We start from the raw sequence: 72089 nt of genomic DNA, 5'->3' as shown, positions 1-72089 counted from the left end.
CAAGTCCCTGTGGATTCGACCCTGCTCGCTGCTATATTCGAATTTTGTCTTTCACGTAATTAATATACTTTGGTATATCGGATCAAGCAAACTCTGGCACCAGGGTGAAGCTAGTAACCCATTGCACAGCCTAAGTCCCTGCTCCAGTACCATAGTGGACTTAATTCGTGACTTAAGAGTAGGAATTTTATTTTTGCTGGTTTGACACCCAACAGTTAGTGAATCATAAGTTAAAACACAAGTACGAGAGAGTTAAGGAAAATAGGGTTGAACCGACGTGCACCATTTCTTACTGATTGAGTACACCACTTGACCACAACTTTCTTACCCTAATCTCCTTGTTTTGTTTCATCCAATCAGCCCTAAATTAATCCCTAAACCAGCCAAAATCTTTGACTAAAGAAAAAGAGAGAAAAGAAAAAAAAAGGAAGAATCTTGATTTGCCAAGTGTTGGCAATCAAACAAGAGTTTGACCAAGACAATTCCTTCCTTCCTATCTTCCATTTTGGCTAACTTTCCTCCATTATTTCTTCATGTTGGCCGAGAGCAGGGAGAGGAAAAAGAGAGAAGAAAACTTTTATTTCCAACCTTGATTTTGCCTTGTTTGAGTTGAGATCATAAAAACAAAACCGATTAAGCTAGTCCCTTGGTGCTTAGGGGGCTTGGAGTGGTGAATTTTTTGGGAGGTATTGCTTGGTTCTTCACTTTTCAAGAAGTTTTGGAAGGTATAATTTTATCAACTTCCTTTCTCTTTCTTATTCTTGCTAAATATGGCGCAGATGGCATGAATCTTGGAATATTATGGATGATCTTCTAGTTTTGGTGTAGATTAGTGGATTTTCAGCTAGGGTTTTGCCATTTTACCTTGATTTATGTTGTTCAACTATATTATGTTGGTATTGAGTTTGGATATGGAATTTGTGAGTTGATTAATAGCATGATTGTGACTTTTAGCGTGAAAAGATGAATTTCCAGCTTTGTTAAGAAATTTTCAACTTTGTTATTGGATGATTATTTGCTAGAAATGAGTTGCAATTTGATGGTTTTAGCCTAGATGAATAGCTATCTTGGTATGCTTACTTGTGGTGTTTGAATTGGACTGATTTGGGGGGAAAAAAATGAAGCCCTAAATGGCTGGAAATATTGATAAATACAAAGGATATGCTGCCCATATTTTTTGTCCGTAGGATAAGCGAGCGAAATTGGAACTTGAGTGGTGATTCGCGGTTGAATTTTGCCTTAGTAGGAGTATGCAAGGTTTCCTTAGTAGGAGTATATAAGCTGAATTTTGCCAAAAACTCGTACACTTTATAAGGCGAGAGTAGCGACCACTAAAAATACAATTTCCTCATTTTTTTTATACCAAGTTGCGAACTTATAAGTGTTAATCACTTTTTTATCAAAACCGAAAGAGCGAGCATGAATTTTTTAGAGTTTGATAAGTAAAATGAATTCTACTTGAACGAGTTTCATTTACTTGATTTGTTTTAAGCGAAACTCCTATATTTTGAACCCTAATTGATTTTAAACCGTTAAATGGTATTTTATCACAGATTTGGACCCCAACCAGGCAGTTGAACCCGAGCATGATTTTTCAAAGCAATAAGTCATTGGTGAGTGTTTCTAAGTGCATGATTGAACTTGATATTTGAATGAACTACTTGACTTGTTTGCACGGGCAAGGGTGTACTTTATTGCATTTGCCCTAATGTGACATAGTATTGTTCCTTGGTTGCAATTGACTTGATATACATGTATATGACTTGAATACTGTCTGGAATTCCAGAAATCATGTGGCTAATTAATCGAGTCGAATCGACAAGGGCCTGATCGATTAGATAACAAACTCTGGGTCTCTAGTTTTGTCGAGTGGAGTGTTATCTCCTCGACTAATAGATATGATCGAGTATTACCACCAGTGTTTATCTTGGAGTTCGGGCCCGGTAGGGGGTTTGAATGGTGGATAGAGATTGGAGTTAAGTGAGGCACTACTGGATTGGTTACTCTACTTGAAAGTTGACGGAGTGTCAACTACTACAGGGTAAAGCTATGGCGGAGTTAACTCCCAAAAGCGACTGTATCCTTGTACCTGAAAATGTTGAGTACCTAATGACTGCTATGTGAAATGTTATTACTCATGTTATAAAGTCTTTTGCTTGCTACTTTGATATTTACACTTTTAATTAGTGGTCAACTTGCTACTTGGGTCTGCATGATGTTTTGGAACCTCATTGAGTTTTGACTCACCCTATTAGTTTTGTTTTCCTTACCGGGGGTACGAGTGAGGGCGTGAGATTGGTACGGACTAATATCGTTTAGTTTTTGAATTTTTACGATTGTACTCGTGCTAGTGCTCGATTAGGGTTGAATTTATCTGGAACTTAAATCTTTTGTTATATTTGAGATTGTATGAATGTTTAAGATAGAAATGAATGTAAATGTACGTTCCAAGCTTGGGACGACACCACTGACCCCGACATTTTTTATGTTGCCTTGAGTGGGGGTGAGGATGTACCACCCCCTGTGGTTCCAAGTACAAGTACAAGATCAGAAACGAAAACCACCACGATGCCTCAAAATCCAGTGCTGCCTTTCAAAGATGTGTTCGAAGAGGTTAAATGGGAAAAATTACATGGTACACTTCCCCGACCACATCAAATTAGTTTTATTCGTTCAAGTATAACATGCAATAACGACAAAAAAGAAGAAGAAGAAGACGATTCACAACGCGACAAACACAAAGATCAAGACCAGAATCTAGTACAACAGCAATTTACCCAAGTGATTTCAAAGAAAGCGAGAAAACAACTTTCAAAAAAAGGTAAAACAATGCAAACACGTCAAGATCTTAAACCAAATTCCAATGCTCACTCGCAGTCACACAAATGTGGAGCACCCTCGTGTGGATGATTTCTTTGGAGTGATATGTTATGTCTTTACAATTCCTTTATATGTGTCTTTTATTTTCCATCATTACATGTTTCTTTTTCTTTAACAGAGGTCAGGTTTGGCCCCCCTCTAATTTGATGTATTTTTTTCTCGATTTTTAATATATTAAGGGATGTTAAAAAAAAAAAAAAAGCTTGGGAACTATTGTTTCATTGACTCTTGAGGTTGTAACTTATTATTTTTTTTGTTGAAGTAAGTGAGCGAGTCCTGGCGAGAGTTGGGCAGATGGTCCGCTAAACCCTGGGGTACGCCCTAGGGAGCGGTGGGGTCGTCACATATTCTTAAAAAGTATAGGGAGAGAACGAGAGAAGATATAAGTATGTATATGCTTGTTCGTTTAATATATTTGTTTCTTGTCTATGTGTTTATTGTTATTAATAGCAATGAAAATAAGGCAGTCAAAAGTAAGGAAGGTAATATGGAAGCAGTGTGGAATAACCTGAATGCTAATTTGCTAAAGATAGACGACTCTTCCATTAGGACTGAAACTCAAGTTACTTCCCCTTTTCAGACTGCTATGAATGATCCAGCGATCCTCGATGGCAACTTCACAGATAGCAAAGGTTGGGATGGAATCTACTACCCTTGGTACTAAACTGCATGGATTACTAAATAGGCTTTAATATGATATATAGCATATTGTTGTACTATGTATGCATAATTAATTATAATGTAAATAAACAAGTAGCGCTATACTAAATGTGGGTTAACTAGCAGCCGTGTTCATATAGTTGGAAATATTATTATTGTCCATATATTTTTAGAGAGAAAGGGAGACAAAGAGAAGCATATATATATATATACGCATGTTTGTTAAAATATTTGCTTCTTGTCGATGTGTTTATTTCTGTTTTGCTTGCTTGTCTTGTATGTAGGTTTATTTATTTATTTATTTTTGCGTACATTGGAGGGCTAAAGTCCCATTACACCAAAACTAAGTAGAAGTCGACACCCTAATTACATCATAATTAAAAACTTTTGCCGAGTTGATCCATTCAAGACGGCAACTATTCCCCTCCTGGTTTCTAAAGCAAGCTCTCCTTGGCTAAATATTCTGCACTCATATTCTCTTTTATCCTTGGCTAACTAGACTGCGGATTCTCACTTTGCACTGCCTCCTCTCTTTCTCTCTCTCTCTCTGCCTCTACATTTTCTCCATTCTCTTTGGAATTGTGATCTGGACCATATCTGATTCCTTTGTTCCTTCTTTTTTAGATTTCTAATTTGGACCAGATTCAAATGAATTTGGTTCAAATTAGATAGGGAAGGGGATGGGGGTTGCGAAGGATGGGAGGAAGAGAAGAGGAAGGGTAGGGCTGAGGAGAAGGAGAAGGGATGGTAGGGGAGTAGAGAAGAAGGAGGAGGGGTGCGTGAGTAGAGGAGGAAGGAGGAGAAGACGAAAGAGGGAGCAAAGTGGGAAAAAAGAAAAGAAAGAGAGGCTACATCGGCTCCAAGAAGGTGCTGGCAGGAACTCATGGAAGCCGGTGACCGGAAGTAGTTGGGGTAGGGGTTGAAGGGGGTAGGAAGAAGAAGAGGAAAGAAGGAGAAAAAATAAAAGGAAAAGAAAGAAAAAAAATCAGCAACACATAAGTTGCACGAGACAGCCGCTATGAATGATCTAGGAATCCTTGATGGCAATTTCGAAGATAGCAAAGGTTGGGATAGAATCTACTACCCTTGGTACTAAACTTCATGGAATACCAAATTGGTTTTAGTATAATATATAGCATATTATTATACTTTGTATACATAATTAATTATAAAGTAAATAATCAAGTAGTGCTATACTAATGGCGGTTTGTTAGTAGTCGTGTTCATATAATTGAAAATATTATTATTGTCCATATATTTTTAGAGAGAATACAGAGAGAAAGAGAAACATATCTGTATATATATGCTTGTTTGTGTAATATATTTGCTTTTTGTCAATGTGTTTATTTATGTTTTGTTTGCTTGTTTTGTATGTAGGTTTATTTATTTATTTTTATTTGGGTATATTGGAGGCCTAAAGGCCCATTACACAAAAACTAAACAGGAGTCGACACTCTAATTATATCATAATTAAAAAATTTTCTTGAGCTAATCCACTCAAGACAGCAACTGTTCCTCTCCTGGTTTTTGAAGCGAGCTCTCCTTGGCTAAATAGTCCGCAATCACATTCCTTTTATTTTTTGGCTAACTAGATTGTGGATCCTCACTTGGCACTGCCTCCTCTCTTTCTCTCTCTCTGCCTCTACCTTTTCTCCTTCCTCTTTGGAGCTATGATCTGGACCATATCTGATTCCTCTGTTTCTCATTTTTTAGATTTCTGATTTGGACCAGATTCAAATGAATTTGGTTCAAATCAGATAGGGAAGGGGATAAGGGTTGCGAGGGATGGGAGGAAGAGAAGAAGAAGGATAGGGTTGAGGAGAAGGAGAAAGGATGGTAGGGGAGTAGAGAAGAAGGAGGAGGGGGTAGGCGAGTAGAGGAGGAAAGGAGGAGAAGAGGAAAGACAGCACAAAGTGGTAAAAAAAAAAATGAGAGGCTGCATCGGCTCCAAGGAGGTGCTGGCAGGAAGTCACGGATGCCGGTGACCAGCAATAGTTGGAGTAGGAAATGAAGGGGGAAGGAAGAAAAAGAGGAAGGAAGGGGAAAAAAAGAGAAGGAAAAGAAAGAAAAACAAAAACAAAAACAAAAAAAATCAACAACACATAAGTTGCACCAGACAACCGTCAAACTAAGTCTATCACATCTCTACTTGAGGCCTCAGTACATTCCCGTCTATTTCGCTCTCAACACCACCACTCTGATCAATACCAATAGCGGGAATTAATGTGGGTTGCTACAAGTTCCTTTTCAACAAAATTCATTTCTAAATTATGCATCCAGCAGTAGCTCCAATGATCTACCCAAATATCAAGCAAATGAAGTGCTATATTTCAAGATAAAGCCAAATGCAACTGTAATTGGTTACACCACTGGTAGTGCAACTACTGGTATAACATCAATCATGAATAACAATAATAACCTTATTGATGACAATAGAGATGAGGCAGTCAAAAGTGAGGAAGGAACTATGGAAAAAGTATGTAATAATCTAAATATCAATTTGCTAGAGATGACTCTTTTATTCGGGTTAAAGCTCAAGCTGCTTCCCTCTTTCAAGTTTCTATGAGTGATCCAGGGATCTTTTATGGTAACTACGAGGATAACAAAGACTGAGTTGGAATCAACTGCTCCTGGAACTGAAGTGCATGGAATACTAAGTAGGCTTTAATGTAATGTAATATAGTGATATATATCACATTATTTACTATGTATGTATATAATTAATTATAGGGTGAGTAAACATGTTGTACCATATTAATGGCGGCTCGCTAGTCATTAGCCGTCTTCATATATTTAGAAATATTATTATTGTCCATATATTTTTAAAAAGGCATAGTGAGAGAAAAAGAGAACATATATGCATGTATATGCTTGTTTGTTTAATATATTTGCTACTTGTCTTTGTGTTTATTATTAATAATGACAATGAAAATGAGGCAGTCAAAAGTGAGGAAGGAAATATGGAAGAAGAGTGGAATAACCTCAATGTTAATTTGCTAGGGATAGATGACTTTTCTATTTGGGTTGAAACTCAAGCTACTTCCCCTTTTTCAGACTGCTATGAATGATCCAAGGATCTCGATGGCAACTTCAAACATAGCAAAGGCTTAGATGGAATCAACTATCCTTTGTACTAAACTGCATGGAATGCTAAATAGGTTTTAATGTACTTTATAACATATTATTATACTATGTATATATAAGTAATTATAAAGTAAATAAACAAGTAGTGCTATATTAATGGCTGTTCGCTAGTAGCCGTCTTCAAATAATTGGAAATATTATTATTGTCCATATATCTTTAGAGAGAAATCGGGAGATAAAGAGAAACATATATGTATATATATATATGCATGTTTGTTTAATATATTTGCTTCTTGTCAATGTGTTTATTTCTGTTTTGCTTGCTTGTCTTGTATGTTAGTTTATTTATTTATTTATTTTGGGGTACATTGGAGGCCTAAAGGCCTATTACACAAAAACTAAGCAAGAGTCGACACCCTGATTACATTATAATTAAAAAATTTGCTTGAGCTAATCCATTGATGGTGGCAACTATTCCACTCTGGTTTTTGAAGCAAGCTCTCCTTGGCTAAATAGTCGGCATTCGTATTCCCTTTTCTCCTTGGTTAAAAGATTCCTGGTCCTCAATTGACACTGCCTCTTCTCTCTCTCTATCTCTCCCTCTAATCATTCATATATAACTTTAATCATTTGTGATTCTACCCATATATACACGGTTAATCTCTACCCATGTTAAGTATATGGTTAATCTCTGCTACATATATATACCCAATGACCCCAGTCAACATGGCAAAAGGAAAAGAAAAAATGGTACAAGATGTCAAAATATGACAATTACCGTGCATAACATGTTTTTTATCTATTGAAATCTTGGTTGCAGGGCTTTACTTAGCTAATTAATTTTGATTGTTGAAGTCAAAAACCAAACCAACAAAATGTAGGATTTCGTGCAAAAGCTTTTTTCAACAGCTGGGATCTAAATTCAAGCACATAATTTGTATTGACATTTACATCCACTCATGTAATATGTTTTCTACAATGTCAGTGTGAATGTAGTAATTCAACCTTATAACCATGGGTTCTCTTTCTTCTTTTAGAGTAAAATATAACCTCCATCTAAATACTAGCTCAATTTCTTCCTTACAAAATTTAAGCTTCACTTTCACTATCTAATCACATTTTATCTACATAAATACTCATTGCTTAAATATTATAACTTCCAAATTAATTATAACTTTATTAAAAAATGCATAAATATATTTTCCTATTTAGACAAACTGACATAGAATCTTTATCGTATTTTATTATCCTATTTTAACTCTTAATATCTTAGGCTCAAGGTTTTACTCCTTTTTGCCCACTCGAAGGTAAGAAGATTCTTCTTCTCCTCCTCTCTCTCTTCCTCTATTTCTATTTTACTCTCTCCCTACCCTTTCCTCTCCTCACTTGTTCCCTTTTCTTTCCTATTCCCCTGACCTAGTACAAGACAATGACAATGTGAAAATAGGGTACTCCACTCGAAGATAGAAGATTAATTAAAAGCCCTAATTTCTAGATAGAAGATTGTTTTGTCCCATTCTCCACAGAGTTCTTGAATTCTATTATTAGAGATCTACCTCCTAAGAATAATTTCTTCGTCAATTTCTTCTCCACCTAACCCTCACATTTGTTGTTCCTTCTTCTTTCTCTTTTTTTTTTCCATTCCTTTTCTTTAGTTGTTTTAAGTTCTAATTCCCAAATATCATTCTATTTTCTTTTAATTTTGTTGATGATGTTATTATGATATTTCATCTTGCATCAAATCCATGAGTTCCTACCTGGAATTTTGGCTTTATATATTTAAGATGTTGATGTTCGACACGGCATGTGGCCTTGCTAGTGTTATAAATGGGATTGTTATGGAATGGTAACCAGGATTGTCTTTCCTCCTTTTTCGTTCTTTTTCTTTTAATCATTTGTCTTTTCTTCTTTCTTTTTTCAACATGTACTCTATAATTGATGAGTGGTAAACTTTACCCTTTTTGTTTATAGGAAGGAAAGATTTGTCCTTTTCTTTTACTTTAGGTTTCGCTTATGTTTCCCTTGCACAATGCTAAACTTTTTTTTTCCTTTTAATCCTTTTTTTGTTGGCCTTTTGTTCTTCAGATGAATTTATAAGATTTTCCCTATGTCATTTTGGTTGTTTGTTTTGTTAACAAGGGTTATCTGATCTATACTTATGCGCATCTTTGGGTTGCCTTCAGCAACACATAAGTTGCACGGAGCAACTACCAAAAAAAACCTACCACATCTCTATCAGAGGCCTCAGCACATTCCCGTCTACTTTACTCTCAACACCACCATTTTGATCAACACTAGTGGCGGGAATTAAGGTGGCTTGCTACAAGTTCCTTTTTAGCAAAATTCATTCCTGAATTATGCATCCAGTAGTAGCTCTAACAATCTACCTCAATATCAAGCAAATAAAGCGCTATATTTTGAGACGAAGCCAAATGCAACTGCAACCAGTTACTCCACTAGTAGTACAACTACTGGTATAACATCAGTCATGAACAACAATAACAATATTATTGATGACAATGGAGATAAGGTAGTCAAAAGTGAGGAAGGAACTATGGAAGAAATGTGTAATAATCTGAATATCAATTTGTCAGAAATAGATGACTCTTCTATTTGGACTGAAACTCAAGCTACTTCCCCTTTTCAGGTTGCTATGAGTGATGTAGGGATCTTCTATGGTAACTACGAGAATAGTAAAGGCTGGGATGGAATCAACTACCCCTTGGAATTGAAGGTATGGAATACTAAGTAGGCTTTAACATAATGCAATATAGTGATATATAATATTATTTACTATATATATATAATTATAGGGTAAATAAACATGTTGTGCCATATTAATGGCAGCTCGCTAGTAGTTGTCTTCATATACTTAGAAATATTATTATTATCCATATATTTTTAGAGAGGTATAGGGAGAGAAAGAGTGAACATGTACGCATGTATATGCATGTTTGTTTAATATATTTGATTCTTGTCTATGTGTTAATTATTATTGATGACAATGAAAATGAGGCAGTCAAAAGTGTGAAAGGAACTATAGAAGGAGTGTGGAATTATCTGAATGTTAATTTGTCAGAGACAGATGACTCTTCCATTTGGATTGAATCTCAAGCTACTTCCCTTTTTTAGGTTGCTATGAATGATCCAGAGATCTTCAATGGCAACTTCGAAGATAGTAAAGGCTAGGATGGAATCAACTATCCCTAGAACTGAAATGCATGGAATATTAAATAGGCTTTAATGTAATATATAGTAATATCTAGCATATTATTTACTATATATATAATTAATTAATTTTGGGGTAAATAAACATGTTGTGCCATATTAATAGCGGCTCGCTAATAGTCGTCTTCATATATTTAGAAATATTATTATTTTCCATGTATTTTTAGAGAGAAATAGAGAGAGAAAGAGAAACATATATGTGTATATGTATATATGAAAAAATCGTTCAAAGCATCTCTTACATTTTACAAAATGACTTTTTTCGTCCATCACTTTTAAAAGTATAATTTTACATTCGTTACATATTGACATTAGTCAAATTTAGTCCCTGTTTAGGTTTAAAACTAGTTTTTGGTCGGAATCTATCACATGCCTTGCACGTGATTGTTTTTTAGAGATAAAATTGTCAAATCACATTTTATATAATCCAATTTATAGTCTTTTACATTTCACAAAATGAAGTTTTCATAACTTATTAATCATGTGTATAAATAGTTCTTTCTTATTTTTGAAAATCAATATATATATCTATTTGATTTCATTTGAACAGTATGAATAGCATGTAATATATCTTTATCTGGTTTCACCGAACAAGTTAATTGTAGTTGTAGGTAAAATTAAATAGAAATATATTATATGCTATTTGTATTGTTCAGGTGAAATCAAATAAATATATATGGATTAAAAAAAAAGCTATTTGTACACATGATTAATAAGAGATGAAAACTTCATTTTGTAAAATGCGAGGAATGAAAAGATTCATTTTGTGAAATGTGAGAAATGAAAATTTTCTTTTTGTGAAATATAGGGAATGAAAAAATTCGTTTTATGAAATATGAGGGACTATAAATGGGATTTCATAAAATATGATTTGATAATTTTGCCCCTAAAAAATGATCACGTGCATTGTACGTGATGCATTCCAATAAAAAATTAGTCGAAAACTTAGATTGAAACCAAATTTGATCAATATGAATTTATAAGAAACGTAAAATTATACTTTTTAAATATGTAGGACGTTTTGAACGAGTTCCCTATGATATTAAATTGGTTACAAGTGACACTTTAGCTAGAAAAGATTGGTTTATCCATGAAGAGTACATGATTTTTAAACATAAGAAAGTTTTATCTAGTGCTTACTAAATCCAACGACTTGGGAAACTTTGATGGATACTGACGTTGCAGATTTTCTTGGACTACTAGATAGTCAATGAAAAAGTCACTTATGTATGTTGGATTGTAAGGACTTTTAATTTTTTTTTTTTGTCGAAACGATAGATGTCATATAACCTAATCTAGCCTAGTCTAAGGGGAAGGGGAGGGGGTTCGATGTGAGTACAGACTCCATCGATGAAGGTCAATTAAGACTGTCACAAATTGTGGCAAATTTATGGGAGGCAGGGATTGAACCCCTGACCTCCAGCATCACCTTTAAGGACTTTTAATGGTGACAACATCTTTGGGAGTTTTATGTACTATTTTAAGTCACCTGAAAGTAAACTATCATGAAAAATTATTTAATTATTGTAGGCAATGAAATTTTAAATAATAAAAAAAATTTGTCATTGGTTCTTAAATTAGTTTTACCGCACATTTTTCACCCAATTGAATATTATCATGTGTCACATACATTTGAAAATTTGGCTATTTGACAACTAATTATATCTCTCATAGTGTCAACTTGAGATGTCACAATCAATTAAATATGTTGAGATGTTACCAATTAAATTATGTGAGGTCACATATCTCTAGACTTGGCTAATTGAGGATTTATATGTTATATTGATATATTTATTTAAAATATAAAATGTAAGAAATTATAATCCTTATATATCTTACATATAGAGGTCATTCCTCGAATCAAATTATTTCATATAACATATCTCTACAGCTTGACAAATTAAAGAATTACATGTTGATATTACCTATTTATGAATAAACTAGTATGGGAACACGTGCATTGCACACTGTAAGTGTTTGTTCCCTTGACACATATCAAAATAATTATTCATCCAAAATTAAATTATAAGATAGAAGTTTTAATAATTTAAAGTATTGCAATGCTATCAATTTACTTCTTTAATGCAACATGTAGAAATAAGTGTTTAGAAAACCTTATTCAGTGTTTATCTTGGTAGGAAAACATAAGAAAGCAATAGAGAAGTAAATTTAAAAAATTAGGGAAGAAAGAGCAAATTCCAAAGCAGCTATCATGGAATTTTAATTGATTGAAGAACTGCTTTTACTAAGTTAAATTGTTAATTAGTTTATGTGTACTTGTGTTGCACCTCGCCTAACTTCTTGTTATAACTGTTTATAGTTATATTCACTCAAAAACTATTATGGTGAGTAAAATAGTAAATTACTTTTTATATGTTCCACAGATTTAATTTTTGAACGTCATGTAAAAGTTACAAAATTCGATATTTTCATCCAATTTCAGTAATTTATCTTTTTTAATACTTTATTTATTTATTGCATTTTCAATAAGCTTAACAATCAAAGCCCGTTTAATAAACCATATCGAAATGTAATCAATTTGGAATTGTTTAAAGAGTTAAATTTTAAATGTAGCACTCATTCAAAATATAAGACTTTTATTAATAAGAGAAGTTCATCGGTTTACACCTAGTAGCAGCAAAGGAATCATTTTCTTTAATGTGTACAACTACTATTTATACAAAATGAATTTAATATGTACCATTATTGTGTAATACATTAAGTATCAAATTCTATATTGAATACAACAGTTTTTATTATGATTCTTTTGCGTACAATTAATCCATAATGGCAGGACAAATTCTAATCAATTATCAGATCATAACTCTTTAATATATTGCTCTATTGTGTCGTACAATATTAGAGTTTTGCTTTTCCATGAATAAATTTAACCATCAAGATCCACAAATTTTAGGCATTAAGTTTTCAAGACCATATCATTATTTTGAAAATTATTGCATGTATATATTTAGCAGAACAAACCCTACATACTTCAAAATTATTGACTTTGACTCGAGGCTAGTCCAATAACTTTTGAACTGAAATTACGAGTTCAAAATGATTAACCGAATTATTCATAACTCAATGGATCAGAACTTAAATACCAATCTTCCATCTTTGTCCAATGGATTTCGGATTTGGGGTCTCAACACCCTTTTTAAGCCTTTAAGTTCTAGCAAAACTCATAATCATAGTCCAGACTATCCACTCATTTATGCTAGGATTTCAGAGGTGGTGAGATTCCAGAGGTGGCCCTATTCGATGGAATTTATCCTTGCTCTAATAGAGAACATAATACCGGTCCTATTTAGCAAGTGAATTTTTTGGGTGTTTGCCTATAATTTTACGATAGTTTACTATAAAATTTGTAGAAAAACTTATTGAGATTAGTAAAACTTTCTCTTTTTTCTTTTCCTTTTTCCTTCCTCTCCTCTTCTTTCTTTGCCACCCATCACTACTCTTTCTCCTTACTCCCTCCAGATTGCTGGTTGTCGTCGCCAACATCTCCACTAGCTATGTAGCGACAATAGACTCTCTCTCTCTCTCTTCTCCCTTTCCTCCTCTTCTCTCCCCCTATTCTCCTTTCTTCTCCCACCTTCTCCTTCCTAGCTTTTCCCTCGGTTTCACGATCAGCTGCGCGATGGTCATGCGGTTGGTGAAAGAAAGAGGAAAGCAAGAGAGGAGGATCGAGGAGAAGGGGAGGAGGAGAGGGCAAGAGGAAAGGAGGAGAAGGGGAGAGGGGAGAGGAGAGAAGAAGGGGGAAAAAAAGGAGGCACTAGCGGTAGAGCTGGTGGTAGGTTAAGGTGTGGGGAAAAAGAAAAAGAAAGGAAATAAGGGAAAAAAACTTTTTCTGTGTTTTTTTTGTGTGGATATTTTTAGGTGTGTATGTTAAAAAGTTTGAGAGTTTTTTGCTTGAGATTACTCTAGTTAAAGTTATTTAAAAAGGTTGTAGTATAAAAAATTGGGAAAAGCCTCACTTGCCAAATAGGGTCTTATTATGCAAAACTCAGTTTTTTTTTTGGAAGGACACAAAACTCATGGCTAGTGATGAATTTGATTCTTCCTTATTCAATATCTCATATTTACCCTTCATTTAATCCTACATGTGACGCTGTCGTTTTTGCTGAAGAAAACGTTTGTCCATTATTTGCATTGTTCCCTTACGAAATTGTGCAAAACCCACCTCAAATAAGTAGTAGGGGTTGTCAACCGGTCAGGTCCGGGTCGAAACTAATAAATTCGAACCTGAACCCAACATACTATATCAATTTCGAATCTGGCCCAAATACCCGATGGGTCCTTTACTCTTTCTCCCTGATCCGAATTCAACGGGTCCCAAAATCGGGTTGGGCCTATCCAAAATAGGGCCCATCAAAAGCCTATTTTGCAACAACACTTGTCTTTGGTGTGTTTGACTATATGGATAATAGTCAGAGAAGTAAATTTGGGGTATTATATTAATAATTTTTTTTGTTAAAATTATTAATTAATTTATATTTGGATTCGGGTCTAATACGGGTCAAAATACCATATTCCTTATCTGACCTGTTTTTTTGTTTGGCAAAACGCATCTGGTTCCGGATTCGGGTCGACCCGGACCGTTGACAGGCAGTAGCCATGCCCCATGCGTAAGAAACTTAGCAGTCGCCAGATTTTCAGGGGAAGCCATCCTCCTGCAAAATTGAACTCATTACAGCTAGATTTCTTGGGCATTTTTTGCTTTCTCCTTTACAAAATATATCACAAACCCATCTCAAATTCGAGCCACGAGTGAGGAATCCAGTAGAGCCAGAGTTCCGCAGAGAAAGCCATGCTTAACTAAGGCCATTTTTGGTTTGCTCCTCAACAAAATCGAACCCGGTTGGGCTAGAGTTCCTAGGGCATTTCCGCCTTGCTCCTTTACGAAATTGTGCCAAACCCCATTCTCAAATAGTAGCCATGAGAGAGGAATCGAGTAGGGACAAAGTTTCCAGAGGAAGAAATGAAGCAGAAGATAGACTCAGTGATTTGCCAGACTCCATCCTCTGCCACGTACTCTCGTTTCTCCCCACAAAATTCTCGGCCGTTCTGTCCACCAGGTGGAGGTATCTTTTCTTGGATGTTCCCAAAATTGATTTGGATGAGTCACTGATTTTTAATTCTGATCAAATAGGCAGAGATGATATTAATGAAAATGATAGCTTATTGTTAGAGGATAAATTTGCCTGTTTTATTACGAGGCTTGTTTCTCACAAATCATCCATAAATGAAATTACACTGAGATTATTAGAGCTAATTTATCAGAAAATGCGCCAAATTAAAGCGTGGATAACTTCTCCCCTCTGTCACAATGTTGAAGCTGATGTTTTTGTTGAACGAATTGGGTATCGCTGGATCTTATTAGTCTTGCCATTCAAATATTCAGATGCAACACACTTGTAATATTCAAATTACATGGAAAGTTTGCGCTTGAGTTTCCAAAATTGGAAGTTTCATGTGAATCTAAAGGCGTTGAATTTAGCAGGAAAGTTGACAGTGATGGGTAATGATACGGTGTGGAAAGTTGGTTTGATCTGTCCATTGCTTGAGGATTTGGGGGTTTCTGATGTCGATGTTTGTGATGACGAATTAGTTGATATTTCCATTCATTCACTAAAAAAGGTTGGTTTGGATTCTTCATCAGCAAGGGCAAAGGGTCGTTCCTAACATCCCGAATCTTAAGTATCTAGAATATGATTGCTTTTTCTGCCCAGTAATTGATTCAGCTTGCAAGATGAAAATATTTGGTTAGAGCTCGTCTATCTTTTACTAGTTTTTTGGATGAACTAGAATTTAATGAGGCTTACCAGTTTAACCAGCTTATTCATGAAATGTGCAACATAAAGTATCTGCATTTACAGGGACTCTCTATGGAGGTACAACTCTTGAATATCTATGTTGCACTTGCCTGTTCTTGATTTTTCATCTTATATCGTAAATTTTGCTACCATTTGAATGACTTTTGCACTTTACATTATGTGAAGTGTCTTGGTATGATAAAAGTTATGTTGCTTGAGTTTCAAAGTTGGACACATTTGGCTCTTCTTGCAATCCGGAATGACACAATTGGGTATTTATGGAGAGTCTGTCTACTAAAGAGGACACCAAATCTGGAAATGCTTGTCTGCAACATGGTTAGTTAGCATTTGAACTAAGGCTCTTACAACAGAATGAACCAAATGATTCTGGCCTCTATTTTTTTAAATTAGATAGTGACATAACTATTTGATCTGATTGTCAAGGTTTTTCTTTTGTTTTTCCTGGTCAGGACCAAGAGGAAGTTCTCCCTGTTATAGATCTAGACTCTGGTGCTGAAGATGGACCTCATTGTCTGGATGAACTTCTTATGGAAGCTAAAACAAAATTTTAGAGTGGGATAGAGTATGAACATCTTACAGAAGTGAAAATGAAAAATTTCAGTGGCAGAGAGTACGAGTTTGAGATAGTTAGATATCTTCTAAAGCATGCAAGTGTGTTGCAAAAGATGTCTATATATGCTTCCAAATCCAAATTTTCAAAAGATTGTCGTTCATTGGTTCAAAGGAAGTTATTGAAGTTATGGAGGTGCTCAAAAAACTGCAGGGTGGTTCTTAATTAAATCTGTGGAGTAAAAGTACGTATTCTGGATGCTCAAAGAAACACAAGAGATCAAATGTGACTTTTGGATGAACAGAAGTCGGAGGTGTTTGCTCGTGTAGGATTCTAATCTCTGGGCTCAATGTTTTATTGTCTGTAGATTCCTTCCTCGTGGGTACATTGTGCTGATATTTTTTTTTTGAGGGAATTTCATATATGACCTATCAGGTATTTTGGTCCATCAGAAAATAGATTTCTATATTTTAGTCATTTTTGCAGTTGTTGATGATGCACTGGATGTTGAAATCATGTGTTCTTTTCCCTGGTTATGCCATCTTAACTTCCTTTCAGAACATTCAGATAATTTGTGCAATATTGCTGTTCTGCCCTTATTTAGTTGATATGATGTTTATATTCAGTAAAAGAACTATAAAATGCGACTAATGCCAGGAGGGGCCATATTTCGCTAGTTTAGTCTTAATATAGTTAGTCAATGCCCATTTATTTGATTTCCCTAATTCTTCTTCATCTTTATTGCTGTCTGTTAGCTCTTTTGGCAGAGCTCAGAAGATTTTGATGGCCTATATGATTCTTTACTGATGGGGTATCTTCGCAATTCCATTCCAAAATACCAATGCGGATAAGACCTTGTTTCATTCATGCCAAACTTATGGAGTCAGAAAGCCTAGAAGGGACTTATACGTTCTCTTAGGTCTCTCAAGGTTTCAGAATATCTTTTATTGCTGAATTTCGCATTTTTATTTCTAAAGTTTTGCAGCAGTTAATGTCTGATACCTCTTTCTATTCTGGCGAAATGTTGAACTTTCCCTTGTGTCAAGTAAAATAGCTTTTTCCAGATAGATGGTATAATAATTACAAACATAGTAGAGTGTGTAGTCCTCCAAATGTTACAGGAGGCATTCTTTCTTTTAGGTGAAATGTTCAAATATCTTAAAACTAGGACTAGGTTTAACAAACTGTTTTTGGAAGCAAAATTAAACTTTCACGAATTTGAAACAAAGATTTAGCTTCTCTTAGCTGGTATCTACAAATAAAAAGAATGGTTTCCTTGGCTAGTACCGAAGGGTCAAGAATAGGCACTTCCAGTTGAGAAGTTGGCGGAATTTTCATGGTGCTTAAAAGACTATGAGATAAATGGTGCATTATAGTGCTGTAGTCGTTCCTTCTGCGCTGGATCTAGCTTTACTATAGATCTAGACAATTCTATAGTTGTAATTAGTTTCCTTTGAATGTTCTAGATTGCCTTTTTAGCACGTCTATCAATTTTGTAAGATGCCAGCGGCCGCTTCCAAGAGGGCAAAAGTCAGGCCACCGAGTGAAACAGTTTTGTTCATTGCGGTATGTAAGACCATGTTTGTAAAGAGTTTGTGCCCACTGAAAGGAACATGAACTGCCATTGCTACCCTGCTTTAGTCTAACTCTAGTTAGTCAATGGGTTCCCCAACTGTCGTCAATGTTTTCGTGCATTGTTGTGTTATTCTTTGACAATAAACTGTCTTTGATATTTTGTTCCATTTAGCATTTTATCTGGATGTTTTACTGTATTGAAATGTTCTCTTTCAGATAAGTCCACAGACTTTACAGTTTTTGCTTTGCTTAGTGATGAAACATCACTCATGCAAGTCTTTTGGACAAAAAACTTATCACCAATTATGCATTATAGTTCTACTTTTTACCAAGGAAAAAAAATTTACTGTATTGGCTGTACTACTTTTCTCCGTTCGGAATCGTAGATGTCTCTACTAATTATCAGTTTAAGATTAGGTGGCATGATGAAGACTTTTTGCAACACCTGTAAGGCTTAGTTTGGGAGTCTAGGATAGAAAAGAAAAGAAGGGAAAGCTGAAGTTATGAAAGAGAAATAGAAGAGAAGACGAGATGGTTAGGTTGCTTGGGATTTTTGAGAATAAGTGGAACAAAGGGAATGATTCTGAATATGTAAGTCATTAAATATTTGTTGTAATGCTTTTGAGAGACAAAATAGGCATTTTGAAAAGATTAACAAGCTTCCTCTAAGTTTCGTTCCATTTTCGCCCAATTTGGGCTGAAAAGTTTTAGCTGCTGCATTTCCTTTATTTTTCTTCTTACTAAAAACTAACAAATAAAGGGCCACTTTCATTTAGGTTACTATTTTCTGGAATTTTTATAGAAAAATATATTGTAATGATTTGATGTATATGAGGTAAAAAAAAATGATTGGAGAATGTGATTATGAAAAACGTAAAAATTTTTCCTTAAAAAACTACCATCCAAGCAAGGCAGAGGTCTTGTTTACCCTTCTTTTCTGTCCAAAACTCCAACCCCCAAATGGAGCCTAAGATTCCGTGTCAATATGGTTTAAGAGATGCTTATGTCCAATTCAGATTGGGGCTTTTTATGAACAATCATTCACAATTCATAGCAGTGGCATAACTAGGACCCTATAGTGAGGGGGTGTAATAGTCAATTTTAGCGTAAATCATGCTCTTAGATATATATAAGAAATATACAATGTACTTTGATTTAAGATTCCAAATCCTTTTCTCCCATTAGAGTTTCATTAATGTTTAATTTGGAATATGTCTAAAATTTTTGTTAGAGATAATCAATAAAATATCTTGTTTTAAAGGGTAAATGTAGAATTTTGGGGGGGGGGGGGGAGGAATATATAAAACTTCAAAGCATAATCTATATAGGAAAAGGAATTTTCTTAAACTTAAGGGGGCAGTACAACTAAAAGAGGGAATTTTATGAAATTTAGGGGGTGCAAATGTGATGCAAACTTAAAAAGTTTAAATTTTCAAGACCATTATATAATTTTATTAATCTTGAGGGGGAGCAATTGCCAACCCTCAAACCTATGTGGCTCCACCACTGCTTCATAGCAGAGGGTAAAATGTGGTTATGTCATGCGTAGTGAAAAGGAAGAGAAAAAATGCTGAAGGATTTGGAAATTTGAACACTTAATAGATAAGTGATGTCTAAATTTGTGTTCAAATAATGAATTTTGTTATAATTCATTTTCATTAATTTCGTTTTAACTTTTAAGAAACCAAATGCTGCAGGTTATTCTTTGATGTTCCTTTCCACGAACCACTTCAAGCATCAATCGTTGGTAAAGTTGCAAGACCCTGGACTTATTAGTTGATGGCAATAGTTAAATGTGGTGAATTTAACTGAACAAAATTCCAGTCTAAAGATTTTGTTGATATGCTTATCTATGTTCCACAATATATACAGGGATGAACAATCTCTTCATATCAACACTAATATCAATTTACGTTTGGCTGCATTTGGATTGAGGTATTAATGAAATATTTGAAATCCTTTCAAATCCTTCTAGTTGCTTAAATTATTTGGAAGATATTTAGATTTGTAATCCACTAATTAATTAAGTACATTTTTTTAAAATAAAATTCACGATTTCATTCGTTAGAGTTGAACTAATGACAGAAAATACATCATCAAACATGTCACAGAAATAACAAATTTGAAGGAAGGATCTACAGATGCATCACATAACAAATCTGAAGGATCTATACATCAGATTTGGGAAATTACAAAAAAAAATTTCCAACGTAATCCAAAAGATATCAATCATTTTAATGCAACGAATATCTGTACATGTCTTCTTCCCTCAGATCTATTGTTTAAGTGCTTCAAGCCCTTACTTGAAGTTGAGATCTAACAAAATAGACTCAGAAATTTTAGATCTGACAATTAGATCTGAAAAAATTGAGATAAAACAAAGAAAAACAGAACAAAAAAGCACAAAACTAACAGAAAATTCTAGGAACCCTAAGAAAGAAGGAACTCTCACTAGAAAAACTTTAGGAATGAAGAAATCTCTCACTAGAAAACCTTAGGAGAAAACAACGCGCTCACTAGAAATTCTAGGAGAGACTTTATTACTTGTGAACACAAAAAGAAATCATAGGTCTTTCCTCCCACGGAGTAAGTTGTTGTTTTGTTTGAAAAGAGTGGAGGAAGTTAGGGAGAAATTAAAGAAAATCTTCTTTGACTAGAAGCTTTGAAAAAAAAAATTAAGTACATTTAGATACTAAAATAATTGATGGATTACAAACTTAAATAAGTTTAACATGTTAAAGCAAAACTTGATCAATCTAAGTCCGCTCAAACTAATTTGAATCAAGTCCAAATCGTGTACTTCTTGTTTTTAAATCTTAAATTTCATAGTCAGTTGAACCAAATGTCAATTGTTGAAAATGTTAAGTAATATTATCAAGCAAATTTCCCAGGATTGACTTTTGAGTAACTTAATTTCTATTCAAGAAGTATAAATTTGTTCTCTTCAATCTCTTTAACCATCGGCTTTCACAGTTTTATCTAATGGGCTTACTACACTTCATTAGTAGGAACTAATGTTTACCTTTACAAATCAAAATTTTCACAGAATATGACTTTATAATTCTTTAATTCCGAATCGTTAGTACCAACTGAATTACAATAAGTCATGGCTAAAGTTAAAATGATGAATGGCAAATAAAAATCAAAAGAATACGTTAAAACAATTTAAAAAATAATAATGGAAAAAAAATGTATGGTGGTATGTCCAAATGAAGAAGAAATTTCCTTTTTTTAATAGAAATTGGAGAAAATTAGGGAATTTCTTGTAGTTAGAGGAGAATGCAAAAGGAAAACAAAAAGAAGAAATAGCAAGAAGAGAAAATAAATTAAGTAAATAATATAATGTAGTTTTCTTGAATTTCAATAAATTACTCTAAAACTATTGGAAATCATAAAACGAATGGCAATAACGCAGCTCAGCAAATGGCCATTAATAAACTACTTTTATGACTTCAGTAGGTGATTTGATTTCAAGCCGCATCCACAAACTGTTTCACTAAGCATTTATCTGATGACCAAGGGAATGACATGCTAGCTAGACGAACAGTTATGTTCTTAGGTATCGATTCATTGATAATAGAAGCCTATCATTTTCATACTTCTTTCTTTTAATATAAGAGACTTGATTAATGGAACGCATAGATCCGGTTTATTCATTATGTACATAGTGGCCACGCTAAAGATTGTGGCTTCGTAGGGATCGTACTTCATGAACAATTTTCTGCTGGAAGCGTATGGCATATAGAACACATTTTCTTCTCTTGCTATTTTGCTAGGGACGTTTGAGATAGGCTTGAACTCTGCCATTGTAGAGAAATGTACGGTGGCTAATTTTCAAGTGCTTGGGTGTTTTTTAGCAGAGACAATAGAGCAAGAGTTTGCATTGTTCATGGTGCGATTGTGGCTTATATGCACTGTATGCTCGCGAGTCACAAGCATATGCTTGAGGGTAGATTGATGAAGGCAAAGAGTTTAGCAGCTTGAATATGTTCCTGAATGTCAGAATTTTAACGGATCCGGGACCTCTCCAACTGAGGTTCTGTCCAATTCCATCCAGTTATGTAAACAAGTATAATTTTGGTGCAAACTATTGTATTTTTGGTGTAACCGGGAGTTTTACACCAACTCAGTTATAATTCATATTTATACCAAAATCGTACTAGTTTATACCGAAATTCTCTTGGTTTAAATCCAAGTTCTATCAGTTTATACAACTGGACGAAACTGGATCTGAAGAGCTCGAATTTCTAATTTTAGCAATCACAAAGGGCTGTGTCTATACTTGGCGAAGACAGCTTAAATAGGAAGCAGAACAAATCACCCGTTGATGCTTTGAAGATCAATATGGATGGAACGTGGGAAAAAAAAGGGCAGGGTAGAATTGGTTTAACCATTTTGGATGAGACTGCGGAGGTGATGGTAGCATTAGGAAGGCACAAGATAGTGATAACGAAACTTTAGCAATGATCCGTCCAGTGTAATTCAAGTATTTACACATTCAATTGCAGGGTTAATGATCAGGTGGCTAACTTAAGAAATTGATGGGCAATAGACTGGATGTGTCAAAGTTCAAGTGACTGGAGAATTATGCTAGGCTGCTGATTGCTGTGTTTTTTGATTGTTGAATTCACTAACAAGTTAATTTTAAAATTCCTTTACAATAAATTTCAGTTGAACTACAATAACTTAATTGGATAATGTCTCGATGTGCTTGCTTGTGCACGGATGTCAACCTTCATTTGAAAGCAAATTTTTACCCGTTACTTATGCATGGATTTGAAGAAGTCTTAATCAATATTTTTCAGTTTTGTGTTTTCCTGAACATTGGTTGATAGTTTATTTCTTGGGAGTGTGATGGTGCCATAGATTGTAACACCTATTTGAAAACTTTCAACTGCATTGCAACAGTTCCTCTGCATTATGTAGGGGTTATTATTATGTTATTCCTTTAAACTATAACACCACTATCATTTTACTTGTTAACGTTATTTTTCTTGTCATTTTAAGTAAAATTTTGAACAAAAATATCCTTCTCTCTAATGGTACTAGTATAGTGTTATTATCACTTTACCCCTTAAATTATAGTGCTACTATTAGTTTATTTTCTAATGTTATATTTTTTAGGCATTTTATACTACTGCTAAGCCAATTCAACATATTAAATATTTTAAATGGAAACATCCTTCTGTTTTGTATAATTAAACAATAAAAAGTTAGAATGGTTTCATTCTTCTTCTTTTTTTTTATACTAAGAGTACCAAGAAAGTAAAAGCAAAAGGGTTTTTTCTTCTTTTTTTCATTCCCACTAATACAAAGAAAAAGAAAAAGAAAAAGATATGGAAGAGAGAGAGAGAGAGAGAGAGAGAGAGACCACCAAAAACTCAAATTTGAAAAGAAGAAAAAATAAAGAAGAATCTAATATTTTGACTGTTTTAAAGTCATCGGAGTTGGAATTTGGACGAAGGTAGAAGAGTGAGGAGTGATTTTAAAATAATGAGAATATTGAATTTTTCTCATTTTCTTTCTTAGAATTAAGTTCTTACTCTTTCCTCTATCTCATTTTCTTTTTGGCAACTAAAAAGAGTGAAAAAAAAGAGATAAGAACACTTGTTGATTTTTGAATTTGGTATCTCATTTTCTTTTAATTGTAAGAAAGAAAGCTAACTTCATCTAAAATTTTCCAATATGCTAAATTAATTTCATCAGTGGTGCCTAAAAAATAATATTAGGAGATAAATTGAAAATAATGTTATAGTTTATTGGAGTAAACTGATAACAATTCTAAGGGCGAAACATGTTTTCTCACTTGAGTTAACAAACTACATTACATTTGACAATTAGTTTTGTGGATAATGTAACTAATCACCCATTTACGATTGCAATAGCTTATCAAAAAAATACTTCACATAATAAAAGTTTTAATAAAAGTGCTTAAATGCTTTTAAATATATTATTTGGATATATAGTTCAATAAATACTTATTGTGTTTGATAATGTGTAATTTGAAAATTTTTAAATGCATTTATCTCTTTATTGAATTCACAATTCATAATTTAGGATAACATGATTAAATTTAACGTTTTATTTCTTCAAATACAAAAGTTATTCTAAAAGCATCAAATTTGGTCTTTTACTAAAAGTGCTTTTAACTGAAAAAGTTTCGCTTCTAATTTTATGGGACGATATTTATCAAAAGGCTCAAAATTATTTTTAGCACCCAAATGGACCCTAAAAAAATAATCAACAAACTATGTTACATTTCATCATTAGTTTTGGGATAAAGTAAGTAAATAATAGCGCCTAATTATTTAAGGCATCTTTGGCTGAAAGAAACCCATCTCAAAAGTAGCTAAGTGGGCATGTCAATGGATCGGATCCTACCCAAATCCAACCCAGATTCAAGATACTTGGATAGGATTTGGATTTAATTTTTCAAACTTAGACCCAAATCCTATAACAAGGTTGTGGGGTTGGGTAGGGTCTGATTTTTTATGACCCATATTCAAATTCAAACCCATACCAGACCCTATTCAGACCCATATATATAATTAAAATTATATATATTAGTAAATTTATAAAATATTCTAATATTATATGGTCATTGGATCGAATACAATAAGACTTCATAATTATTTTTTTTCAAAACTAATCCTAGTTATCATTGTAATTAGTACAAACTATTTCAGGAAAACAAGAAAAAGTAAAGGCAAATAAATGAAAGATTGGACGTAGATATAGTAGGAGTTTTAAAAATAAATAGAAGTAGTCGTATATTGCATTCAACTTCTTGAATATTAATTTTATTATTTGAAAATAAAAATTGGATGGTGTTTATATTTTTTTCAAATCTATATATTTTTACTTTAGTGTGTGTAAAAAAATAGAACCTATACTTATCGGATACCAGATCCAGAAGGATTTGGATTTGAACTTATTTTTTCAGATCCACAAAGATCTAGGTCTAACAAAATTTAATAGATTTACATCTGAATTAAAAGAATTCAATCCAAACGCAACCTATTGACATGCCTACAGCCAAGCCATGAGTGGGGAACTTGCATCCACTAGGGCCGGAGTCCTTCCTGTGATCACAACCCATATCAAAGGCAGCCATGATTGAAAAACTCAGCAGGGCATAGTTCCCAGGCAAAGGGTTGACAGCCCATCTCAAAACTAACCATGTCTGAGGAAACTAGTAGTGCAGGAGTTCCCATAGAAGATCAACTCAGCGATCTGCCTGACGCCATCATCCACCACATACTCTCGTTCCTCCGGACAAAATTTGCTGCGGTGACTTCCGTCCTTTCCACCAGGTGGAGGTATCTTTTCTTAGATGTTCCCAAGATTGACTTTGACGAGTCACTGGTTTTCAAAAATCCTGACCTAAAAGGCGGACATGGTGTTAACAAAAACGATGAATTGACGTTCGAGGCGGGAATCCGTTGTTTGGCTGCGAGACTTGATAAACTCATAAAACTTCCATAAAAGAATTTCGGCTTAGATTATTAGAGCTATGACATGGGAAAATGGATCTAATTAAGGTGTGGATATCTTCTCCACTCTGTAGCAAAGTTGAAGTTGTTGACATTTTCGTTGAACGAGTTTGCTACTGTGAGAGCTTAAAATCCATCCCACCTGATATATTTGGACGCAAATCGCTTGTAGTATTGAAATTACGTGAGAGTTTATCCTCAGGGTTCCAGAATTGGAACGATCGTGCTTCCACGTCTGAACGTATTGAGTTTAGCAAGAGAGGTGAGCCTGCTCAGTAATACTCGACGTTGGGAAGTCGCTGTGAGATATCCATTGCTTGGGGATTTCCGGGTTTCTAATGTCAATCATCTTGATATTGAATTAGTTGATATTTCGATTCCTTTGCTAAAAAAGTTGGTTTGGAATGTTCCTATTGGAGGGGATCGGGTTGTTCTTAACACCCCGAATCTTGAGTGTCTGGAATGTGATTATCTTGAGCATCTTGAGTATCTGGAATGTTTCATGCCCACTAGTTGGCTCAACTTGCAAGTTGAAATCTTTTATTGGAGCTGATCTATGTTTTGTTTCTTTGACTGAGGCTTATCAGTTTCACCAGCTCATTGATGAAATGTCCAATGTAAAGATTCTCCGTTAGTGGGGCTATATTATAGAGGTAAATTTCTTTTAATTGTGAATATCTGTAGTTTAGTGACCTTTTCTTGATTTTTGGGCTTACAGTACATATTTTGCTTCCATTTGAATAACTGTGGCACTTTATGTTATTTGAAGTGTCTCAATGAGGCAAATCATCTGCTACCTGAACTTCTAAATTTGACACACTTGGAACTATTGGCATGCCGCGTTGAAAATTGGAAGTGCTTGTCTGTGACATGGTGAGTTGGCCTTTGAACTTGGGTGATTTGAACGGAGTGGACCAAATGAGTTTTGCCTTTCTCCTTTTAAAAATAGGTAGAGATAAAATTATTTAATCTAATGTCAAGGTTTCGCTTTTGTCTTTTGATCAGTGCGGATAGGAAATTGACGGCAATATACTCCTACAGAATAGTGCTAAAGACAAACCTTGGTGTTTGGATGAGCATCTTACAGAAGTTAAAATAAAAAATTTCAGTGGGAGAAAATACGAGTTTCAGATAGTAAGATATTTTCTGAAGCACGGGAGTGTGTTGCAGAAGATGTCTATATATGCTTATGAAGGTGAATTTCGGGAAAAAGGCAATCATTCGTTAACAAGAAGTTATCAAAGTCGAGGAGGAGCTTCAAAAACTGTGAGGTTGTGCTTCATTAAGCGTATGGAGGAAAATTTTGTGCTTTAGATGCTCAAAGAAACACAAAATATCAAATTCGCTACTTCTGGATCCAAAAGATGTTGGCGCTGTTTTCTTCTGTATGATTCCAGATTCTGGACTTTAATGTTTCATTCTACAGATCCTTCCTGTGAGCGCAATCTTCTGAACTATTGGGTTTTCGTGGTTTGACATATAAAGTATTGTGGTATTTTGGTCCATTTAAAAGCAGAGTTAATTACTTTTGCCCTTTTTGCGGGCGTTGATAATGTACTGGATGCCAAAATCATTAACTCGTTCTCTGAATATCTGTAGATGCTACGTTAACTTCTTCTTTAACATTATTGCTGTGGTTCTTTTCTTCCTGCAATTAGGTGATCATGAGATTGGATTCAGTAAAGAAATATTGAACTCTACCCATACTTTGCAAGATCAAATCTAAAAATATTAGTCAGTGCCAGTTCATATATGGTTTCCTAATTGTTGTTTGTTGTTTGGTACATTATTGCCGCCTATGCTCATTTGTAGACATTAGTGGTCTGTATGATTCTTCACTGCTGAGTGCTTTTGCAATTCTGTTCCGAAACATCGAAGTGGACAATGCTTTGTTCCATTTATGCAAATCTATGTAGTCTAAAACACCTACAAGGGGCTTGTGTTCTTTGAGACTGCTCTAAGTTTGACAATTACCTTTTGTTCTTGAACTTCGCATTTTTTATATCCAGATTGGTGCTGAAATTTAGTTAATGTCTGATAGGTCTTCTGCTCTGTGGAAAAGTTGAACTCTTCCTTGTGTCAAGTAAAATTGCTTCTTTTGATATATTTGTATAATGATAACAATAATAGTTAGAGGGGTTAGTCATCAAGATGTTCGCAAAGACGGGAGGCAGTCCTCTCCTTGATGAACAGTTTGATATGTTTCGGAGGAGGAATTTGGCAAACTCTGTTTTCAGAGGCAAAATTACTTTTCACAGAAATTTGAGACAAAGATTTAGCTTCTCTTAGCCACTACCCACAAATAAAAGAAACAATGCCTTACCTAGTATCAAAAGGTCAAAGAAATGGCTCTTCCAGTTGGGAAGAAGAAGAAAGTGAAGTCCTCGTGGGGTTAAAATATAAGACTGTCTTTAATTGAACTTACGGAGTGAAATGGTGCATTATGGTGATGTATTTATTTTTTCTGCTCTGGATTTTGCTTTACTGAACATTCAGAGAATTCTAGGGCTGTAATTAGTGTCCTTTGATATTTCCTAAACTGTTTGCTTTGTTTTACTCTTCTTCTGCCATTGCTTCAACTCCCTCATCAAAGGTTTCAACACCTTCACAAGTGACTATCTTTCCCACACAACAGAACAATATCTTTCCAATTGTCAATTACTTTGTTTTGCATTCCCATAGCATCAGGATTAGACTGCATGAAAATAAGTGGATTAATTCATCATATAAACTAGGCAGCAACACAAGATAAATGACTGCTTGTTTTGTACCTTAACATAAACTTTCCATTCATTTACATCTTTTGCTGTCACAACAATCATCTTTCATTCTTCATCCCACTTGAATCCACTTTGTGTCTTGATTGCATCTGTAACCACCGCATAGTACCTTTTCCACAGTTTGAGGTGACTCTTTATGTTTTCTTTTGTCAATTCAAGACCCAATTCAGAGTTCATTTACTCAAGTGCAGTTTGTAAAACTAGAGGCTTGCAAGAATTGCCATCACTCTTATTCCCTTTAGCCATCTGGTCAAGCAAGACCTAAGCCAAGGCTTTATCCATTGCCTTAGTCCATGCAACATAGCCTCAAAGTTTTTCCGGTGACTGAGTACTTGATTGAGATTTTTCAAATTGCTTCCCATTTCCTTTCTTTCTTATAAAAATATAACAAACACCCAAAGAGAAGTTTTGGCACTGAATCTTACAGAAGAAGTTTATGGTACAAACATCCAGAACCACAATACTTGGAGACTGCAAATTCAAATTACAAACTTCAACAAATAAAGTAGAAGAGTTCGGATGTGATGAACTGGCAAACTACAAATCATGTAGTATACTTGCATTGCTTTTTGATTGAACAATCTAAGATTTTGTATGAGTTCACTATAAACTGATGCATTAAGGCAACCACTTAAGAAGCATTAAAAGTTTGTAGAATCAGGTTCCCCCTTGTGGCTTTCATGTACAATCAAGTTCATTCAGACTGAATCCTAATCCTTAATATCAATTTCAGCCTTAGGCCGCATCAGGAAAACTGGAACAGATGAGAATCAAATTGTTTGCTTCCAAGTCTAAAATCTTCATTTAATGGTTTGGCAGCAAAACTTAGCGTAATACACAGTCAGTACTTACAGTGCTATTACTACAACAGACCAACATTTAGAAAGTTAATACAGATGCAGTTTAACCATATTTATCTAGCCTCATAAACTTTAAAGAATCTAGTAAACCAGAACAGAGATTTCCTTTCCTATTCACAATAGAAATTTGAAACCAATAGATGAAGAACAAGTCCATTCTTTCATAGAACTTGCTCATCAAGATAACTACTTGTTTCGTTTGGGTTTACGCCGCTGGGCCATTATCAACGCCAATGAGTACAATGTTAACCTTTTCATTGGACTCTTGCCCTCAGTTAACCTTTTCCACTTGCTATGAGGCCAATGAGTCAACAATGTTAACTCAGTCAGTTTCTTGGTTCCAGTGCACCAAAGCTGCTATAAAATATTGGTGTGAAATTCCAATATTCTACGTTTTAATTGAACAACCCTTTTACATATTTTTTGGGGAGGGGCGTGGGAAAGTGGGGAAGGGGGCAAGGGGCAAGGGGGAAAGTGGGGAAGGGACAAAAAAATAGAAAGAGAAGAAGTATGACTATTGAGGAAGTGTGTTACTATCAGTTTCATGGAAATAGAGTCAGCAAAGTCTTGAACCAAGTCAGCTCCCGTTAAGTGCATACTAGCTAAAAACACATGATGGAACTTAAGCCAACTGACGGGGGAGGACGAACTATCCAAGCTGGTGTATGAAAATCAAGCACCTATAGCTGCAGGGCAAGTATTACTTTTGCTTATATTTACCCACTTGCTCTAGAAATATAATCAAAAGTTAGTACAAGATTTCTGATGAAGTAGCATGTTGCGCCAAAAAGTGTTACAAATAAGGGATTACATAAGTTAGAAAAAACGAGTTATAAACTCCAAATATTTCTCAATAGGTGGGGAAAGAGTTGCAAAGTTCTTTATGGGCTGTGAGTCACTTGAAGATTTAAATTTGTCTTAGTGCTACCCAGAAGAAGGTCAAATTCTAGATCTCTCCATGAATTCCCTTAGAAGAATGACATTATCCTATAATGACATTCACAAAATTATGATTGATAACCCAAATCTCCGATACTTGATGATTGAATCTCTTGATGAACACGCACTAAAAAATTTAAGAGTCTCTAGTCACAGCAGAGAACATTATAGAATTTCACCTTATTGATGATTTTACCTTCATCTATGAAGATACCCCATGATTTGAAAATTTGGTGCATACGAAGTTTTCAGCAGGGAGCCGAACTTTACCTCGTTCATGTCTCGCTCAGATGCTAAATAAAGTTGAAACTGTTGATTGTTCTGGTTGTCAAACTCAGTTTATATCATCGAGTATCTTTTACAACATGAAGCAGTTCTCAAAGAAATAAGTTTTAGGTTTTGAGAGGATAACGCATCCACTGAACATTGTTTATATTCTAAATGGAGGAAATTGTTAATGCTTCCAAGATGCTCAAAGACCTACAAGATTGTTCTCCCTGAGTAAACTCCATTTTCTGTGAAGTAGTTTTTGGTGTATGGAGTAAAAAAATATTAGAGTTTATACATGGTGAAAATGTCATGTGCTTGTTTTTGTATCAAAATCCTTATGCCAAAACTTGTTTTGCTTAAATTTTACTGTATATAAACCACAATTGCCGGTTTCGATGTCCTTCACATAATGGAAGGTGCAAAAATTATTACCAATTGTATACAAGTTTAGGGAATATGACAGAGTAATGTATTGTTAGTTTAATGATATTTAAGGATATAAAGCTTAATGATACTATGATAGTAATACGTATGATAATGCTGAGATAAAGTTGAAACTTTGAGAATATATGCGAAAAAAATCAACTAGGACTCAGGAAACATAGAACATTAAAGAAGATAATCATATGGTTCAATGTTCAGCTAATAAGTGGAACTTGTAATGGCTGGAAATCCTATGGAACAAACTAATGTTCAATATGTCCAAGGTAAAAGAATTTTAGCCATTAGACCAATTTCTAAAGACCCAGGACCAAAATGACAAATCAGAAATGCCAGCAACATAACTAAAATCTTCGATATTTCCTTTGTCAAGCCAGATGTTGTACTTGATCAACAGATGAAGAAGCAGGAGACAAGGAGATTCAGGTCGGCATTTTTAATCCTTTTCTGGTAAGAGTTCTATTCCTTAGTCGAATAGGTTTATTGTTCAAATCCTATTTCAAGTTGTACATACAAATTCCATGTGTACTATTTTTATTAAGTTTTTTTTCTTCTTTCCTTCTCAATGTAACAGCTACAGCATTACCTGAAAATATATCGATGCCGATCGAGCTATGATCTAAAAGGTCATAGTTCAAAGTTCCCTTCAATCAACCCTGCCCACGCTTTATGAAGCAGAAAATGAACTTAAATGTACAGAGAAGGCAATATGGCAGCTCGTAAACTTGCTACCTAGAAAAAATTTAGGATAAATTACAGTTTATCTAGGTGGTTTACTACCTTTACACATTAATTCTCTTATATTTTAATGGCTATCCATGACCCCTTCATGGTTTCAACTAAAAATTTAAAGAGATGGAATCATTCATTTGTAATGAACTACTTTAAATGTCAAGATTACTCTCGTTTAGAAACTAAAATAATTGAAGTCACAAAGATATGTAAATATAATATGTATTACACTTAACCTCTATGTTTTCAGAATTGAACCGGATATCGACTCGGCCGAGGTCAGGGGTCAAGGGTCAATGGGTTCGACCGGGGGTCGATAGGGGTCGCACCGGATGACGTCATAAATAAAAATTATTTAAAAATTAAAATATTATATATAAAATATTTAATAATATGTTGATATTAATAAATGTATATTCATATATATTTGATGTTTCAAATATATTTAACAAGAAAATACAAAGAAATTAGAACAATCAAGTAGCAATTTATGTTATTTAATAAATATTAACAAGTTTAGAATTACAATTATGAATTTAATTGAAAAATAACATCAAATTTTAGGATAATATTTATAAAGTATGAAATATTTGAGGTATATTAATAAGTTTTAACAATTTAGGGGGCCAAAACATAATATTGAAAAGCTTGAGTTTTTTTTTAAAAAAAAATTCTGATTGAACCGGAAAAACCGATTTTTTCCGGTCAAACCCGATTTTTGACCGGCTTTGACCGGGTTTTAAAATTTCGGTTTTTTAACATGACTCGGACTGGATACTTGACCTGTTCCCGGTTCGATCGGTTCGACCGGCCGGTCCGGTCCGAGTTTTAAAACACAGCTTAACCTTCTGTAAGTTACGCACTTTCACGTAACTCTCTTATGGTTTTCAATAGAATCCCATGTGGTTAACCAATAATTTTTATCTTGACATTCGCACCAGCTATGTTATGGAGGAGGTGACCATCATTTTAACACTTTGATCTAAGCTATAAGAGGGTATGGTTTTTTGAAACTATAGGAGGCTTATGTAAAAATATGTTAAACTATAGGAAGGTTAAGTATAATTCGCAAAAAAAAAATATATATATATATAGAATGCTCCTTGACACTTTAATTTTATGATATGGGTATAACTTAAACCACAAACATATGTAAAAAGGCCATATTCTACACTGCATAAGCAGTAAGACTAATGTTTGGTTGCTATAGATTTTAAGTGATAATAATCCACTAGGATTGATCTAATGGTTGGCAGAGGGTTTTTAGACTTCTTCACATTGCCAAGTCCAGAGTTTCAAATCATGGTCCTAAGAGTTATATTTAAAAAAAAATGTCACGGAAGCAATTGACAAAAGAGGGGTACTTGTTCAAGATTCATAGATAAGCATATAGTCCAAGGAAGAGATCAAGTATGAATTTGCATATCTAATATTTAAACAGAAACTACAGAACAATAAAGCTACAAGAAGCAACTATAATTTGTCTACAGTTGAAATAACAAAGCAAATTATAGTATAGGAGAGAACTGAATGTTTCAGCAAATTAAAGATTGCAGAAAGCAATGGAATGGGTTTATCCATTTATTTGCAAGGCTGGTTTTTCCTTTAAACACAATATTGCAGTTCTTTGAGCACTTCAATAGCTTCTTTGGTGGCCATCCCTTGGACATTCCATGCTCTAAAGGAGACATAGACATAACATCAAGCACAGCTGCCTGCTGCAGAAGATACCCTACTAATTCAAACTCCAACTTATGCCCAGAAAAATTTCTTAGCTCAATTTCCCTAAGGTGTTTAGCAAAACACACAGGCTTCTCTTGAGCACCATAATCCAGTTCTGTCTGGGTATATACTTCACAGTGCTGTCCAAGAAATTCAAATATTTGGCAACCAAATCAAATTGACTTTTTTCTCTCAGTTAGCATTAAATAGAACTTTATGCCAAAAGCAATTATTCATGAACATTCGACAGTGTGACAATTAGTTGAAAATCTAACTTACCAAGTCACAAATCAGCACTTCCAGGTTGGGAGCACAATGCAGCAGAATTTCTAAAAGTTGCCACTGGTAATCACGGCTTGCTTTAAGCTCCATACGTCTCAAATTATGAAATTCAGGCAACGAATGAGGAGATCGAAAGAGAACCTTTATACCACAAACAACACAAGTATCATGAAAATGCTAGAGAAACAGAGATTTTGCATCATAATGTACGGATTTTGGCGAAGAAATTAGAACTAAAATAAAAAAAATTTACCTCTAAAGAAGCGCCTGATAGACGAAGAAACTTAACATTGCACATTTTACTAATAAAACTAAATAACTGCAAACGTGATAGCATAGCACAGGGGGCATTCCAGGAGAAAAATCAGCTCTGACCAGAGACTTGAACCCACATGTTGACTGTACTTTACTATAAGAATCATCGTACTCGAGAACCTGAAGATTGGGGGTATTAAGAACAACCTTGTCCATACCCCAAAACGGGCGCCAGATTAACTTTTCTAGGGAAGGAATTGAAATTTCAACAGATCCAACTTTATATATACGTGGCCGCACTGCATTAGTCCAGGCATCCTCAGGATCAACTACACGGCCTTGCCCGTCTCTCAAACTTGTATCACTGCCCCCTACTTTCAACAATTCTATATGCAAAACTTTGAGCTTGGGCAAACAAAAAATATTTGGAAATTTGACAAGAGCTCCGCCACACAATTTCAAAACCACAAGAGTTTTGCACCAAAATATTTCACTAGGCAAGACTGCACTATTTTCATTCTCTCCCAGTCCAATTGCAATATCAAGAACTTGTATATCACGCCAAAGCATAAAAGATATCCATACACTTGCAAGATAACTTGTGGAAATGTTTTGGCTGTGAAGACGAAATTCACTAACAGAATACGATTCCCACAGCATAACCAGTCTAAAAACAAAGTTTATATACTTTTCAAGCCACTCTGGTTGTGATTGTGTTTGAACTTGTGATCTTTTATAAGGAATTTGTTTTCTTTGCGGGGGATGCAAAAGCAAAGAGTCATCAAGATCAATTTTGGGGACTGACAAGAAAATGTACCTCCACTTGGTGGATAAAATAGATGTGGCAGCATGCAATGATTTCGTGGAAGAAATGAAAGTATGTGACAGATTATGGAGTGATGTAGGTTGCTGAGCTTTAGGGCTTACTCGATGCGCTCTCTATCTATTCAAATTTGGCCATGCATTTGCACAAGCATTTTTGCATCTTCACAAAAAAAATTTTTTTTAATAGATATTAATAAGAACTCAAAATGATAGATATACAAAATTGGAAGTACTATATAAACTGTCAATGTATACTATATCAATTCATATAACATATAATACAATAACGTATTTGTTTCTACTGAATCTTATCTCGATGTTTAATTTTACTTATTTTGAGTAATGGTGGTGGTAAAGTTACATATGAGAGAACAAGATATTGTAGGGAAATCTACTAATATTGATTACTTATTCAAAAGAAATCGTAAAGAGAAGAATTTAATAAGCAAAATTCTACAAATGGAAAAAGAACCCAAATCTAAGCACGATTGTAGAAATAAGTAGTTGATTTGCAATTATTTAATTACAAGAAAGGAGAATATAGTTTTTCTTTACTTTCCTATAGAATCAATGAAATTGATAATAGTGTGATAGATTTGTAATTGATTGATTAGAAGGAAAAAATGTATTTGCTTTCTTTTATTTTCTATAATAGAGAATGGGCATCCTTACGTTTTGGCAGGAGTAGACCACAAAAAAAGAAAAAAGAATAGAAAAATTTTCGGAATGTATACTTGAAAGGACATAGTAATAATAATATATGTAAAGGCACTTGAAATGTGATGCATTTGAACTTTAAACAATAATAGGGAACTAAATTGAGGAACTTTATTTAGTCAAAGAATAAAATAAAAATACAAAAAAGGAAACTAATTTAGGAGAACACTTTTGTTGAAAAGATTTAAAATCTCTAGCTAGTAGTGTGAACATCAATCCACTCTTGCTTTCACCCCCACCTATGACTCTTGTTGAAAAACTAATGCAGAACTTGCTCAAATCAATGCTTAAGTAGAAATGGCTTTGACCCATAAAAAGCTACAAAAACAATGGATTTGAAAAGAAAAATTATAACAGTTGATGAAATGAATGAGCTACTAATCGACAACCTAAATAAATTAATATGAATCATATGCTAAAATTAGGCAATATGAAACAACATAAAAATTGAAAAATTGTCAAAATTGTAGAAATAATGATAAATAATAATCAAGCCAAACAATAAGGGTACAAAAATAGAAATATATGATAGTAAAAGAAATGATGCGTTACCATTTGCTTTGGTGAAAATGTTGTAAAGAAAACTGATAGGTTGATTGATTAAAAAAATCAAGAACGTCATATATTAACTCTAATGTATAAATAGCAGGGAAATAATATATTCATTACTATTAGCTAAAAATAAGGGAGTAAACAAAAAGAAATAATTTGATTGTCAACAAAAACAAAAAGAAAATAACAAGACACAAATGTTAATCATGTCCAAGTGGCAACAACAAAGGATGTCCACTTGGTATTATATAGATTTGTCCAACTAAATACTTACAAATAGGGTATATTTCGGCAAAATATTGATAGAAAAGAACTAAAATAATAAATTTATCAAATTTAAGATATGAAATATAAGACAAACGTTGAAACTAAATAAAATAAGAATAGTTCACTCATGCACAAATTAATAATTAGTTGTCTTAAGCATGGCTTATGTTTAAATTATGTATTGGATTCCATTTTGGAGCTTTAACGCAACTCCAGTGCTGGAGTTTAAGTCGGAGTTGTCACAGGAGTTCATTGAAAAATTACTGGAAATTGCTTCTTCTTTTTTTTTTAAATATCTAAGAAGCCTAATCCGACCATGTTTGGGATATAACTTTAGAAAACTATAACTAGGGGTATTCTAGATCATTTTTATGGTTAGAAAGTATTAATCTAGCATTAGTTCATCTTTTTTATATCTTCTATTCTTGAGAAATCGAGGAGGAAGATGGAAATTGGAGCAGGGAAAATTGAGAAGTTTTATTTACTTTTATCTTCTTATTTGTATCTTTTCTTTGAATTCTTGGATTTATTGATGATTATGTTGAACTGAATTGTTTCTAGGGTTAGGATTTTGTGAAGGAAATTTGATTATTTATCATAGTTAAATTCTTAACCGTTGCCTTGATTTATCTATTTTTTATTTTAATTACACATTTATGCCTAATCATTATGAACATGTCCTTAGGTTTCGTATTGAACTGAAAAAAGTAGATAATCGTGCACTAGATAGATAAACATATTTAACCTAATAATAAGAGTAGGTTGGCTTTTGTATGATATAATTATATCACCTAAGATTTTAAAGGGTTTCATTATTTACTTATAATCTCGTGAGAAATGTGAGATTTAATATGAACAATTTAGGTGTATCGAAAGATAATTTAAAGTACCTTTAAATGATTCATTCTTTGCTTGTTAAAAAAATAATTCAAACTCTGAATCAAAATCTAAAACCCTGGTCTTTTGCCAATCATTTCGCAATTAGTGATTAACAACCCCTTGAATTTCAATTTCGTCATTTTTATTGAAATAATTAAAATAGAAAAATTAACTAGTTCTTGTGAGTTTAACCCCTAGAATATTTCAAGTGAATTATTACTACAATCGACCTTGTGCGATTGCAGAAAACTGTCGATCGACAAATGAAATTTAAAAATCCTAAAACCAACGATCAAGTGTTATGTAGTTTGTCTAAAGTTGTACTAGGCCGATCAAAGAAATACCATAAGATCGAAGGGTTAAAGACTTGAAGAGTCTATAGTATAAAGAGCTTTGTGGTGTGTTATTTGATTTTAAAGAAAAAGGAAAAAAAATGCAAAAGCCTTATTGTTTTGTCCCCCCACTTATCTATTACATTCTGCAGTTTGTTAATCATAAAGACATAATGATTCATAGGCATTCCTCCTGCTACTAATCTGAGTGCCTTAAACGCAGATGCAATTTAAGAGACGCTTATACTCATCTTAGAAAATAAAGACTAACTAAATTGTGGAAACGTAGTATGAATTTGCCTATGTTTTTAGACTCGGACCGGGTATCGACTAGGTCGAATTCAGAGGTCAGGGTCAATAGGTTTGATCGAGTTCAATCGGGGTTAAATCGAATGACGTCATAAATAAAAATTATTTAAAAATTAAAATATTGTATGTAAAATACCTAAGAGCATGTTAATATTAATAAAGATGCATTCATATATATTTAATATCCCAAATATATTTAACAAGAAAATACAAAAAAATTAGAACGATCAAGTAGCAATTTATATTATTCAATGAACATTAACAAGTTTAAAATTAAAATTATGTACTTGATTGAAAAATAACACCAAATTTGAAAACAACATTTATAAAGTATGAAATAGGTATATTAGTAATTTTTAACAATCTAGAGGTCAAAACATAATGTTGAAAATGCTTTGACCTTTAAAAAAAAAAAGGTTACAACACAAACCAGCCAGTTTTTGGGTCAAACTCGGTTTTTGACCGGGTTTGACATGTCTTTATCCCTCCGGTTTTTTAGTATAGCTCGGACTAGACACTTGACCGGTTTCCTATTCGATCGGCAGTCCGGTCCGAGTTGAAAAACATTGGAATTTGCACAAAATATTCTCCTATTTCCAAAAGGGCGAAGATTGACTGCAAATTAGTGAACACGGAAGTATTTCATTTGTAAAAAAATTAACTAGATTAAAAGATGGATTGAAAGGGAATTACATGTTGTGTTATGACCCATGTACCCCAAGAAAAGATAAAATAGGAAATCTGGAAGGATTAGTAGCCTTGTAGAATTGACCTCATGCCGAGCCTCTTGATTTCTCTCTCCATTTGACCAGTGACTATACCAACAATTGCTCAGTCAAGAGATTAAGGAATTTGATACTATTAAAAAGATCTTGGGTTCTAGTCTTGTGAACGGAGAAAAAGAAAAACTTGAAGAGTCCGAAGGTGATTGGGATTAATCGGATCCAATATAGTCATCCAATATGGTCATCGAGACATTGAAAAATTTACACCAAAAAAAAAGAAGGAAAAAAGGTGAGCGTCAGACCAAACATCTTGGAACCACATCAAAGGAGCGAATAGGGATGCCCAAAAGTTGCAGGAACGTTTTCTTCAACAAAGAGAGAATAACGTCCTCTATAAATTCCCAAAAGTCGCGGCGGCGGTAACAAGCTTCCTACAAGGGATTCGCAAAAGTCGTTTATCCATTAACGATTGTGCTTTTGTCGAACGTTGTTTGACCATTTTGTAGTGGCAGCGGCGGTAACGAACTTCTTTGCTTTCCGATTTAGCTTCTTTTTTTTTTTTGCTGATGAAGGCTTCAATTTGCCTGTAGAGTTTTGTCATCCAAGCACATTTTTTCCCCATTTTTAATTTAAGGTGTTATCCAAACAGGTTGTGTAAAGATATATTTAATTTTGTGAATAGAACTGTAAATAAATTGAATTGAATGAGCTTTGGTCTAATTAAATAGAGGTCGATTCAATTTTATCAAATTCAAACTTGACAAATTCTCAATATAAAATCTGAGCAAAAACTTGACCACAAGTTTGAATCTAGTAGAGCTTGAGTTTAAGAAAAATAAAACCAATTATTACATTCTTTTAGAATCGATAAAATAGACATTTTGCCTAAATAATTAATACAAAAGTTGGGGCATATATGTAATTTTACTTTTAAAAATAAAAATATTAAAAACATACAAATTCGAGCCAGTTCAATGAGCCAACTAATCGATTATCTCTGTACTCGAGCTTAAGCTTGATTTGGTTGGCTTGAGTTTGGTATTGCCAAACTTAAGCCAAGAGTTGAATTTTGATTAAGTTGGCTCGGAAGCACTCACGAGTTAGTTTGATTCATTTGCAGCTCTAATTGTGAACTACGGGAACCAATTGAGAAATCACTTGTTTGACATTTCTAATTTGGGTTCTTATTTGAAGGGCATGCGTGCAATGTGCATTGATTAAGAGGGGTTTTGGATGTTAGATTATTCAAAAAATGAATTAAATTTGGGAATTATGTCTCAATGCTAAAGCAAGAAATAAATATAAGCATTTGCAATTTAAATGGATAACAGTGCACAAATTAGGTGTAAAACTAGTATCCATTTAATACTGGCTAAAATTATTATATTATACTCCTTCCGTCCCATTGAAAGTATCCTATTTTTTATTTTGGGATGTCCCAAAATATTTTTACTATTGAGAAAGTCAAACTACATTTTAGTCTCTCTTTCCAATATAGCCCCTCCTTCTAATTATATGCATGTTATCGTTCAAATTAAAATTTTAAATTTGTAGAGGTAAAATTGAAAAAGAAACACAAACAGCACAATTAAACTACTACTCTTAAAAAGTCGGATTCCCAAAACAGGACCAAATTATTGGGATGGAGGGAGTATCTTTGAAGGATAATCAGCATCCACCAGCACCAATTGCCCTAATAAGGGTATTGCATTGGTGACTTGTACAATTAGTATCAACAACTCATACGTAGAGCTGTTAATCTAGCCGAGTCGAGCCGAGTATTTGGCTGCCGAGCTCGACTCGAATTTAATTCGAGCCGAGCTCTACTCGAGCTCGTTAGGAAAACGAGCTTTAAAATGTGTTCGAACTCGGCTCGTTAAATGTACATGTGGCTCGAGCTCGAGCTCGAGCTTGACTCGTTTATCACAAACGAGTCGAGCTTCACGAGCTCGAGCTCGAGCTCGTGCAAATTAATCTTAATAAAAATCTATAATTTTTAATTTTTATAATTTTGATTTCTAAAATGACAAATATGCCCTTCATTAACGAGCTCTAACGAGCTACTCGAGTATCAAACGAGCCGAGCTTACTCGGTTCGTTAACTAAACGAGCATGTTTCGAGCTCGAGCTCGACTCGTTAACCAAAATTAACGAGCCGAGCTCGAGCCTTAACGAGTCGAGCTCTAACGAGCTTTCGAGCTACTCGATTGACTTAACAGCTCTACTCATACGACTAATAGTAAAACTTCTGGTGAGGTTTAGGAGTATGAATTTAATCTGTCCTGAATAATATATGTTGGTTTTCTTGTGAAATTTCTACAAAAAACCTTTGTGTTAGTTTCAAATATTGGTTCGCATTTCAAGTTAAATCATATACCTTTCAAACTTATAGTCGTCATATAACACATTGAATATGAAAGTGAGCTTATCTATAAATGCTGGTTATAATTGAAGTTTATCTAGCTTGGACATTTTTCCAAATTAACTAGCAATGATGGTTGTTCTCTTACTGGATCAAAAAATTTCTACATTTTTGCTCAAGGTTGTGGGAATCAAAGAGAATGCCTATAAGTTTTTACACTTAAGAAGCCAAGAGCAATGATTTTACGTTATCTCATGTTAAATCTGATCGCATAAGAAATAGAATAACCAAGAATTGAGTTCTCATTGCTGCTAATTATCTTCCTTTGCCTATAAAATCAATTTCTTAGATTTTGATTGTCATTGGTACGAACCCATTTGATTTAATTACTTAACAAACAAAATTATAGTGATATTGAGTATTTGATGTACCCGGCCAAAATTACTTAAATTGGTATGAGCCGTTCTTAAAGTATCGAAATAAGTAAAAGCCATCACATCCATAATCACTCAACTCCCCCTTTCGCCGCCTTTTTTTAAATTAGAATAAGCAAAGTTGATTGGTTATTGTTTTCACAAAATACATGAACAATTCAAGCAATTTTACACACATATAAAAATATGTAAGAAGCGGAGAAGAAAAAAATATACAAAGAAATAGTCAATAATTTTATTAATTTAAAATTCAACAATAACAATATTAAGTTGTATTCTTTTGCTTATAATAATTTACAACTAACAATTCTTAGAGGCCTTCTTTCTATTTCATAACTTGACTCAACTCAAGTCTTTAAAACTGTACTTTTCTTGACTCTTTTTTCAAGAATTGACTCAACTCTTCAAATAACAATGTGTTAGGCTAACACACATACATATAGAGTAGTCCGTTTCTTAGCGGTTAAAATAATGTCCAAGCCAATAGAGTAGTCCGTTCTTAGTAGTTAAAATAATGTCTAAACCAAATAAGGAATCCAGTAGATGCTCGGACTTAGACTTGGGATTAGTCAAGCGGTTTTGGAGCCGCCACAACACTAATGGATACCAATGAGGAGCCAATAAACATCAGCTGGAAACCATGAACACCAATTTTGATTCGTACTATATCAGTAAACCCATAATAGATAAGGAATCTACCAAACTAAATTTGATGCAGGCTTGGACATAAACTAGAAACAGGCGGAATATAATTTGGCAATAACTAAACTAATAAAGCTTGGTTTAATTGTCATCATTGCCTTTCTTGAACCAAGCTCGCCATTGTGATTATCTTCAATGCCATCTCGAGCTTCCCTCTTCATAGAAAATTCAACCATTGTATCAACAATACGGAACCTCAAATTGCAATTGATCTTCAATTTCATCTTCACACGTGTTAGTGGACAAAATTTTATTCCTTTGCATGGCCTCCTTTGTCAAAAAAAACTCAAGCATATTTACTCCTTCTTGATTGCATACTCCATAATTTAATTCATCAACATCATCAAGAAAACTTCCTAAAATTACAGTCATACTTTCTGCCACAAAGGTTTTCAACATCACCGTATTTTTCCAAAAGCATATGATGAAGTAGAGAAAGGAGAAATTGTAGGTGCACATGCAGACGAAGGATTTGTAATTGAAAAGAAAATTTTCTGAAATCGCAAAATCATGCTTTCCACCACCAAGTTTTTTAACATCGCCTTATTTTTCATTTAATTTTTTCATACTAACAATTGCATCAACTTTAGCAATACCACAATCTTCAACTGAATCGTCCACTCCATAATTAATGTCAAACAATTCAACTATTTGATTTTCTTATTCAAATAAATTATTAACTCCCATAAAATCAAGAATTTCTATCTCATCACAATCTTCAATAACATCATTTATTTGACCAATGATGTCACTTTCTTTCTCAACCACGTGTAAAATTTTCTTTTCAATCACAAATTCTTTATCTACATATACATCCACAATTTCTACAATTTCTTCTTTCTCTACTTCATCAAAAAATTCTTTTTCATCTTTCTCATAACAAATTTCTTCTCTACCATGGCCACAATAATAATTCATCAAAATTTTCCAAGCCTCCCTTACGATTTTTGCATGAATGAATTTTTTAACTACTTGCAACTCAAATTTTGTGCTAAGATAATGAAATGCCTTGTGATACAATTGACTATTCCTCTCTAACTCTATAACTGCATCACTTGATAATTCCTTACCTGTTGTCAGTTCTGTCAAACCCTTTTGGACAATACTCCAAACTTCAATAGATTACAAAAATGTTGTCATCATCAAACTCCAACTCTTAAAATCGTTTTTACCATCAAAGACAAAAACGCCACAATAATGTAGATAATATAGATCCATTTCTTACTTTCACGAACAAACCCTAGGGTCAAAGTTTAGAATATTGATACCACTTATTAGCACAAAAAAAATAATATGCACATGCAAGCAATTTCATATACATATAAAAATATGTGGGAGCAAGAATAATAAATATGTAAACAAATATTCAACATATTTATTAATTTAAAACTCAACATTAACAACATTAACTAACGACTCCTCACAGCATGGTAATGAAAATACGTCTGATATGGCAAATGTTACGCTAGCGAAGGTAGACAAAATTCATGACCCACGTGATGTGGTGTCATTTGGAATCACACCCCTTGTGGGTACAAGTACAAGAACACAAACGAAATCCTCTATGTCACGGTTTAAAGATGTGCCACAATTTAAAGATGTGTTCGAAGAGTTTAAATGAGAGAGATTACATGGTAGCATCCCCCTCGTACATCAAAAGCCTTTTCTTCATTCAAGTACAACATGCAATGATGACAAAAATGAAGAAAAAAAAGATGATTCACAACGCGAAAAAGACAAAGACCAAGACCAGAACCTAGCTCTCGAGCAATTTACCTAAGTGATTTCAAAGAAAGCGAGGAAGCAGCTTCCAAAAAGAGGTAAAACAATGCAAACACGTCAAGATGTTAAACCAAATTCCCATGCTCACTTACAATCCCACAAATGTGGGGCACCCTCATGTGGATGATTTCGTTCGATTGATCTGGTATGTGTTTAGAATTCCAGATTTTTCCATATGTGTTTATTATTGTTGATCCTTAGCTGTCTCTTTTACTTTAACAGAGGTCAGGTTTGGCCCCTCTCTATTTCGCTGTACTCTTTTTCGATATAAATAAATTAAGGGATGGCGTCCCTGCCCCAATTTGGGGCTTTGCAAAAAAAAAAAAAAAACCTTTCACTTACAACAACTCACAACTAATAATTCTTAAAAGCTTTCCCTCTATCTCACAACTTGACTCTTCAAAATTATACTTTCCTCAACTCTCTTTCAAGATTCAACTCAACTCTTAAATAACAACGTACTAGACTAACACATGTATAGAATGGTCCGTTTCCTTAAAGCTAAAACAATCTCTAAACAAAATACTGTATCCAGTAGATACTCGGACTTGGACTTGGGATTAGTCAAGCAGTTTTGGAACCGCCACAACATTAATAGAAACAAATGAGGAGCCAATAAACATTAGAAGGAAAGTATCAAAAGCAATTTTGACACTATATTATTAAACCCATAATAAATAAGGAATCTACCAAACTAAATTTGGTGCAGACTTGGACAAAAACCAGAAACGCGCTGCATATAATTTGGCAATAACTAAACTAATAAAGTTTGGTTTAATTGTCATCAGTTAATTATGATAAATAAAAGTTTGCACAAACTTAATTTGATTATTAGCCTCTGACATACAAGTAAACATACTTTCCTACAGAATCGAATCCTATCTAATTGAGCCCCGAAAGGCAATAACAGAAGACATCTCAAATTTCTTAAGCAGCATCAATGTTGAACTTAGGTTTCGAGCACTACAAGCCTACAGTTTTTGTTGTACATCGGGCACTGCAAGCCTATAGTTTTTGTTTACTATTCAAGTACACACAATGAGAGTGAGTGCTGACGAAATCCGTTGAAACTTTGAGGAGTAGAGGGGGAAGTACATCGGTCAGTGCTTTGGTCCCTCCAGTTTTTGTTTCTTTCTGAGGATTGCAGAATGGTAATCCTAAGATGTTCTTCACAGAACAACTTAGCCAATTTTGTACCAGATTTGCCCTTTGTGCTATATATCCAATGAATGACAAAGTACTATAAATCAATTAACAATTAATAAATTTTAAGGAGTATAATTTATGGGCATACACGCATTACTCATTTAAAGTACCAGCTCTTTACGAGTATTTTACTTTCAAATATTTAATTTATGATAAATATATCAATATTTGTAAGTAAAATTCAAAAATTGTTATAGTAATATTCTTGCAAAAAGGAAATCGATAGGTTATTTATTTAATATAAATTAAATATTTTTTTAAAAAAATAAATGGCCCATAAAGTATTAAATTTTTATGACTTTCATCCATTATACGAGTAAAGTATTCGCTCTTTATGTGCATTTTATTTTGAATCATTTAATTTATGTTAAATACATAAATGTTTGTAACTAAAATTGAAAAAGTGTTATATTAATATTTTTACGGAAGAGAGATTGGTAGGTTTTGTATTTAACAAAAATTAAATATTTGAAAGTAAATACAAATCTGTATTTGAGCGTAAATATTTGTATTAAATTAAATGTTTGAAAGTAAAATACCCTTAAAGAATCGGTATTTTAAATAGTTACCGGCTCTTTATAGGCAAACACGCATTACTCATTTAAAGTACCGGCTTTTTACGGATATTTTACTTTCAAACATTTAATTTCTGATAAATATATCAATGTTTGTTAGTAAAATTCAAAAAGTGTTACAGTAATATTCTTGCAAAAAGGAAATCGGTAGGTTATTTATTTAATATAAATTAAATATTTTTTTAAAAAAATGACCCGTAAAGTATTAATTCTTTATGGATTTCATCCATTATATGAGTAAAATATTGGCTCTTTATGGGTATTTTATTTTGAATCATTTAATTTATATTAAATACATAAATGTTTGTAACTAAAATTGAAAAAGTGTTATATTAATATTTTTATGGAAGAGAGATTAGCAGTTTTTGTATTTAACAAAAGTTAAATATTTGAAAGTAAATACAAATATGTATTTGAGCGCAAATATTTGTATTAAATTAAATGTTTGAAAGTAAAATACCCATAAAGAGCCGGTACTTTAAATAGGTAATGCATATTTGCTTATAAACTATACTCCTTAAAGTTTATTAATTGTTAATTGATTTGTAGTATTTTGTCATTCATTGGACATGTAGTACAAAGGACAAATTTGGTAAAAAATTCTAATTTCACTCCCTAAAACAATATTTTAATCGTTTGGATTGAATTTGCAAAGGATTAGTAATCTCAGGGGAGGTTAGTGTAATTTTTCAAACCACAGGGGAGGTCAGTGCAAATGTCAGAAACCTCACCTCCCGCAATTATCCCTATTGTTTACTAGATTCTAAAGTCACAACACCTCGATTGGAACATTCAAAAAATCACAACAGTCCAATAATTTGAAACTCGGACCGGTGATTGAACCGGTAAAATGGATGTGTCAAGGTTCAACTGGTTCAATCCTAGTTCTTTGATTTATTTATTTATTTATTTTAAAAATAAAAAATAACAAATAAATAGAAATGTGTAAAATCAACACAAATATCCTAAATTTTGTAATAACTTCTGGAGAGGATTTACTAATTTGGTTCCTTCTAATTCATCTACCAAATAAAAGAAATTTTTTTTTTGACTAGTACTATATTAGTAAACCTATAATAGGGGATGCATATAATTTGTGTAGACTTGGACATAAACTAGAAATGGGATGCATATAATTTGGCAATAACTAAACTAATAAAGCTTGGTTTAATTGTCATCAGTTAATTATGATAAGAAAAAGTTGGCACAAAGTTGACTTGATTATTAGCCTCTGAGATACAAGTTAACATGCTTGCCTATAGAGTCAAATCCTCTTTAATTGACCCCCAAAAGACTAACGAAAGACAACTCAAAGTTCTTAAGTAGCATCGATGTTGAACTTAGGTGTCGAGCACCGCATGCCTACAGTTTTTGTTGGTACTATTCAAGTACACACAGTGAGAGTGACTGCTGACGAAATCCTTTGAAACTTTGGGGAGTAGAGGGGAAAGTACATCGGTCGGTGCTTTGGTCTCTCCAATTTTTGTTTCTTTCTAAGGATTGTAGAATGGTAATCGTAAGACGTTCTACACAAAACAACTTGGCCAAGTATTGAATGCTTACTACATTCCAAAGTGTTGAAAGACAACTCAAATTTCTTAAGTAGCATCGATGTTGAACTTAGGTGTCGAGCACCACAAGCCTACAGTTTTTGTTGGTACTATTCAAGTACACACAGTGGCAGTGACTGCTGATGAAATCCTTTGAAACTTTGAGGAGTAGAAGGGAAAGTGCATCGGTCGGTGCTTTGGTCTCTCCAGCTTGTGTTTCTTTTTGAGGATTAATTGTAGAATGGTAATCCTAAGACGGTCTTCACAAAACAACTTAGCCAAGTATTGAATGTTTACTCGATTCCAAAGTCTCAACACCTCAACTAGAGCATTTAAAAGAACACAACAGTCCAATGCTTTCAAACTCGTACTGGTGATTGAACCAACAAAATGGTCGAGTTAAGGTTCAAACGGTTCAACCATGGTTCATTGATTTTTTAACTATTTTATCTTTTTAAAAATAAAAATAAGCAAAGACATGTAAAATCAACACAAAATTCCTAAATTTTGTAATACCTTCTAGAGAAGATTTTCTAATTCAATACATTCTAATTCATCTACCAAACAAAAGAAAAAATATTTCATTAAAAAATAAATGATCAACAAAATTATGAACAAATCTATCTAATATCTTAAATTAAACAAAGACTAGTTTGACTTTGCGAACTAAAAAAAAATTGAAAGGATTTGTAAAATTAACTCCAAAAAGAAAGTAGAAAAAATCATGAATATGAAAAAAAAAGATGGAAGAGACAAGGAAAAGCAAGCGTGCTTTTTTATCTACCAAATTCAACTTCCTTATTGTCTTTACCATCAATAATGTAAAAGAAATGATAGAAGAGAAAAAGGAAAAAGAAAAAAGAAGAAGAGATGACTGGAGCTTGCAAAGCGGTTCTTGTAGGTGAAAGTTCTTAAAGAAAGAAGAGGATTGAGGGTTTCTTTAATTTTTTTATTGGATTAGTCATTTTATATTTAAGTTGAGCCAACTAAGGTGTTTTTTTTAAATTTGAGAAAAATGGCTCATCAACCAATTTAATTGTAGTAGTAGACAATTAGTTGTAATTGTTGGGCTTTGATAGAATCCAAAAGTTCAAAAAAGTGAGTAGCTCTTAAGAAAAAGGTCCAAATCCCAAGTCAAAATTCAAAAATCGAACTTGAGTGGTTTAACTGATTTATTTCGGCTCGCCAGTTTTGAAAATTTTCGAGTTTCTCATTGAACCAGTCCGGTTGTTAAAACACTGCAACAGTCACAGTGATAGCTGTCAAGTGCCACCTACGGATCAATCCTGGGCCCTTGTTGTAATGCAGTATATCTCAGCTAGCTCACTGCAGAGTTTCGGGAGAGTTAGCCCATTTTTACCTTTTTTGAAGTGGGATCAAGTACAGAGAGAATTATTAACAAGTTTAGAACTTATCCACCTCGATTTGCCCATTCTGACATTACTTGTGGAGTTATGATCCAAATTTAACTAAAAACTCATTGAAGAGCACTTAAATGCAGGTGATATATATATCCTTGGTATTCTCCGCAAAGCCATCCAAGCGAGATGAGCCATCCCTTCTTCTACGCCACCTGAGCTTCATTTTGTCTGCAAGGGAAAGAAAAATGGGAGAGTTAAAGTCTTTTTTTTTTGTGAAAAAAGAAAAAGTGGGAGAGTTAAAGTTCGAGTGCGCATTTAATCTAACGGAAAGAGTATACAAAGAAAAAAGAAAAGAAAAAGAGGCAAACATTATCCAACAGATTGGTGTTGCCGAGTATCAGTGGCATTCCCATGGACGCGGACACTAGCCGATAGTACTTTCCTTCGTTCATCACAACTCTCTTCTTGCATATCCTCCTCCTTCACCACTTTGTCTTCATTCTCCCCTAGGCTAGTATAAATTATTAATTTCTCCATGCAAATGCAACTTCCATTTCCACATTCTCCTCCATTACTCTGAAAACTCCCGAAATAAACAAAATCAAAGACAAGCTGACTGCAGCGGAAACGGAAACGGAAACGGAAGGCAAGGAAAGAAGCCTGAATAAGCCAGTTCAAGAAAAGGCAGCATGAGAGGCAAAGGCGGACAAGAGAATGCTTCCTGCACCTACAAAGGAGTCTGGCAGCAGACTTGGGGCAAGTGGGTGGCAGAAATACGCGAACCCAATCGTGGTTAACACCTCTTGTTGGGAACTTTCAACACCGCTCACGAGGCAGCCGTTGCTTACGGTACAGCAGCACGTAAGCTGTACGGGACAGCCGCCAAGCTAAACCTACCACATCTCTATCAGAGACCTCAGCACGTTCCTGTCTACTTCACTCTCAACACTCTCACTCCGATCAACACCAGTGGTGGGAATCAAGGTGGGTTGCAAGCAACAATTCCTTTTCAACAAAATTCATTCCTGAATTATGCATCCAGCAGTAGCTCCAATGATCTACCCCAGTATCACGGAAATGAAGGGCTGGTTTTCAAGACGAAGCCAGAAGTAACTGCAACAGGTTACCCCCATGGGTACAACAACTTCTGGTGTAACATCAGTTATGAGCAACAATAACAACGTTGTTGACGACAATGGTAATAAGGTAGTCAAAAGTGAGGAAGGAAATATGGAAGAAGTGTGGAATATCTTAAATATCAATTTACCAGAGACAGACGACTCTTCCATTTGGGCTGACACTCAAGCTGTTTCCCCTTTTTTGGCTGCTATGAGTGATCCAGGATCTTCTCTGGCAAATTCGAAGATAGCAAAGGTTGGGATGGATTCAGCTATCCTTGGAACTGAAGTGCATGGAATACTAAATAAGCTTTAATATAATATAATATATAGCATATTATTTATTATATATATATATATATGTTTGTTTAATATATTTGCTTCTTGTCTGTGTTTATTTCTGTTTTGCTTGCTTGAATTGTATGAAGCTTTTTTAATTTGGGTACACATTGGAGGGCCTAAAGGCACATTATGCAGAAACCAAACAAAAGTCGACACCTTGATTAAAATAGCAACCATTTCACTCCTGGTTTTTGAAGCAAGCTCTCCTTAATTAAATAGTCTGCACTCATATTTTTCTTTTCTCCAACTGTGAATAAGTTGTAGTTCCCAGTTTTTCTTCGTCTAGCATTTGATCTACTTTAGTAGGCTCGAATGTGGACTGCTCTGTGTGTCTGATTCCACCTGTGACAAAGTTAGTTTACAATCGGTTTTAACCAGTATTCTTCTGTATCCAGCATTCGATGCAATTCACAGCCCATAAAACAGGCTCAAAATTTAGCTGCCATATTGGTGGCTAGTCCTAAAGGTTTATTTCTGTTTTGCTTGCTTGTCTGTAGGTTTATTTCTAGTTTACTATAGGGAAAATATTATTAAACATCAAGGCAAATTTTCAGATGCCTTGCTCTATAGGATGACATTCATAATTTGCTATGTTGAACGACTACGTTTGACTAAGATCATAATTTCCAAAAAAAAAAAAATCTTAAAATTCTTAAGTTCTATTGTAAAAACTTAATAAAACATAAGATAATCAACCGTTTCGTGCAATCGCCTTTTTTTGGGTAGAAAGCGAAGGAGATTTTTTTGCCTTACTAGCTCATTTGCTCGATCGAGTCACCTTCAGCTCTATTTGCTGCAACCGCTACAGAAACCTCTTGAAATTTGGACACAATAAAGCATTTGCACCATCAGGACAGGGCTGGAGTCTTAGCTATCAATCTCAAGCAAGGTAAGCTAGGAAATCATGTCAAGCAGAGAAGCAATTAAGGAATTTATCTAAGCCTGAGAAGTGCACTCTTTGAAACTTTTTAAATGTTGCCTGATCTGGGCCTTAATAGAGGGTCTGTTTGGATGCCAAATTTTTTGCTAGTTTTTGATAGACAAAGTTTTTGTTGAACATTATCTATCCCTAGAAACGTACACCCATCTCTTTCTTCCAACATCAGCTCACCACTGCCGGTGCCACTTCACTGCCGCCGATATTGTTACTAGTGCAGCCTCTTTTTTTGGTCTCTCTCTCTCTCTCTCCTCTTTTGATCTGCAATTTGGACTCGGCTCCACTCATACTCCCACTTTCGATCTACAATCTAGACTAGATTTAGCCAGATCTAGCCCCGATCCACTAGGGGAGTGGGTGGGGGTTGCGTACCTCTAATCCTCGGCCTCACAACCAAGCCTCGACTGGGCCTCACGAATACTAGTTTGCCATGTTCTAGATAACAATTAAAGGATTCTAAAATTACTCTCATCATTGTCTTCTTCGATGCATCATCATCTTTTTCGACGTTTTGGTTCCTTGATTTCGTATTGTGCATTTCTCTCTACCTTAATGGGTAAATTTTAGATATTTTTTTGTTGTAGTTTCTTTTAATGTAACTGACTATTAGAAATATATAAATAACATAATTTGTCCTTTTCAATTCCATAGAACCAGTAGAAGGAGAAAAACCTCTTTTTTTGACCTCCAATATTTATGAAAACTAGGTTTCAATCTTGTGCAAATTTAGGGCTTCGATGATAGTTTTAATTATATTCAAATTTTGCAAGGAAGATGGATTTTGTATTGAATCACAATTGCAATTCATGATTTAACACAATGATAAAACTAATTCACTTTTATTTGGAGTATGGAGAGTTGTTATTTTTATTTAGAGTATGGACTAAAACTTCCTTTTGATGGAATTTTGGAGAGAGTTGTTATTTTTATTTAGAGTATGGACTAAAACTTCCTTTTGATGGAATTTTGGAGTCCTCGTGCTTTTAATAGTGAACAATTTGAGTTCTGATTCTACCAAGAAAAATCCTGGACTTCTGATGCAAAAACCGCTTGAATACCTGATTGAGCCGAGCCGCCATTATTTCCGTAACAAAGACCAAAAGTGTAAGAGACCTGTCACATTAGAATATAAAAAGATTTTGAATTGCAAATAAGTTGAGTCGAGTCAAATTTTGACATCATCAAGTCGAATTCGGCTCAATTATACTGAGTTTGAATTTGACAAATTCTCAATGTAAAACTTGAGTTCGAACTTGACCTCAAGTTCGAGCCTAGGAGAGTTTGAGTTCAAGAAATAAAAAAATAATGATTATATTCTTTTAGAATGGATAAAATAGACATTTTACCCAAATAATTAATAAAAACATTGGGGACATATATGTAATTTTATTATTAAAAATAAAAATGCTAAAAACATATAAATTCGATCCAATTCGATGAGCCAACTAGCCGATTATCTTTATACTTGAGTTTCAATTTGATAGATTGATTTGGTCGGTTTGAGTTTGGTATTACCGAACTCGAGTCGAGAGTTGAATTTTGATCGAGTCAATTGACAAGCACTCACGAGCTAGTTTGATTCATTTGCAACATTAATTGTGAACTATGGGAACCTATTCAAAAACCAATCATTTGATATTATTAAATTGGCTTTTTATTCAAAGGGCATGTGTGCAATGGACACGATTAAGAGGGGTTTTGGATGTTAAACTATTAAAAAATGAATTAAAATTGGGAATTATGTCTCAATTCTAAAGCAAGAAATAAGTATAAGTATATGCAATTTAAATGGTTAACAGTTCACAAATAAGGTGTACAACTAGTATCCATTTAATACTTGCTAAAAGCATTATATTTTATCTTAGAAAGATAAACAACATCAACCAGCACCAATTGTGTCGAATAATAAGGGTATTGTATTGGTGTCTGGTGCAATTAGTTTCAATAACTCATACTACTAATATTAGAACTTATACAGTAAAACCTCTATAAAATAATCCTCAATAAATTAATAACCTCTATTAAATAATAAATTTTTTCGGTCTGATTTGGGCGAATGAGGTAAATTAATAGTTTCAATAAAGCAATAAGATAATAATTTTTTTTTGAAAGCCGTATATAATACATTTGTCCCATTCATATCAGATATTAATAATTTACTAAAATTACATATCATATTTTTCTAAAATATTAGTCTATTGTTGCTTGTTTTTCCTTAAAGTTTAAATCTACATGAATCTCATCTCTAAGTTTTCTTATTATATCTAAAAGTTTTGAAAATATTGTTATTTACATACATAATATTGTTAATCTAATTCATTGTACGTCTATATCCATCAATTAGTATTCCTAAATCTTTTTAATCTCTTGATATGTAAGAGGAAATGGTATCAAATACAATGCACATTGATATTAATAGAATTAAATTATACATACAAATCAAGCAGATATTAATTGACTTATATTCCTTAGATAGAATTGTAAGTGCATAAATTATTAATTTATTGATTAATTAATATCTCTTTTAATTAATAGAGATCCCAAAAGTATTAATTTATAGAGGCTTTAACCATACTTCTTGTGAGGTTTATGATTATAAATTTAATCCCTCCTGAATAATATATGTTGGCTTTCATGTCAAATTTTTACAATTGTGTGATGGAGAATCTTTGTTAGTTTCAAATATTAGTTGGCATTTCATCTTAAATAATATACCTTTCAAACTTATAGTCGTAATATAATACATTTGAATATGAAAGTGAGCTTATCTATAAATGCTGGTTGATAATTGAAGTTTATCTAGCTTGGGCGATTTTCCAAATTAACTAGTGATGATGGTTGTTCTCTTGTTGGATTAAAAATTTCTACATTTTAGCTCAAGGTTTAGGGAATCAAAGAGAACGCCTATAAGTTTTTTCACTTAGGAAGCCAAGAGCAATGATTTTGCGTTATCTCATGTTAAATCTGTTCGCATAAGAAATAGAATGACCATAAATTGAGTACTCATTGCTCATAATCTTCCTTTGCCTATAAAATCATTATCTTAGATTTCATTCAATTACATAACAACCAAAATTATAGTGATTTAGATATTTGATGTACGAGGCCAGGATTACTTAAATTGGTACGAGCTGTTCTTAAAGCATCAACGTAAGTAAAAGCCATTACATCCATAATCACTCAACTCTCCCTTTCGCCGCTCTTTTATAAATTAGAAAAAGCAAAGTTGATTGGTTAATTATGGCAAATAAGCAAAGTTGTTGGTTAATTACGGCAAATAGAAGTTGGCACAAATAAGCAAAGTTGATTGGTTAATTATGGCAAATAGAAGTTGGCACAAACTTGACTTGATTATTAACCTTCGAGCTAAAGAGTCAAATCCTCTTTAATTGGGCGCCAAAAAACAATAATAAAAGACAACTCAAATTTCTTAAGTAGCATCAATGTTGAACTCAGGTGTCGAGCACCGCAAGCCAACAGTTTTTATTGGCACCATTCAATTACACACTGTGGTAGTGAGCGCTGACGAAATACTTTGAAACTTTGAGGAGTAGAGGGGAAAGTACATCGGTCGGTGCTTTGGTCCCTTCAGTTTTTGTTTCTTTCTAAGGATTGTAGAACGGTAATCCTTAGACGTTTCTCCACAAAACAACTTAGCAAAATATTGAAAGTTTATTAGATTCCAAAGTCTCAACACCTCAACTAGAACATTTAAAGGAGCACAACAGTCACTGTGATAGCTGCCAAGTGCCTGCCTACGTCTCAACCCTAGGCCTGTGTTGCAATGCAATATATCTCAGCTAGCTCACTGCTGAGTTTCGGGAGAGATAGCCAATTTTTTTTATCTATTTATTTATTTTTTGAAGTGGGATCATGTGCTCGGAGAATTACTAACAAGTTTAGAATTCATCCACCTCGGTTTGCCCGTTCTGACATCATTTTTGAGCTATGACCCAAACTTAACTACAAACTCATTCAGCAGCACTTAAATGCATGTGAAATATTTATCCTTGGTATTTCTCCTCAAAGCCATCCAAGTGGGATGAACCATCCGTTCTTCTACGCCACCTGAGCTTAATTTTGTCTAAAAGGGGAAGAAAAGTGAGAGTTAAAGTTCGAGTGCACATTTAATCTGACGGAAAAAGTATACAAAGAAAAAAATAAAAGAAAAAGATTGGTGTTGCCAAGTATCAGTGGCATTGCTATGGACGTGGACACGTAGCTGATAGTACTTTCTTATGTTCATCACAACTCTCTTCTCGTGTATCCTCCTCCTTCTTCACCACTCTTTGTCTTCATCCTTACCTAGGCTAGTATAAATTGTTAATTTCTCCATGCAAATGCAATTGCCATTCCTACACTCTCCACTACTACTCTGAAAAATTCCGAAATAAACAAAATCAACGATGGAAGCAGACGGCAGTGCAAATGGGAACGGAAACGGAAGGCAAGGAAAGAAGCCTGCAAACGCCAGTTCAAGAAAAGGCTGCACGAGAGGCAAAGGCGGACCTGAGAATGCTTCCTGTACCTACAAAGGAGTCCGGCAGCGGACTTGGGGCAAGTGGGTGGCAGAAATACGCGAACCCAACTGTGGTTCGCGCCTCTGGTTGGGAACTTTCGACACCTCCCACGAGGCAGCCATCGCTTACGATGCAGCAGCATATAAGCTGTATGGGGATGCCGCCAAGCTGAATCTACCACATCTCTTTGGGAGGGCTCAGAACATTCCCGACTACTTCACTCTCAACACCAGCGGCGGGAATGAAAGCGGAGTTCAACCAGTTCCTTTTCAACAGAATTCGCTCCTGAATTTTGCATCCAGCAGCAGCTCCAGTTATCCCGTACCCCAGTATCAGGGGAATGAAGGGCTGTTCTTTGAGATGAACCCAAACGCAACTGCAACTGGTTACCCCACTGGTACAGCAACTGTTGGTATAACATCAGTTAGGAACGACAATACCAACGTTATTCACGACAATGGAAATGAGGCAGTCAGAAGTGAGGAAGCACCTATGAAAGAAGTGTGGAACAGCCTCAAATCAAATTTGCCAGAGACAGATGACTCTTCAATTTGGGCTGAAGCTCAGGCTGCTTCCCCTTTTCAGGTTGCTATGAATGATCCAGGAATCTTCGATGGCAACCTCGATGGCAACTACCCCTGGAACTGAAGTGCATGTAATGCATTATAGCCTTTAATATAATATAATATAATATATAGCAAATTATTATACTATATGTATATTATTAGTTATAAAGTGAATAAGTATATACTTAATGGTGGCTGCTAGTAGCCGTCTTTATATATTTAGAAATATTAATATTGTCTATATATTTTTAGAGAGAGATAGGGAGAGACAGAAAATATATGTATGTATATTTGTGTTTGTTTAATATATTTGCTTTTTATCTATGTGTTTATTTCTATTTTGCTTGTTGTATGTAGGTTTATATATTTTATTTTATTTTTGGGTACATTGGAGAGCCTAAAGACCCATTACACAGAAACTAAACAGGAGTCGGCACCCTAATTATATTATACCTGATTAGGACTTTAATAGAGGGCTTGTTTGGATGCCAAATTTTTGCTAGTTTTTAATAAACAAAGTTAATAGTAACATAAAAAAAACTCACAAAATTTATTTACACATCCCACAACACCCAAAAATACACACATATCTCTCTCTTCTACTACTACTCTCCAACCTCAACTCATCACTGTCGATGCCACCTCACAGCCATCGGTCCTATTGCTGGCACCGCCGTCTCTCTCTCTCTCTCTCTCTCTCTCTCTCTCTTTTCCCCTCCCTCCCTCCCTCTTTCAATCAACAATTACTGTCGATGTCACCTCATAGCCATCGGTCCTATTGTTGGCACCGCCGTCTCTCTCTCGTTCCCCCTCCCTTTTTCAATCAACAATTTGGACCAGATCCAGCTTCTCTTCTCCTCTCCTTGCTCTTTTGATCAGTGATTTGGATGAGATTCAACTCAATTTGGACCAGATCTGGCAATGGAGAGAGGGTAGGGGTTGAGCGGGATGGGGAGAGGAGAAGAAGAAGCAGAAGAGGAATGGTAGAGAAAAGGGGAAGAAGGAGGAGAGAGGTGGAGGAGGAAGGGTGGACAAAGGGAAAAAGGGAGAGAGGAAGAAAAAAAGAGAAGGAGAGGCAACATCGATGCCAAGGATGTGTTGGTCGGTGGCCACTGGCGTCAGCGATCGCCAATGGTTGGAGAAGGGATGGTAGGAGGGATGAAGAAGAAGAGGAAAGAAAGGGAAAAAGGAAAAAGAAAAGAAAAAATTTTAAAATTTTGAAATTTTCTGCAAAAAGTTTTTATATAAATTCTACAATAAATTACAATAAATTTTATACAAAACCTCAAAAAATTCATATAGGTAGAATTTAATAAAATTAGCAAGGCTAATTTAAAAACTTTAAATGTAAATTAGTGAGTCTAAAACAAAACTATTGAGACATACTTGAAGAAATATGAATTATAATACGGAAAATCAGTCTTGCTGGGATGAAGTGTATATTTTTAAGATTAAGGGTGACAAAGTGTAAATCATCCATTTTTATTTTCCATTACATTAGGATTATTGAAAGCAAACTCCCAATCCTTCTAGCAGGCGCCACAATTTCTGCATACTGTATAGTTCATTAGTCATTACCAACTACTGATATTTTACTACTACTATAAAGGGCTTTCAGTTTTCATAAATGATATTCTTTTTACGGACAGCTGTCCAAAGAAAAGAGAACAAATTTTATATATAGTACCAACTTGCACAATCTCAAGTGCAAACTAAATTATCATGTCTGCCTTGAGTTATTCTTTTTTCTTTTGTTTTATCTGCCTTGAGTATTTGCTGATAATTGTTATTATCTCATGCAAACCAAGATGAATATATCGACAAACAGTTCAGCCACATTGGAAGTACAGTGAAAAACGCAATTTCAACAGGAGAACTTGTTGGGTATCTTAAGGTGATGGAATTGTGAGCTTGTTTTTAGTGCTTTTTACACAATGCGTTTGAGATGTTCTTTAAGGAGAAAGACATGGGGTCGTCGTCATCAACAATTACCACGTATCTTACAAGAAAGTGATTTTTTTGCTTGACCAAACCAAAAAAAAAATGTTTTGTTTTTAATTGTTAGCGTAAATCAATTGATCTTATAATCCCAGTTCGTCTTATAAAGTGGGTTTTATGTGAGAATTGAAATAGACTTTTTTTTTTTTGGGAGAATCCAGGAGTTGGATTCTTTAAATGCACAAGAACTAGGTAGCAGAATAATCTCTTTGGCCATAGTTGATTGATTAGCTTTCACCATTATTCTTTTTAAGTCTGTCACTATGTAGTCCAATGATTCAGTGCTCAGCTTTGTTGAGTTCTCAATTTGCAAGAACGTGTTCGTTGGTCTTAGGATCAGGAGGTTGCTAACACGAGAACAATAGAATTCTGCTCAAAGTCACAAGGTTTTCTTTGTTTTGTTCTCCAAATGAAGCAAGAGAAAGGCACAAAAGAAAAAGGGGGCCTTTACCATCCCAAATCCAATATATGTGTAAAAGAGAGGCATGGAACCATTAATAGTAATACTAATACTAATAACAGTTTAAGTACTACGTAACTTAAAGCCTATTCTAATAACAGCCTTAATTGGAAGCATGAAAAAGTGAACCTATGGTAAATGGCTTGACGCACGAGCCATCATCGCTATCATCGTTATCTGAAAAAGTAACCCAGAAATGAACACAAGTTTAGACGAGATAACGCTCGCCAACAAAACAAACAATCAAAACAACATAGGCGAAATCTTACGGATTCGTTTGCTTGCCCCAGATGCTGAAGAATAAGAAGCCCAACAGAAAAGGATTAAAAGGAAAAAAAGATGATTGGCACTGAGCTAGGGAAAGATAACGTGTGTATTTGGATTGGGATGATTTGAGAAAAATAATTTACATCACAAATTTCAATACACTTTTTTATCTTTCCAATCATCTTTTTATTTGACAGACATCACATCACAAAAGTGCTACAGTAATTATTTTAAATAAATATTTCAAATAAACTCCTATCCAAACATACTCAATATTTCTTTTACTAAAAAAGAATGAGCAAAACTTAACGGAAAAGAAAAGGGCGAAAAAATGTTTCTGGATTGGTTGTTGCAATTTGCACAGTTTGGTTTCAACTCCATTATTTGACATCTTTTGAGGGACATTTTACAAAAGATTTGTAGAAGCAAAGTTGAGATTCTAATAATAATTCTTGACTATATTTCTTCTATAAATATGTGCTTTAACTTGGATGTCAACAAATGTTGACTTATTGGAGCTATGTTTATATTGAAGATACAAGTGAAGGGTTTGAAGATTTCTTTATTAATAGATCTCATATCTTACATTTTAAAATGGAAGCTTAAGAAAGAGAGTGAAGATATCTCTTCACTTTAAGATGTGGTTCTTATATTTTCTTAGTTTAAGTATTGTAGGATAGTTTAGATTAGTTAGTTCATCCATTCTTGTGTACTACCCAGATGAAGATGAATTTTAGAATGAAGAAGGTAAGGAGGGAGTGCATGTGACAAGGTTACTCTATTTTCCCAACTCTTTATTTTTTGCACTGATTCCAAGTTTGGTTAATATATAAGTTTTGGATTTGTGTTTCATTATGTCTTTCTAAAGTTTATGCTTTGAGGTTTGATTAACTTTTGTGAATGTATTATGTTGATTTCTTGGCTATTTAATGTTATTATTATGAGCAAATTATTGAGCATTTTTGCTTATCTAATCATAATTAACTGGCCATTAATTGAGAGAACCTTAAGGTGTTAGATTTGAAATGATAATTGGAAATTAACACTAGTACATGGAAGTGTTAAATTTAGAGAGTATACTTACGAAATTAGAGTTGCAACTTTGTGACTTTTGGGGCTTTGTCCCATGTAATTTGATAGTATAAATTAAACTTGTAACTAATTTCATAATCACGAGAGTAGATATGGATTATTTATAGGTATAGTTGATTCACTACGAGAGTAAGTTTCACATACATAAGGAAATTATGCCATAACTAGTCAAAATAATAGTGCTCAATGAGTCAAAAATTTGCATTTGTATTAGTAGTTAGGACTACCATGACTTAAGGAACTTTCATTTGTTAATTTTCCAGCACATTTTAGAATAGTTTTATTTCCTTCAATTTATTTGATTATCTAAATAATAGATGAGCTTTACTAGTGCCAATTGTTGTCCATTTTTCCTTGTGAATTTGACCCTCAATTATGACATGTATATTTGCAGAAAATCACGTGTGAGGTGTTTACAAATTTATTAATATAAAATTTGACTATAAATTGAGCTAAATTTTATATGCATGCTCTATGCTCGTCAGTACACCTTATGAGTGTGTAAATTAATAAAAAAATTGAGTTATTTTTATTAAAACCAGTGAAAGTTATTAGAATTTTTTGGAAAAAAGTAGGTTGATTGCGTTTACTTCCCTAGTGGCTTGACCAAATTGCCAAACGAATCATATAATCGGGCCAAATTACAATTACCTCCTTATAAGTAATTGCGTTCAAATCCAACTAAGAGAAGTAAGAAATAAAAAAAATTGCCATTTGCAAAATTTACATTTACCTTCCTTGAGGTTTGTTGAAATTACAAAAAGAGCCTTATGATTTGTTGTGAGTGCAATTTAACTTTTGAATAGTTGACTTTATAAGAAAATCTCTTATAAGAGGTTTAGGGTAAAATAACCATGTTTGAGTCATTTGATGGATTCAAGATCAAAGATGGTCGAAAATTTTGGTTAGAACCAAATTTTTACCTACTTGATTTCATAAGAGATGTAAAGTTAGTATTTTAAAAGTGAAAATTGAAAAAATTCATATACACATGCACACATACATACATATATGTATGCACACATACATATATATATACACATACACACACATATATAGTTCAACAAAACGATATACATACTAACATAAACAAATTTGTCAATTGAAGGAACTCTATCCAGCTATATGTCGTATACTTTGGGGAATCATGTACCATTATTACAATTACTATATTAGTGCTTATATGAGTCGTATTAGAGTATATATATCGTTCTAGTACATTTGCTATAGTCTTAATAGAGTACAATTATCTCTGAAAATTATATATATATATAGCGCCTTCCAACTATTAATATTCTAAATACCTCAGATCCGAAGAACATTTCACTTGCAAACTATCTTCGCTGCTATTGTTTAGATTAGGCTGTTTTTGACTAAGTTTTGAAAGTCAAATCGGAAGCGACTTGGTAAAGTTCAGGGGGTTAGGGGTCAATCAGTTTGACCATGTAGGTTTGGAAGTCAAATCGGATAACATTATAAATACGTCATATTAATACAATATAATCAAAATAATCTATAGAAATTACCCTTAAATTTGTGGTTTACAACTTCACATACATATTTGATAAGTTAGATTTAGTCCAAAAGGGCTTGACTTAAAGGTTTTAAAAATTCATAGGTAAACATGTAACTTGAAAAAATATATTTGGTTATTTTACACTTTATTAAAACAATAAAGGGTCAAAAGAAAAATGCCAAAAAGTTGTAGGGTATTCAATGCTAATAAATGTTAAGCCTAATCCTTCTTACTATTTCTTCTTTCTATATATGCTGTCATTCCTCTCTCTCTCTCTCTCTCTCTCTCTCTCTCTCTCTTTTGGCTCTTGTTTCTTCTTCTTTCTCTGCATCAAGATTTTATTCTTTTCTTTCATCACATGTAATACACACATATGAAAGCTTTTTTTTTTTCCATCATTTTCTTTTCTTCTTCTCTCCCTTCTCTTTCCTTATTTGCTCTTTTTTCTCCTATTGGTTTCATTGAAGAATTGTACTTTACGAATTTAGAGAATGGAATTATCTTCTAATTTTTCAAAAGCACAAGTAGCCTAGGCCCTTGAATTCATCTCAGATTCTATCAAGGGTGAGGGACTTTCCTCCTCTTCCTCGATACTGCATAAATAATAGCAAAGTTAAGGAGAAAGTGATGCATAACTATGGAGTGAACCACGCTGCAATCCTAGGAAGAATTTCAGCAACAATATTGGTCAAAGTGAATTGCTTGATATTTCGCTATTTGATTTTGATTTTTCGGTTGGCGGAAAGGTGCACACATACAAAGCTCTAGTCAAAGGCTTTGTAATGGTCAAAGGGTCAAAGAAAGAAGGAAAGGGCGAAAAAGTTAGGATTGGAAAAATAAAAAAACTCAGATTTTAACAAGTTTTACCGATATTCGGTCAAGCCCAAATTTTGATTGGATTTGGTCGAGTTTTTAACTGCCGATTTTTTGAAGGAGATTCTGATCGGATGCTTGGCCGGTGTCTAGTTTGACTAGTCGAACTAGTGAGTCTAGTTCGAGTTTCAAACCATAAGTTTTGGATATATTAATTTTTCACATAGAAACCTATAGTAATACACTTTAAAACATCCAAATACAACATTGAAAAACGTAAAAATATATATAAATAAAAATAATAATGGAAAAATTGTCCCCTTTTTCCCCCATCTCCATCTCCCATCACCACCATCGGCGCCATCACCTTTCTCCCCCCTTTTCCTATTTTTTTCACCTGTTGACCTCCCCACCATCTCCATTTTCACCCTTCCCACCTCTCTCCCATCACCTTCCCTTTCTCCATCTTTCCCTAGCCTTTCCTCTCTCCCTTTCCCCTGCTGTTTTCGCTTGCCACTTTATGCCCTACCCTCTCTTCATCCAGATCTAGTCAAGACTAGATCGGACAGCCGGGGCAGGAGGGGAAGAGGGGGAAAGGGAAGGTGGTTGGGAGAGACGGGAGGGTGAAGAAAAGAGAGCAGAGAAAAGGGGAAAGAGGAAGAAAGGAAAGGTGGTAGAAGGGGGGAAGAAGGGCAAGCAAGAGACCGATGGTAAAAGAGGAGGCGGTGGGTGGAAGAGGGAGATGGCAAAGATAGAGGTTGTTCAGGGGGTGAAGACCAAGTTTTAAAATTTAAAAAATACCTAAAAAATTCTAAATTATAAAAACACTTCAAGATTCATCTCAATAAATGTTTAATCCATATGGACCATCGACAATGAAAATTTTTTAAATATAATGCTATCGAAAAATTTTTCAAAAATATTCCCGAAAACATCTAATCCATACAGACCCATAGTCTCTCACTTAAATATTGAAGTAGCCTTAGGACTCATCCCTAATGCCTCTAACAAGATTCTACCATGCACCAAATTTTAATAAAACATAAATATCCCATTTTCTGCAAGTATACATATCATTTATTGAGTATAGGGAATATTAGGTGTCGATCCTATAGGGAAGATTGTCAACTATTGGTGATTTTTGAATTTTTTTATTATTTAGACTATCATAAGTGTAAGAAATTAAATCTACACTATAAACATAAAATAAAAGTAACAAAATTGAAAATAGAAAGCTCTTCGAGTTATGGAATTTCTCACTACTCTTACAAATGAAATTAATGGTTAATAAAATGTTATTGTCTTGGTTAGTTATGGCATAATTTCCTAATGTATATGAAATCCACTCTCGTAGTGAATCAACTATACTTGTAACTAAGTCATACCGACTCTCGTGGTTATGAAATTAACTACAAGTTCATTTCTTCTATGAAATTAAATGGAACAAGCCACTAAAACTACAAATGTGCACTTTTACTCTCGTGAGTGTACTTCTTAGGTTTAGCACTTCCTTAAACTAGTATCAAATCTCAATTTTCATTGTAAATTTAATACCTTAAGATTATCACAATTAATGGCCAGTTAATCATGATTAGATAAACAAATGTGATAAATAATTTGCTCGAAATAATATCATCAAATAATCAACTAAATATTACAAACAAAATATAGAAAGTTCATCTATAACTCTAGGCATAAACTTTAGCTAAACATGAAAATAAACACCAAACTTGTATTATAGCCAAACATGAGAATTAATACAAGAAACAAAGTGGTAGGAGAGAAATCATTCTTGTCACATGAGTTCCAAACTGGAATCTCCATCTACTCTATACTAGAAACGAATGGATGAAATCTATACTACTCTATACTAAACTAGAATCTCCATCTTCATACTCTATACTAAACTAGAAGTCACTCTAGTCACATGAGCTCCAAGTATCTCTATCTTCATCCTCTATCTCATCCAAGTTTAGCTAGTACAAAAATGGATGGAAACTATGCTACTCTATACTAAACTAATGAACTGCGAAAAAGTAGTGAAGACTACATTTTTCGTAGTCTCTCTAGCCTTCAAAGTTATCAGAAATGTTATCCAAGGCCTCCATTTATAGAGAATTAAAGCTCCAAGTAATCATGTTTCAAGTTGTGCAAATTCTATCTTGATATCCCAAAATTTGTTTTTCCAAATTTCCAAGCTTGGAAATTTGGAAATACTTTCCAGCTGAAATCCGTTCAGAATATTAGTCCAAAAGTAGTAGGAAAGAGTTGCAAATTGAATTACAACTGGTTCTAGCTGTAAAGCAGCCGGAATATGAATACACATGTTCAAAATGCGGGTGAAAATCACGTATTGGGTTGCATTTTATCTTCCCTTACAGGTTCGCACTTTTTTGGTTAGTCTTCGACATTGCTCTGTTTTTGTACCAACTTCAACTGCAAATTTGTTGATGATGGAAGCCACACTATGTTTTGAACAAAACATAAAAGTTGTAGTTCTTTGTGTTAGATTTTCAATGTATCAAAAATCATCTCATTTAGATCTTTGTAGTTTGAGAAATGACCAAAACACCGTTGACCAGCCAATCCCCTATTTCAAATTTTCACAACAAATTTGCCTGGCGGTATTTTGACTTTCTGATCAGGATAATGCATGAATTGGATTTCAATTTCTCAAAATAATTATATAACTGTGTCTTAGTTTCAAAATGACTCAAGAATCATCTCAATTTGATGCTTTTATCTCAAGTTATAGCTAAAATATTAGAAGGTGTCAAAGCTGTCAAACATTTTTTCTTTTATACTTGATTGCATTTCATGCTATGATACTTTTACATCATGTCCTCTTTAAATCACTTCAAATCAACAAGATGTATGCAAATATCTTCTCACTTAACTTCATTTGATGATTGAATCATTAAAAACTATAAAAACATGAAGATTTCAATATTTAAATCCATAGAAATGCAATATTTCACACTTAAACCATAAAATGCAAACTTCACTAAAAATCTAGTTAATTAACTATTAAAATGACTAAAGCAAACCAAAATTAAATAATAAACACACTTAAAATACTCAAATATACACACTTGAATTATTGCTTGTCCTCAAACAATTATAAATTATAAATTATCACAATAGTTCAAATATATTCCTTTGTACTTATGTGTCTTTCAAATTCATTTCCTCAATCATAAAGTAAACTACCATTATATAACCATTTTATTTCACCACAAATACTTATCATACCAAGTATAGGAGAGAAAATTATATAAAAAATTAAGACTTGTTCAACTCATTTCCTTCCCTCAATTCAATTTCACCTTTAAGCAACTCATATGGCCAAGTCAAGGCATACAACTTCCATAATCATCTTTATTTACTCAAAAAAGAGGGATTTATTCAATATTCAACAAATAGCTTGCGCAAATAGTGAAGATGTCAAAAGACGTGAAGATCAACATTGGTATATGAAAACCTCCAATTCCTCAACTTCAGCACTAACTAGAATTGCTTTGCATACCTATAATTTAAGAGTCGTTTTACGCGAAAATCAACATTCGTAGATGAAGACTTCCGATTATTAAGTTTCAAGGATCATTGGAGTAGAACATTTATTTATTCTCTCGCTCTCTCTCTCTCTCTCTCTTTATCTCTCTCTTTCTTTTTTAGGGAACTTCCCTCATATAAAATGATCAGAGCAATAAAAATATTAACTATATTCATCACTCAAATTATGAAATTAAATCAAGATAGGAAACTTATCAAGCATGCAAAATTCAAGGCATAATTACTTTCACTTTACAAGATATACATTTTTCATAGCAAAAATCCTAATCAAATAAGAGTTATTTCAAAATCAAATAGGAATTAAGATTCTTAAGACACATAAATTTACTCCAAAGGGAGAATTTTTATTACTAATGGTTATGGAACTTCTTTTAAAAATTGACAAATTGATGGCGAAATTTTTGAACCATTTTTCTCAAATCACCACAATTACAAAGATAGTAAATCTTTCCTCCTTCCCCCCCCCTCAATACTTAAAGTACACATCGTCCTCAATGTGTGAAAAAGAAAAGTAAGAGTAAAAGAAATACTCCCTCCATCTTGAATTGGCCTCTTGTTTGGGATCTTCTATGGTCTCATTGACATGCACGGAGTATGCATACAATAATAAAACTCAATCCACAGTCAAGTTTTAAATTTATAATCTCCTAAACTACCCCACACGTGATTTTTTTGCAAGTATATGGGTCGTGGGTGAATATAGGGTAAATAAGGTCGAACCCACAGGAAAGACGGATAACTACCGGCACTACTACAATTTATCTATTATTTAGACTACCAACAAATTAAAATAAACAAATCTAAACTATTAATTAGAAGAAAATACAAATGAAAGCTCCTCGGGTAATAGAATCCCTATCTACTCATGCTAGTGCAACTTCTCGACTAATTGAGTATTAAAATCTCGGTTAAATCATCAACAACATTGTGACACCCCCACCTCCCCCTAGGGCGTACCCCAGGGTTTAATGGACTGCTTGCCCAACTCTCGCAAGGACTCACTCAACAAAAGTGCTAAATAATTCAATCAAGATAATAGTCCAAAATAATCAAGAAATCAACAGAAAGCAATCATAGATAGTTCAACCAAATACCCAAAACATTTACTTTAAAACAACATCAACAGCATTGTGACGCCCCCAACTCCCCCTAGGGCATACCCAGGGTTTAGCGGACCGCCTGCCCAACTCTCGCAAAGACTCACTCACTCACGTCAAGAAAACAAGTTACAACCACAAATGAAGAGATTACAGTTCCCAAACTTAGAAAGTACATTTACATTCATTTTTATCTCAACCATTCGTACATATCAGACTATAGCAAGAGATTCAAGTTTTAGTTGCACTTCTAATCCTAATCGAGCACTAGCGCTAGTAGAATTACAAACATTACAAGTCTAGATAAAACAAGCTTTCCAGCTTCACGCCTATGCTCGTACCCCCTGTAAGGAAAACAAAAACTAATGGAGTGAGCCAAAACTCAATGAGGTTCCAAAATTTCATGCAGACTCAAGTAGCAAGTTGGTCATTATGCAAAACTTGAAATCTTAAAATGAGCGAGCGTACAAGTTCATAAAAAGAAACAATGACACTACAAGTAATAAATTGACTAAATACACAATATTTCTAAGTATCAGGATACAGATGGCTCTCAAGAGCCAAATTCTCGTTGCATTACTTGATCGAAACCCGTTGACACTCCGTCAACGTTTAAAGAAGCAAAATCATGACTGTAGATCTCCACTTTATACCAATTTCCATCCACCAATCAACCCCCTTATCGAGCCCGAACTCCAACGTAAAACTAATGGTAATACTCAAGTATATCGAATCCAATGGACCATATTCAAAGGATTATACAATAAACAATAAATAATAAATAATAAACAGTACCTATGGTTCGCCAGTCTCCTCGACCAAGTTTTTACTGGCTCGATTCGACTGACTAACCAATAGGGTGAGGATAAAAGTAGTGAGACAGGATGAGAGGCACCTCCCACTCGGATTGAGTGTGGTACATGCTACCGCTCAGTAATTACAAGTCAAGTACAAGATCTCATATAGTATTCAAGTTGTACACATGTATATCAAGTCAATAATAGCCAGTAAACAGTAATAAATCACATTAGGGCAAGTGCGATAAAGTACACCCTTGCCCGTCCAAACAAGTCAAGTATTTCTTTCAAATATCAAGTTCAATTATGCACTTGGAAACACACACCAATAATTTATTTCTTTTCAAAACCACGTCCAAGGTCAACTACTTGGTTGGAGTCCAAATCTACGATAAAATATCATTGGACAGTTTGAAAGCAAATAGGGTTCAAAATATAAGAGTTTCGCTTAAAGAAAAGCAAATAAATGAAACTCGTCAAAGTAGTATTCATTTCACTTATCAAACTCTAACAAATTCATGCTCGCTCGTTTGGTTTCGATAAAGAAGCGATTAACACTTTTAATTTCGCAATTTGGTCTAAAAGGCGAGGAAAAGGTATTTATAGTGGTAGCTACTTTCGCCTTTTAAAATGTACGAGTTTTGACAAAATTCAGCTTATATATCTCTACTAAAGGAAACTTGAATACCCTAGACAACCGAAGTCCAATTCATCCCCGAATCACCGCTCAAGTTCCAAGTTCACTCATTTATCCCTCGAATGAAAATTTGGGCAGCATACCCTTTGTATTTATCCATTTTTTCAGCCATTTAAAGCTTCATTGTTTTCCTCAATCAACCCAATTCAAACACCACCAATAAACATATCAAGATAGCTCTTTATCTAGGGTAAAAATATCCAAATATAACTCATTTCTAGCAAATATTCAACCACTACCAAAACTGAAATTTTCTCACCAAAACTGGAAATTCATCTTTTAATGCTAAAAGTCATAATCATTCCATTAATCACCTCATGAATTCCATATCCAAGCTCAATACCAACATTTTCTAGTTAAACAATATAATCAAAGCTGAAAAATATAAAACCCTAGCTGAAATTTTAACTATACAGCCCAAAACTAGAAAATCATCCATAATATTCCAAGATTCAAAGCTTCTATAGCATATTTAGTAAGATTAAGAAAAATCAAAGGAAGTTTTAGACTTATACCTTACAAAACCTTCTTGAAAGTGAGGAACCAAGCTATTTCTTCCAAAACTTTCACCACACCAAGCTTCCTAACACCCTCGATGCAAGTTTAATCGGTTTAGTTTTTGTGATTCAACTCAAACAAGGCTAAATCAAGATGTAGCTGGAGGTTTCTTCCCTCTTGTTTTTCTCTCCCAAGGGTCGGCCAACTCAAGAATAAAATGAAGCAAAATTGGCCAAGAAGAAAGATAAGAAGGAAGAAATGGTCTTGGTCAACCAACCCTTTCGATTGCCGACACTTGTCGCTCAAGATTTGCTTTCTTTTTTTTTTTCTTTTCTTTGGTCAATAATGGTGGTTGACTCTAGGGTTAATTTAGAGAAGATTAGGTGAAATAAAAATAAGAAGATTAAATGTAAGAAAGTATTGGTCAAGTGGTGTACTCAATCGGTAACAAACGGTGCACGTCGGTACAAGCCTATTTTCCTTAACTCTCTCGTACTTGTGTTTTAACTTATGATTCACTAACTTATTATCAGCACGTCTAATCACACACTTCCTCTTACCTAATACTTGCTCTTATCCACCAAATTCAGTACACACAACTCATTAAGTGATCACACTACCAAAATGCGCAAAAATCCTAATTTGCTCTAACTATAAAAGTAAAAGTAAAACTCTCGATTCGATTATATATTACAACTATCGAGGGAAGAAAATTAGTAGTAAAAGAAATTCTAAATTAACTTATTCAAAATAAGAGAATTATAAGGAAAATATAGATGAATTTCCAAGTCCCCACACTCTCTCCTTCTTAAAAGAATTTTGACCTCGAAATTCATACATTTATTCGTAAATAACTCAAGGTATTTTTCTTGCATGTCTGTCTCTAGCTCTCAAGTCTCACCATTAGCCAAAATTTAGTCAAACAATGGAAAACACGAATCGTACCTTCCACCACTTTAGATGGGTTAAGCACTGGCTGGTGGTTTAGGATTTGACCTGTCTAACTGCTGAGTCTCACCAAAGAGAGAATAGGTTGCAATCTGGTGCTCAGCACTACCACACCATAAACATTTTCGGATCTTTCTCCAACAATTATCCTCAGTATGATTGGTTTTTTCACAATATCTACAAAATAAGTGAGGGATTAAGGTTTGATCTCCTTGTGAGACATCTCTCAGTTGTCCTCCTCCACTTGGGGCTCTTTTTGGAGTAACTCTCTTGAATGTCTCCGAAATTCTCACACCACCAGCTCCTTGACCTACCTTAGAGGGTGGCATACCTAGATCACCTTATTCTTGCCCTTAGTCTCCATTAGACGCACCTTTCTTTTTTGCATGAAAAGCTTTCACTTGAACCCTTGCAATTTCTATCCTCTGGGCTTTCTCAAGAACCTCGGTGAAGGTATTAATTTGTGCTGCCACCAAAACCTCTTGTATCTCTACGTTCAACCCTTGCACAAACCGCCTTACCCTCCTTTGCTCCGTAGCTATCAATTCAAGAGCAAATTTTGATAACTTGGTGAATTGAGTCTCATATTCAGATACACTTAAGCCTCCTTGACGTAGCCTAATGAAATCGTCCTCCCTTTTTTCCTGAACTATTGGTGGAAGATATTTCTCATTAAACTCTCGCACAAAGTGCAACCAAGTCCTTGCTGTCCACTCTCTCTCCCACTTAGCCCTAATTACATTCCACCATGCTCTAACTGGTCCCTCAAATTTAAATACAATAAAATTCACTTGCCTTTCCTCTGCATAATTCAAGGCAACGAAAATATTGATCATTGTTTCCAGCCATCTCTCAGCTATCTCAGAGTCTAACCCTCCAAGAAATTTGGGAGGAAAAAACTTTTGAAACCGCTCTAGGGCCCTATCTTCCCCTATTTCAGGGTTCCTAGACTGATTAATAGGGGCTTGACCCTACTGCTCTACCAATCGAGCGAGAATATTGGTCATTTTCTGAATCGCCATTGCGACCTGATCCCGTCATTCAGTTCGGGGTCAAGTTGTGACTCAACCGTTGCACCTCTCTTGTCTCTCGGTTCTTGTACTTGTTCTTGTACTCGTCTAACCCCATGTCCACGGTTAGAACCGCGTCCTCGACTAGTCCCACATCCCTGACTTCGCCTACCCTCCATGCCTCTTTTGAAAAATAGACAATATAGGTATAAGCAAAATAAATTAGCTACAAATCTCAGTAAAAGCAATTTCAAATCATAAAATAAAAACAATAGAACACATTTACAATAAAATACTCTCTTTATATACATATCATAATAAGTCACATACCCTATGGGACATTAACCCCAAGTATTGTTCAAGCACTACACTTAATCAAAACTCGAAAAAGTACAACCAGATATGTATACTTGAATAATAAAGGTCCCAAATCTCACTAATATCTTCAATATATCCTAATTCCAAACTATTCGCATCCCCCGAGTCTTGGCTTTCGCCATCCAGGCTTATCCCAATATTACTTGGGATATCGACTTATCATAAAGGTATTACTCTTTGGCACTCGGGTACAAGATTATGAAAATATGATAATTCAACCATCGAGCTGGCCAGTCTCAAGAGGAAATCAATCAATTTTGAAATTCCGACCCAACATACAAATCTAATGTCACCAACAATAGACATTTGTTCCATACTTAACAAGCCAATTCCCACAGTCCGAGAACCCTCTCCCGACACAAGCTGATTAAGATCTCTGATAACATCTGTGATACCCCCACCTCCCCCTAGGTCGTATCCCAGGGTTTAACGGATCGCCTGCCTAGCTCCCACCAAGACTCACTCACTCACGTCAAGAAAACAGGTTACAACATCAAATGAAGAGACTACAGTTTCCAAACTTAGAAAGTACATTTACATTCATTTCTATCTCAACCATTCATACATATCCGACTATAGCAAGAGATTCAAGTTCTAGTTAAACTTCTAACTCTAATCGAGCACTAGCGCTAGTAGAATTACAAATGTTACAAGTCTAGACAAAACTAGCCTTTCCAACTTCACGCCTATACTCATACCCCCTGTAAGAAAAACAAAAACTAATAGAGTGAGCCGAAACTCAGTGAGGTTCCAAAACTTCATGCAGATCCAAGTAGCAGGTTGGTCATTATATAAAACTTGAAATCTTAAAATGAGCGAGCGTACAAGTTCATAAAAAGAAATAATGACACAACAAATAACAAATTGACTAAATATACAACATTTCCAAGTATCAGGATACAGATGGCTCTCAAGAGCCAAATTCCCGTTGCATTACTTGATCCGAACCCGTTGACACTCCATCAACGATTAAAGAAGCAAAACCATGACCGTAGATTTTCACTTTACACCAATTTTCATCCACCAATCAACCCCCTTACCGGGCTCGAATTCCAAAGTAAAAGTGATGGTAATACTCGAGTATACCGAATCCAGTGGACCATATCCAAAGGATTATACAATAAACAATACCTATGGTTCGCCAGTTTCCTCGACCAAGCCCTTACTGGATCGATTCTACTGACTAACCAATAAGGTGAGGATAAAAGTAGTGAGACGGGATGAGATGCACCTCCCACTCGGATTGAGTGTGGTACATGCTACCGCCCAGTAGTTACAAGTCAAGTAGAAGATCTC

At 34.2% G+C, this 72089-nt stretch overlaps 2 protein-coding genes across 2 annotated transcripts; one reads left to right on the top strand and one right to left on the bottom strand.

Annotated features, from left to right (window-relative positions):
- Window positions 1-26880: 26880 nt before the first annotated feature.
- On the bottom strand, window positions 26881-34248 carry LOC113771493 (F-box/LRR-repeat protein At4g14096-like). The gene is made up of 4 exons (XM_027316070.1): window positions 33709-34248; window positions 33587-33652; window positions 33331-33474; window positions 26881-26955 (listed from the first exon to the last, which is right to left on the bottom strand). The coding sequence occupies exons 1-4, from the start codon at window positions 34246-34248 to the stop codon at window positions 26881-26883; spliced, it is 825 nt and encodes a 274-aa protein (XP_027171871.1).
- Window positions 34249-54969: 20721 nt separating this feature from the next.
- On the top strand, window positions 54970-55731 carry LOC113771492 (dehydration-responsive element-binding protein 2D-like). Its single transcript, XM_027316069.1, has one exon. The coding sequence runs from the start codon at window positions 54970-54972 to the stop codon at window positions 55729-55731; it is 762 nt and encodes a 253-aa protein (XP_027171870.1).
- Window positions 55732-72089: the final 16358 nt, after the last annotated feature.

This window comes from Coffea eugenioides, chromosome 5 (assembly GCF_003713205.1).
Source record: "Coffea eugenioides isolate CCC68of chromosome 5, Ceug_1.0, whole genome shotgun sequence".
In the NCBI taxonomy this organism is placed as follows: domain Eukaryota; kingdom Viridiplantae; phylum Streptophyta; class Magnoliopsida; order Gentianales; family Rubiaceae; genus Coffea; species Coffea eugenioides.
Note: the sequence above shows the minus strand (reverse complement) of the source record. Positions and strands in the feature narration are given on the sequence as shown.

What these genes read in the sequence shown, in the direction of transcription:
- LOC113771493 (XM_027316070.1), bottom strand. Translation starts at nt 34,248, where the DNA reads ATGCTGTGGGAATCGTATTCTGTTAGTGAATTTCGTCTTCACAGCCAA. An exon ending in CATGTGGGTTCAAGTCTCTG is followed by an intron (nt 33,653 to 33,708) that starts GTCAGAGCTGAT and finishes TCACGTTTGCAG; the next exon opens with TTATTTAGTTTTATTAGTAA. An exon ending in AAGTGCTGATTTGTGACTTG is followed by an intron (nt 26,956 to 33,330) that starts GTAAGTTAGATT and finishes ACCTAATTGCAG; the next exon opens with GAAGAAAAGAACCACAGCAA.
- LOC113771492 (XM_027316069.1), top strand. Translation starts at nt 54,970, where the DNA reads ATGGAAGCAGACGGCAGTGCAAATGGGAACGGAAACGGAAGGCAAGGA.